The sequence below is a fragment of the Nuphar pumila genome, chromosome 5, assembly GCF_984573655.1.
Source record: "Nuphar pumila chromosome 5, dmNupPumi1.hap1.1, whole genome shotgun sequence".
NCBI classification, from domain to species: domain Eukaryota; kingdom Viridiplantae; phylum Streptophyta; class Magnoliopsida; order Nymphaeales; family Nymphaeaceae; genus Nuphar; species Nuphar pumila.
The window spans coordinates 122,887,327-122,941,950 of record NC_143253.1 but is presented as its reverse complement, the minus strand read 5'-3'; the positions used below and the strand labels follow the sequence as shown (position 1 = coordinate 122,941,950).

The following is a 54,624-nucleotide window of genomic DNA, read 5'->3' as shown; positions in this document are numbered from 1 at the left end:
ATTTAAAAGTTATTTTTTATTAGAGGTTTCCCTGCCCACATCAACATGGGTAGCAAACCCACAAAGGCGTCCCTCTCGATGGAAATTTTTTCCAGAAAAAGAAAATGCAGTAGGTTCACTCCCAACTACTTTTATTCCAACCTAATGACAAAAAATTAAAATAAAATACAATATGTTTAAAGACTTAAGAAGGGAACAAATGAACAATAAAGTCCAAAAAAGGGTTCTTTTCACAAAAGAGATATTTACAGGGAAGGGTTGGCCCAAATCAGTTGAAGAGTCGGGGCACACCGCGTCCGTTGTTGGGGACGTCTGGTTTCTCACCCAACCCTTCAAAGGAAGCAAAGGTCAACCACTTGATCGTCATCCCTCTTCCCATATGTCTTGTGCCCAAGTGAAACTTTTGCTGCTTTTATGATCTGGGAATCGTTTTTAAGTGTTTTTCTGATGTTGGGGTTGATAGTTTCCTCTTCCCCATCTTGAACTTTTGGTTTTAGATTGAATCTGTTGATGCCGTCTTTGTTATTCTTACCACTTGATCCTCATCCCTCTGCACATATCTCTTGTGCCCAATTGAAATTTTTGCTGCTTTTATGATCTGGGCATCGTGCTTAAGTGTTTTTCTGCAGTTGGGGTTGATGGTTCCTCTTCCCCATCTTGAACTTTTGGTTTTAGATTGAATTTGTTGATGCCGTCTTTGTTATTTTTACACATATTGACTTTTTTTTTTATGAAATCTAGAATTTTTGGTTTTTGATTGAATCTGTTGATGCCGTCTTTTTTATTCTTACTCAAATTGACATTTTTTTTTTGTGAAATCTAGGAATTTTGGTTTTAGATTGAATCTGTTGATGATGCCATCCTTGTTATTGTATTCATATTGATCAAGAAGCTGTCTCACGCGATTCTATGTGTGATTCTTTTGTTTTTCTTTGATGGGTATCATTTTTGTTGCGTTGTGTTTGTGAACTGAATTATGGGTTTTGTTGGTTGAGGTTAGACTTTTGATTGGTCACCTTTGCTCATGTTCTGAGTGCCTTTTAGGGCTGTTCCCTGCGCTTTTGTGGATTCATTGGTGGCAGGATGGGCCTGCCAACTCCATCAGGCTCTATATTTTCGGGCTTTGATTTGGATGCTATGATACTTGGATTTGGTATCCCTTCACCATGCATTCCTTTGTTGGTTGTGCTATTTTGAGTTCAACATGATTTTTATGGTGGGGTTTTCCGTGAATTTTGTGCTCCTGAATTTGTGCTACCTTTTGGAGTGGAGACAATCTGAAATGGTACTTGCAAAATATTTGGTTTAATAGAGAAATTTTACTATGTAAACTAACGGTTAGTACTTGGCTGGCAGAATATTGAACTGATTAGTCGTGAAATCATGTTTATATTCCTGTAGTCTTATGATTGATGGTCTCTTGAAGTGTATTCTGGAAATGCATCAGGCTTAAATGTTTCTTTTTGTATATCAATTTTTTTATTGTGGTTCAGTACTTCAAAGCGATTATAGTGTATAGTCTGTTGACTTCCTTTACTGGGTGTGATGGATTTAGAGTCTTGTGACCTGGTTCCTATTCACCTAATGGCTTATCGACTAATACCACACACATCACGTCACAGCAAATTTTGTGATTCATGATCACACCACACTGGTCTGGTCAAGTATGTGCTATATTAACCAATTGAAGATGTAATCGAGAATCTTAATGAACATTTAATACCTTATGTTTCTATGCATTTTAGAGCAGGAAATAAATCAGTTGATCTCAAATTGTTTACAGTTGCATAAATAGATTACTTTTATACGCTAAAGTTGATCTGATAAAACTGAGCAGAACTTAGCATATGCTAAGTTCAAGTAACTTATAAGGAAAATGCACAAAAGATGGCAAAGGATGCAGTAGGACTTTCTTACATATATAATGAATGTGATCAGCTGATCATTGAATTTTACGTAGTCTAATCAATTTCTTCAAACTGTGTAATATCAAGATTAGAATAGCAAAAGAATTTGATTTTCTTCCTTTTATACAACGTTATTCTTGAAGTTATTTGCATGCTTTGAATAAGAAGAAACAGGGAGATGCATGGTACCTGGACATTTACAATAGATGGTCTGAAACTGTTTGTGGAGCAACTTTGTAGCATTCTACTTAAACTCACTGATTGTTTGCATCAAATGATTAATGTTAATCAGGAGTGCAACACAGAAATAAGAAGTCATGTTTTAGCAAAATAACCTGGATACAAACATATAACGACATGTTTTAGCAAAATGACCTTGGATATGAAGGGGTTCCTTTTGGATCTCATTGAAAACATGGTAGTGAAGGTATGAAAATATATATTTTGCCTTATTATTTGGAAAACTGTGACTTGAGAACACTATCACCGATATATTGAAAATATCGCGATATTATCGGCTATTTCAAGGTAGCTGATAATATCGGGAATATATCATGATATTTTCAAAATATCGCCAGAAGACAAAATATTGCTATTTTTTTAGATTTTTTTTTTATATTTTAAGTTTGCATTTCTTATTTTTTTGCTGTCACAGGGATTCGTCCAGCAGGGTGCCCCCGCGTCGACGCGACACAACGCGACTCGGGTGCGGGTGCGGCACCCGGTGCGGTCAAGCCGACCCTGGGTGCAGTCAACGCACCTAGGGTCATAAATGTCCAAAACTGGACTTTAAAAAAAATACTGTTAAAAATTAGTGTTACTGCTGTTAACTGTTAATATCAGAGTTACCGGAAGCGCCTAGCTAAAAGGGGAAGCGCGCTTCGGAAGCGCGGAACGTCGCGCTTCCGAAGCGTGGGGGGAAGCGTCCCCCTTTTTTGGGAAGCGCATCCCCCTTTTTTGGGAAGCGCGCTTCCCTTTAATGGGGGACGCGTTTCCCTTTAATGGGGGACGCGCTTCCCTTTAATGGGAAGCACGCTTCCCCCTCGCTTCCCCCACGCTTCCCCTGTTTTTTCAATTTTTTTTGTATTTTTTATTTTTTATTTTTATTTTTTTCGCTTCCCCCTCGCTTCCGAGACGCTTCCTATGTCGCTTCCGAGACGCTTCCTAGGTCGCTTCCGAGACACTTCCCGAATCGCTCCTAAGTGGTCCCCCGCTTCCTAAAATTTTGAAAGTGCCTCGCTTCCCGTATCGCTTCCCGCTCCCGCTTCCTCAACTGGCAACCATGGTTAATATATATATATATATATATATATATATATATATATATATATATATATATATATATATATATATATATATATATATATATATATATATACCCTCCCACACCCAAGTTTTTTTAACGTGCCGCATCGCCGCACCCGCACCCACACCCAGAGTTACCGGAAGCTTCTTAGGTAGGTGGGAAGCTCGCTTCCCGGAAACTCGCTTCGGAAGCGCGATACTCCTCGCTTCCGAAACTTCATGGGAAGCTCGATTCCCCCACGCTTCTTCTATGCTTTTCATATACATGGTTTATGCATGCTATATACTTTTCTCACGTTTCTTTTCATCTTTTTCATGTATTTTCTCTCACACTTTCACTCACTTTTCATGTACTTTCTTTAAATTGGTAACCAACATTGATAGATTTTAACAAAAAATTTAACTCTTTTCCAGAAAAATCATGAAATATAAGAATGATCAATTTTATTTTAGTTTTTATTTGTTTCTTCTTTGATTCCATATTGCTTCATTTTTTATTCATATTTTGCTTTTAAATTGAAACTTCGCTTCCCGCTTCGTATACATTTTAAAATGCCTCCCTTCTCACTTCCGCTTCCCGTATCGTTTCTCGCTTCCGCTTCCTAGTTTGGCAACCTTGCCCACACCTATGTGACATAGTTTTTTTGTTTATTTTATATTTTAAAACCTTTAAAACATGTTTATTTATATTTTTGAAAGAAAAATAATGCAAAACTTATTATTTTCTTTGCTTTTTTGTTGTTATTTATATTTTTTTCAATTTTTTAAACTCCAGAGATTTTCCCAAGATATTCCCGAGATTTATCAACTTTTGAAAATCTCTCCGAGAAATATCCTCGCCGAGAAATTACCTTTAACGATACATGTGCTTGAGAATAATGCATATAACAAAACGCCTGCACCTTATATATAGATTTAGTGAGTGTACTCTATAGTTTAGCAGGAGTATGTATCTCCAGCTTCCACTGGATATTTGTATGTTGGCTTGCATGTATAATAGGATGCTCTCAGCATCATCCTTGTATACCTCTACAAATGCATTGCTAGAAATTCTTTAGGAATGAAGGATATATACTAAATACTTTGAGAATATATGGAACACCGTATCTCAATGTGAAATCTTTAACAGGAATGTTTTGTCTAAACAATATTTGGGCCTTAGACATAGTTAAACCTGTGTTACATGGTCAACATTGTGTCACTAATTTTATTTGTGATTATATATAATTTTGATCCTTTATTTTAGATATTTTTTGAATTTGTTGTTGATTTTGTTTATTTCAGTTTCCAACCTGGATTTGTTATTTGATGTCTATTAATCATAATGGCTTAGAATTGCTTAAGATGTGCACTTTTAAAATTTATTCTTTATTGCTTTAGATTGTGAATTTTGAATGCACATGATCTCAAACATATCATTCACTAATTCATACTTGTGCACATGTGTGTGAATTCATACTTGTGCACATGCTAGTTTTATGAAACCTCCTTGTAAAATCATGTAACTATTATATCCTGTGTCTGTTCCCATGTCGATGCGTCTACGTGACAGCTTTTAACTACCATTTGAAGCTACTCCTTGCCATGTAGTAGAGTTTCAAAACTAATTGGCTGCAATGTTACCTATAGAAATCTGGCTTCTGGGTAATTCTTTAGTTTGAAATTTGAATGAGTTATCGTAATATATTATGAGTTTGTAGTCTACCAACTTGTCCAAACACGTGCACACAAAAGTGTATTCACAATATGAATAGAGAACAGGAGAAGTTTAAACGGCTGTGTATGGAGGAGATAAAACAGTAAACATGTGCATAATGATGGATGTAAAGTATGACCATAAACATCCTTGTGGGTTAATAAATGTCCTCTAAGTATATGAATATTATGGTTTTAACACATAGTCACCTGTATTGTTCAAGGTGATTTCTCAGCAAGGGTTGTTCTTGGAGATATTTTCAAAAAGTGATTTTTCTCCGGAAAAACTCAGAAGCTAGAAATTGAAAAGAATGTAAATAATAATAAGAAAGATAGGAAATAATAGGTTTTCTGTTATTTTTCTTGCAAAAAATATAAAGAAACGAGTTTTGTAGTTTTTTAAAATACATAAGAAACCAAAAATAGAAAAACTGAACTTAAAATATAAAAAAATAATAAAGTTTTAAAAAACACAAAAATATCATGATAATTGCACGATATTTTGCTGTTATTATCGTCCTAGCTGAAATTTCTGATGATATCGCTATTTTTTTTCAATATATCGGCGATACCGATGACTATGCTTTAACATTATCATCATTGCTATGTATCTGGTTCAATTTTTATGCCATAAAAGATGAAGGCAATTTTTTTTTTTAAGTATTTATTCCTGTGGCTTTTCTTCTCTCAACTTTGAGATGTATCCAAACAGAAAATACATGACTCTAGCTATCTTGTTTATTCAGGTTACAACAGGAACAACAAGCTAGTCATACATGTCTGCCTGGAGAGCTTTTTTGAATAGTCCTGTGGGACCCAAGACGACTCACTTTTGGGGCCCTGTTGCGAACTGGGGTTTTGTTATAGCAGTATGGCTCTTAACCTCAATCACCTTTTTCTTGTAAAATGTTGACAAAAGTATGGTGTTTTGTGCATAATTTTTTCTTGCCTTGACATTGTATTTGTGATGGTCTGTATAGCTGCCCCCTGGTTTTTCATCTCAGAAAATGGAAGCTGATGCCTTTACATTCTAGATATTTTTAGGATTATAAATGCTTCCACATTTTTATTAGTCTTAAAACTAACCATGATGTACACCTAACACAAAAAGAGATTTTCAGAAAGGTGAATTTGTGTTTTTGGTTCTCTATAGGGCAGAGGTCCAATTATAGCCATGTGATGCTTATACCTTGAAGCCTCATGGAGTGTTCCATTATAGTGTTAAAATATATAATACACCCCAAGAGTTGCTTGTCCATTTTTTGTGGGGTATTTTTTTCATAAGAGAGGTTTTTATCTTTTGCTGCTAGATATTAAAAGTTTTTTGTTGAATTTTTTCTAATTTCTCCTGTCTTGTTTTATTTTTCTTTTTTGAAGAATGGGGTTGTAGGGTCCTATTAATCCTATTGATCCAAGTCCCACTTACTGTTACTAACTTACTAGTATTTTTGAAAATCTGGATATTTGATACCTCAGTGGTTGGTGTGTTGCTTTTTATCTTGTAGTTTACCTTTATTTTTAGTTTATATTCTTTTTGATGTGTGACTAATTAATATTTTTAACATTTTCGTTATTAATATCAGATTCTTTATTATATTTGTTATGCATTTGCCTAGCAGTACAGCGATTCCCGTTAATTTTATTCATCATTTTAGCTTTTTTTGCTTGTTTGTGATTGTTCTTTATGTATAGGCTAGATAGGAATAGTCCTGGTGGGTTCTAACCTGAGACCGTTGGTTTAGATAGTCGATATTCCTTTGTGAGTTTTACAACAATAATAGGTACTTCTATCTGTGGTCAAAAGGTTGTCATTTGGTGCTCTTTTAATTTCTTGGCTTGAGTGTCTTTCCTTTCCGCATTTTGAGTTTTTTATCTTAAAAATCTTCTTAGTTAATGTGTTAAACAACTAATGTACATATTTAAAATTTAATATTAGCTTAAGCTAGGTATCAGTTAATGCATTTGAGCTTATGATGAAGTCTGGGGATATGTTTAATAGCCTGACCTGACACCATTATAGCTTGAGAATATATTAAAGATGATCCGTCACCTAAGTGATAAAAAGGTGGATGATTGTGCAGGGTTTGGTGGATACACAAAAGCCTCCAGAAATGATCTCTGGAAACATGACAGCAGGTTAAAACATCTTATGTATGAGCATTGAATATTCAATCTTTGTAGTAAGAGAATGAATCAATTCTCACTTCTATTCTTCGTGTTCTAGCAATGTGCGTGTATTCTGGACTATTCATGAGGTTCGCGTGGATGGTGCAACCCCGCAATTATCTGCTTCTTGCTTGTCATGTTTCTAATGAAACAGTCCAACTCTATCAGCTCTCTCGGTGGGCAAGAGTGCAAGGGTAATTTTTTCAGAGTGAATCAGAACTATTGCCTTCAAATTCCTTTGGATATGTAGTTAAATGGAGTTTTTTTGTTTCATTTATGCACTTTTGGATCTTTTTATGATTATATTTTGGTGTGCATATTCTCATGGTATTTGCTTTCTTGGGGATGATTTATTTGCATCATTTTCTAACATTCTTGTTGTGTGGCCTTCTCTTTTTAAGTGATTTACTTGCTCGTGGGCATTGAGGCTAGTTGAATGCTACTAAGACATTGAACATGACATAAATCTTTTCCTAGTGCTTCCACAGCTTATAATTAAGAGATAACTGAATGATGTTTATTATGTTGGAAAAATATCTTATATTGAAATAGTGATGCGCTATAAATCTTTATTATTTATGGACAATCTCAGAAAATAAAAAGAGACATCTTTTTCACGCTATGGTCTCTAGTAGATTTTCCTTCCTCAGTATTTTTTTTTCTATATACCTTTATTTTTGCAACAGTCTTAAGATAACTAAGTTACTAACCATATTGATATTGATTCCCTAGCTATTGCGCAAAGGGAATTTTGCAGTATTTATGAAGGGACATATAATTTATGGCATGCTATATACTACTGTAGCATATTACAATTATTTATTTAAGATGCATGGTGCATAATTGCATATTGGTACTCCAATGTATTTCTCCTGTTGAGTCAGAATAAGTTTTTTCCAGATCCTCTCTTTCAAATGGAAAGTGATAGAATTGGAAAGTAATAGTCAATCTTCTAAAATTTATCATTTAAGGTACAATTGGTTGCAATCAGTGTTATTAAAAACGCGCCTCAAAGCGCAAAAAGCGTGCCTCGCCTCAAGGCGAGGGCCTTTGTGCCTTGAGGCGCAGGTACAAAGCGCAATACCCGTGAGGTGTGCGCCTCATAGGCCTTGAGGCGCACGCCTTGAGGCGACGCGCACCTCAGACTGAGGCGCACACCGCCTCTGTCATCGCTGGCTTGAACGTGATGTGTATCATCAACGAGCCCACCACCACTGCTATCGCCTACGGTCTAGACAAGAAGGCCACGAGCGCTGGCGAGAAGAATGTCCTCATCTTCGATCTCAGCGACGGTACCTTCGATGTCTCTCTTCTCACCATTGAAGAGGGTATCTTCGAGCTCAAGTCCACGGCGGGAGACACCCATCTTGGTGGGGAGGACTTCGACAACCGGATGGTGAACCACTTTGTTCAGGAGTTCAAGAGGAAGCATAAGAAAGATATTACCGGCAACCCCCAACCCAGCAGTGTCTTCTCCCGCCGGAACTTGTCCACCCACGAGTTGGACGCCTGCCGGAGGTCAGCCACCGCCGACGGCACGTTCGGATCTGACCTATCCATCGTCAGCGTCGCCCTCACCTTCCCGATCACCTTCATCGTCTCCCTCGTGTACTCCTCATCTGCTGCCACCGCCGCTGGTGGTTTCCCTAGCAGCAGCAACAGGGCTGCCGCCGCTGCTGTCGTTGTCGTCGTCGTCGTCGTGAGGAGGGTTCACCGGGTTAGGCGAGTGGCCGAGGCGGTTGGGCGCAGGAGGGCGCGGTGGAGGTTGATTGTCCACTTCCCCTGCTATGGTTGGGCGCGAGCATTCCTTAAGCTGTGAGCAGGGCTCAACGGGTCAGGCTTGTATCGAGTGCCCGACCCGATCTGAATCTGAACCTTAATGTAAATTACCCTAATAATATTCAGGTAGTGCAAAACGGGTTTGGGTTATGATTTTTGCCGGGTATGAATCCAAGTAATATGTGTTTTGAGTAAAAATAAATTTATGAAATTATGCAGGTCTGAGTTTGATATTCCATTATCGTGACTGGGCAAAAACTGAACCCAACAATTTATTATATGGGCTGGTTTGGGTATACTCTGGGTTGAGTACCCAACCTGTTGATAGCCCTAATTGTGAGCGAAGTTGTCAGTGGATCGGGTTCAGGTTGAATCCATTTTGTAATTGAAACTGAAAGAGGAATTGAGGAAGTGCATGGGCTGTCAATATTATGTCAGATATCCAATCCATTCTGGGTGTATCTGAATTCAACCAAACAAAGTATAGTTGGCTCCTAGTAGGGTTGGGACTCAGCTCGTCGTTCAATGTAAGAAGTAGTGTCACAAATCTCGTAATTTTCTTGGCAAAGAAAACACAATAATTTTTGACAAAAAATTGTTTTATGAAAATTCGTTTGTTTTTCTGCAGTTCCTGCGCAGAATAATACGTTTGTTTTTCTCATATTTTTCAGTATTTATTTGAGATTTTTTTATTTCCTGTTGGTTGTTGCTTCATCAATAAAGATTTTATTTATTTATTTATAATTTTAGATATTTTTTATAGTTTAAAAAAAAAACTTTGAGGCTTACGCTTTACGGCTCGAGGCTTACGCCTCGCCTCAGATTTTGGTGGAGCGCCTCGCTACGCCTCAACGCTTTTCACAACACTGGTTGCAATAAAGTATTGCAATATTATCAAATACTGAGCAATGCTCCAATATTGCTTCACAGGTGGCAATATGTAAAACTTATATATTTGGTTTAATGTTGCAACCATAGATAGGGATGCACAACGAGCCGAGCTAGCTCGGGCTTGTCTCGGGCCTGACCTATTTAAGCTCGGCTCGAACTCGTTCGAAAAAATAAATGAGCCGAGCTTCAACAAGGGTTCAGGCTCTGTACACGTAAACGAGCCAAGCTTGAACAAGCTCGGTAAACCCGATTAAGGTCGGCTCACATGGTTATAAAAAAATTAGATTTATATATGTACATATTTTGTTCATAATATTAATAGTTAATAGAAAGAAGGGTCTTACCCTAATGGATAAGTCATTGGTCATCTTTGGAAGTGGCATGGGTTCAAATCCCACCATTTTCCTCTCTTTCAAAACAGCATTTTACACAATTTTTAAAAAGTTTAAAAACTTTTTTAAAATAAAGGTTTTCAGCTCTAGCCAAGTCGAGCTGAACTGAGTGCCATGCTCGAGCTCGACTCGAGTCGATCCCGAGCCATGGTTGTTCAAGCTTGAGCCGAGCCAGACCAAGCTCGGATCGAGCCCGGCTTGTGTACATCCCTACTTGTAGAAGTGCATGCCTCTTCTTTCTCTTTTGCCTCCCCCCACCCCAGAAAAAAACTACCTTCTCTCTTTCTCTCTCTCTCTCTCTACATAAACATCTTAACGTTATAATGTAATAAATATGAAAATGATAGCTAAAATCATCATTTTAAGATTCTGATGTATTGATTTTTGTAAATGCTTAAGAATATTTTAAAAAACATTGGTATATTCTTGGCTAGATGACTGTGGGTAATACCTATAGTGTTTGTGAAACAAATTTTGGATTTCCAATGGTTGGCTCCAGAAACTAGTTATGGAAGTTGAGAAAGAAAAGTGGTAGCAGCCTTGAAGGAGAAGAAATGTGATGCTGACACAAAACAAACTGATTCCAATGGAGCAAGTATATAAGCAAGAGAATTGGGTTAGAGAGTGTTAGTTGAGGGGCAGGATCTTAGAGTCTTTAGGTAGGAGAACAAATTGATCCCAACTTTATTTACTGAGATATAACAAGTGTGGGACTCTCTAGCATTGATTGAGTCTAATGAGAGATGTGTAAATTGCAAGGATTACAAAGCTTGTTTGGAGTTGGATAACAAGGTAAAAGAGAGTTATGTGATAGAGTTACTTATGGCACTACGATCCGAATATGATAATGTGCAGAGTGCTATACTCTATGAGCCACTCTCCCTACTCTCACTCGGACTCTTTTAAAGCTTGTGGTTGAGCAGACAAAGGTGAAGTCTGATCATGAGAGGTATTGGTATTGGTTGCCACTAGACAGAGTTCAGGACATGGAGGTGACATGAGCAATGTGAGGTGCCAGTATTGCAAGGAATTATTAGGGCACATGAAGAACAATTGTCCAACCCTTGAGTAGAAAAGATTTAGATATCTTTCTAGTTCTTCCTCTATACCTGGTGCTGCTATGGGAGAGAAGAGTTCTATTAGACAGGAGACATATCATTCCGCAGCAGTTACCTCCTCAACTCCTTAATAGGTTGCTCACTCTCAACTTCTAGAGGAGATGCAATAGTTCATCAGCTTCTAGCACAAGTTTTATCATCTTCTCATGAATCTACTATTTTTGGTACTGCCTTCACGAGTATTTCGAACATTCATTCTTGTTGGTTGATAGATGATTCTAATGTGTCACACGGACTCGGCTAGGGGGTCGATGCACCCGCATCAACATGCCCCAACACGGGTGCGGACACGGACACGGACACGGGGCAGACACAGTTAACCAAGTGTCAGACTTGGTAAACGCACCGGGGCCGAGTCCGTCCACATTTTGTACTCGGTCAACTTTGACCGAGTCTATTTTTGTTCATTTTAGGGCAAAAAACTAAAAAATCATTTTTTATATATTTTTAAATATATATATATATATAGTCAGACTGTGTGCATAGTCACAGATTGTGCACTTTTTTTTAAAAATATATATAAATATATATAGCCGAGTCTCCGTGTCCAAAATTTTTGAAATTCTGCCACACCCGTGTCGCACCCGCACCCATGTGACATAGATTCTAACCAATTATAGGCCATGTGGTGGTACTTTTCGCACCACCAATGGATCCATTATCAATGTATCAAAAATTGGCTCTATTACTTCATCTTTTGATCCTAATTCCAAGTTACATATTGATGATGCATACTTTGTTCCTTCTCTTGTTATGAATTTAATCTCAATTGGACAAATCACAAGCACAAAGTGCAAACAATGGCTGCAAAGAGACTAAATGTGCACAAGCACAAGTCTTCAAAGAGACAACACACAATCCGATCAATGGCAAATACATAAGATCACAAGAGGTACTAATGAACACATGCAAAAGATCACAAAAAACATAAAATAATAATCTTTTATTGATGTATAATGCTTAGGAAAAGCATGAACAAAAAGGGAAGCAGATCAGGTCATGCTTAACATGAGTGTTTTTGCTCATGCCGACATCGTGGCCATCCGATTTGCATTTTAAAAAGCTCAAAAGTCAACAAAACCACGTGGCATTCATACAAAATGCAAACAGACGGCCACGATGTCGGCATGAGCAAAAACGCTCATGTTCAGCATGACCTGATCTGCTTCCAAACAAAAGGAGGTGACAAGAGGTCCCGCATATACAACAAATGAGGCTAAAGGAGCTCCCATAGAGTCGTTGGGAGCTCCTAATGGCTATAAATATAGCCATTGGGATGCTTCCCAATGACTCTATGGACAAAAGTCCATAGTGCCCTTGGTCTTTGGTGAAAAGACCAAAACAAGAAAAATAAATAAATAAACAAAAATCTGTCCCTAGAGGACAGAACCTATTACAAGAGAAAAAGACCAAAAATACCCCTAAAGGGCATTACCTATTACAATACCAAAAAAAAATATTATATATACATATAGATGTATATATACTTATATACATAAGACAAAAATACATACACAAATATATATATATACACCCTCCCTCAAACTGATGGCGAGATTACCGAAAGTTTGAAAATACAAAAAATAAAGGGAAGGAACCAAGTCTTCATTGTTAATCTCCACCAAATGCCTTCATCGACTATATCCATCTTCGTGATGTGATCCATCAAAAATAGAATTTCTTTGTCAACCTATATCATCTTTAAGAACCGACTTAGAGAACAAGAATACATGTTCTAACTACACAAAGGGAGATATCATAACTAAATAGTTATTAAAAGAAAAAGTTTTAACGAAATAGTAAAAAAATAGGTATAGGATACATGTGTATAGTTACAAAACAAATATATTTTAAACAATAATAACTCAAATTAATTCATATATATATATATATATATATATATATATATATATATATATATATATATATATATATATATATATATATATATATATATGATGGTTGAGTTCGCCAACAATACATAGAGGTATTATAAACTAAACAATTTTAAAAGCAAGTCAGATATGCACCTTAAGCAATAATTTTTAAGATATCCACAACATTAGCAACAATTCAAGCAAGGTATAATAGCCATTAAGATAAACACCAGGGATATACTTCAAAAAGAATTTTTAAGAATGTCTCATTTTGACAATCATATAAAAACAACATATTTTTCAAGGTAACATAAATTCTTAACATAGTGGAATTTTGATCCCTTAAGTCGAAAAGACAAGTACATATTAGACATAAAATAAAAAATTTTGCAATAATGTCCCAAAGGCTTAGGTAAACATTTCAAATAAAGATACAATTCATCAAAAAGCCCAACATGTATATTAAATGTAAGAGCTCAAAGTTGCTCACAACAAAAGAAGAATTAATTATATTCATAAAAAAATGCAAGATAATCAACATGCAATTAAAACATATTTAATGCACATAATGATGCATGATAATTTTTCAATGGATAACCTTGTTCCATACAAGGGCAAACGAGCAGTCAAAAAGATTAGAAATTACATGGAGAGATTTTAAAACTCCCACACACAACAAATCATTGACAAAATAAATGTTATTTGCAAATCTCAACACCAGCCCACCTCTTTGACTACCAATTCAATATCCTCGAAATTCAAGTGTATCAGCGCACATGACAAGAGATCAAACACAAATGTCAACAATAACCATACCAGTGATGATGTACCAAAAATATCGACTATTTAAACTGACAATAAATACCAACTACAACTACAAGATGTGCACATCCCTCACCTCACAAATGATTGTAAAACTACAATCAAACAAAATATCTTATCCAACAAAAAAATCACTCAAATAAGAGGAAAGAGTGAAGAAAACAAGATAAAGCAAAAATACTTGTAATGAAACAAACTGATGTCAAAAAGCAAGAAGATTTGAAAACAATATTCAAATCAAAGCAATGCATTTTGCAATGATATGAGATTTAATCCATATGGACCAATATAATCCCAAGCAAATAACAATTGAGCCATCACTAATAAAGATCAATACGAGCATCCAATAAACAACAAAGACTAAATAAGCAATTTGAGTGATACAACTCACTTATAATCAGAGGTCAATCAACTGTCAGCCAGAGCCAAACAAGTGCCAACACAACACTCATAAACTTGGCAATCTATACTGATAATAAGATAAAGGTGCACACATAACTCACCCCAACAACTAACTCTTAAGCAATTAAGCAATACAACTCACTCATAGAACCAAAGGTCAATCAACTGTCAATCAGAGACAAAATAAGTGTCAATACTGTAAGAAAGTATGCAGAAAGGTATAACAAGAATGCTTAATGCATTTACACGGTCCAATGAATGGACAAACCCAAACCCACAATGGAGAATATAGAAATAGTCCACTGAGGGACAACACAAAAAGCCTTCAAAGAGGCAACACATAAAAATATATGAGCTTTATTGAATGAGGGCTTGAAAAGCCATGAAGAATACAAGGGGAGCAACCCCTATTTATACACAAAGAGGAGTGAAAAAGGAGAGGCCAAAAGGGGCTCCCCATAGAGACGTTGGGAGCCCCCAACGATCACATTTGTGATCGTTGGAGGCCCAACGACTCTATGTGGGGCCCCACTTGCGTGAAATACAAAACATAAAATAAACTAATTCTAAAATAAATAAATGGTTGTTTTCTAAAAACAACTATGTAGCTATGCAAAATGACAGAATTACCCCTATCGGGTATTGCGCACACACACACACACATACACACACACACACACACACACACACACACACACACATATATATATATATATATATATATATACGAGTACATGTATTTTAACACTCATAAACTTGACAATCTATACTAACAATAAGATAGAGGTGCACACATAACTCACCCCAACAATTAACTGGCTCCACAACATTTAAGCCAAATAAGCAATTGAGTAATACAACTCATTTATAGAATCAGAGGTCAATCAACTGTCCGTCAGAGCCAAAACACGTGTGATGCAACTTTTCGTGGAAGTATTTTTAAAAGATATTTTTCAATGAAAATCGTTTATGCAAACTGTGCATCAAATCTTAAATTTTCAATTCACACTAGTGGTGAAGTGCGGGTTGAACACAGGGAACATGTTTAAAAGCTTTTGTACTCCACACAATGACAAATCTTTATTGCCTTAAGAAAAAGAACAAATAAAACGTTCTACCCTATTATTATAGTCGAGAAGAAATAAAAATTATTGCAACCCAATTAAATTAAATGGGCAGTGGCCCCCAAAAAAATGAAAATAAAGAAAAGCAAAAAGCTGCAGGGCTCCTTCTTGCTCGGTCTAGCTTTCTTTTTGCTTCGCACGGGCACGACCCTAGCGATGACCCTTCCTTCGCACACTTGAATCCACCTGCAAAACACACAAAACACGCAAAACAAAATACACGCACCAACTGGGCTTCCCAATGTAACTAAGGTTAGTTTGCACCAATTAAAAATAATCAACTCTACAAAATTGCAGAAAGAATTCAACTATGTTTCATACCTAACGAAATTAGAACCTAACCTATCATGCAATGCTAAAATAAAAAGACTGACTAACATGAATTAATGCAGAGGACGCAGAAACAATCATGCAAACTTGATGACAGTAAATTGCAAGATCAGCTGAAAGACATGATCATGCTGATCACTCTGGAACTCGTGATTTGGTCCAACAACGTGCTTAATACTCACGCTGTCCTGCTGGCACAATGATCAAGAAAATAGAAATTTATCTTCACTCGCAACTCTGGTCACACCAACGCTAAAGATGGGCTGATCAAACATGCAAGTCAGCGTGCGACAACAGACCAGTTAGATCAACGTGCATGATCTGCTGCTCTCGCTGAAAACCCAGCAGAAAGAAAACAATCCTGAACAGACTCAAATCTGGGTTGCTAAACCCCAAACCCACTGTAAAAAAAAATTATGCGCAGATTGGTTCTGCAAGCTCCCGATGGCGTGGGCCGAGTTCTGCAGACGCACGTAGATTTGATCTGATCACTTAAGGATCTCAGATCTTGATCCCCCGCGTCAGCGTGAACAGGCCAACACATGTGATCTGCTAATCACGCAAATATGTGTGATCTGCTGATCACGTTGAGCAAAAAAAATTGATGTGACCTGATCTGGTCGATTGTGACGACGGATCAGATCACAGCATCAATCAATACTAAACCCACACAGATCAGCCTGCACCAGTTCACAACGGACCGGAACAACGTCGGTCTAAGGAAATCTAACCAAATCTGTCAACGATGACAGATCTAGTATGAATTTCCCCCAAACCAAACTGTACTGCACGTCCACTAAAAAAAACAAAAAAACAAAATGAACTTAACAAAATAAAACTGGCTATATGATGCTGAAATAAATTTTGTGCTATTCTAAGTGCAAAGAAACTGCAGAAATTGAACTACGCTATATGCAACGAATAAATGGATATCATGCTATGCAATATGCAATGCTGAAACAAGCTTTATGCATTCGATGAAATAAATAAAAATCTAATCTAAATGCGAAAAAGTAAAGAAACGAGGGAGAAGAAGCGTACCTGGGAGTCACTTCCGACGAAGGGGTTGGGAGAAGAAGTGGTCGTTCTCCGAGGTAGCATGCGCACTCCGATGAACGAGAAAAGTACCCCGACGAGAGAAGGGAAAGAAGAAAGGAAGAAATAGGAGAAAGAAGATAGAAGAACAGAGGGATAACTAGCAGTAGAGAAAGAGAAGAGAGAGGAGAGAGGAGAGAGGAGAGAGGAGAGAGGAGAGAGGGGCGGCGTGTTTTTCAAGAGAAGACACCCCCCTCTCTTTAGTTAATACTATTTATAATAACAATTAGGTTAAAAAAATATTTTCTAAAGAACTCTACCTATATTTACTAAATTCATAAAACTACCTTTCTGAAAATTATTTTTCAAAAGAAAGGCTGTTGCAAAAAATCAAATTTCCAAAAACCACTCAGGTGAGATTCATTTTGTGTGATTTTTCCTTTTTTTGGAGAACTAATTAATACCCTGCCAAAAGTCAATAAACAGAGGTTTTTAAATCTATTTTTGCAATTAATCATGCACGTACGTATGCATAAAAATTATGCATGATCAATGTTGTTAGACTTCTCCAAAATCGATGAACAGGAAACTGTAAAGAGGAAAGAGAATGAGGCTACAACTTATCACATTTTTCCTTAATGGAAAAATCGTGATCTCTTCCTTTTAATATATGAAACAAAACCTAATACATGGTTTTTACAAGTAACCCTAATAAGTTACAAGTATTTACAAGTATGTCCAATATATGTTGGACATGTTACATAAAATTAGTTTGGATTCGGATCCAGATCCAAAACTTAAAAACAAATATAAATACATGATATCTGCCCTGTCTAATAGTTCCCCTCAAAATCATGCACAATGTGCTCTTTAGGAACCAAAAACGACACTTTGTGAGTTTCTTAGTGAGCAAATCGGCCACTTGGTCTTCTGTTCTAACATAATGAGGCTCAATCTCTTTTTCCTCAATCTTCGATCTGATAAAATGCTGATCAATCTCAATGTGCTTGGTCTTGCTGTGATGAATAGCCTGTCCCACAATTCTTTTGCTGAACACTCGTCTGGAATTCCCACCAATACTTTTTGAGAGATAGTGAAAATAATAAAAGCAACTGCAGCTTGATCACGCTTTATCCAATTCTCGTATTGAGGATTTGGAATTTGTTGTATAAAATCAGTCTCATTTCCATCCTTAGTTTCTTGTATGATAAATTCTGGAGGAGCTGAAATTGATCCATTTAGATGTCCAACTCTACCTTGACTTTTAATGAATGGAAGAATTTGTCTTTTTCAGATAAAAAAATTTGAATTGGTAAGTTTTTCAGAAATGAGTTGGCCAAGAAAATTAGATGAGAAAAATGACTGAGGAAGAATCCATGACCTTAAAATGTTTGGCGTGTGCAATCAAGATGAAAAAATTTCACATATCACGATGCAACAAATAAGACTCGTCTCCTTTTTTTTCTTTTTTTAATAGGAGAAAGCTCGAGTATTCAACGTGAATGGGAAAAGTCAGATTTGATATAGAGATCTAATCTGATTTCATCGAGGAAGTGAAAATAAAATTGCACACAACAGTAATGAATACGAAGAGTAACAAGTGAAAAGCAAATTAAGGAAGAAGAACAACCATCAGATCTGATGCACAAATCTGGGAAATACCGTGAGGTGTCAGATCAGTCACACAGATCCGATGAACAGACCCGATCCGGTGAACAAACCCGATATGAAGAGATCAACAAGAATGAAAGGGACTCGACCCAAATCAGTTTGATACAAGTTTGAGAAAAAAATATTGTAAAACTGATTTGAGGAAGAAAAAGATTGTCGCGAAACTGATTTGGGTAAAAAAAAGGGCTCGACCCAAATCAGTTTGACGCAAATCTGGAAAAGAAATGTTGTGAAACTAATTTGACGCAAACCAGAAGACTGAAATCAGTTTGACGCAAATCAGTTTGATGCAAAATAATGATCAGACATCAAATCTGAATGAAAAAGGAGGTCAGATGTCAGATCTGATCTGTGTATCAGATATGAATAAAAAGATTAATAAGAACAAGAATCTAGAGAAGAAGAAATAGAAAACAGAATATTAAGGATGAGATACAGAAAGGAAAAGATGCAGAACAATAGAAGATTAGAGAGAAGATAAGAAAGGAAATAAAATCTCTTAGAGACACACCTGCTGGAAAAACTTTCAACCCTCGTATCAGACTCGCTCTGATACCATGTTAGAATTCTCCAAAATCGATGAACAGGAAACTGTAGAGAGGAAAGAGAATGAGATTGCAACTAATCACGTTTTTCCTTAATGAAAAAATCATGATCTCTTCCTTTTAATATATGAAACAAAACCTAATACATGGTTTTTACAAGTAACCCTAATAAGTTACAAGTATTTACAAGTATGTCCAATATATGTTGGACATGTTACATAAACGTAGTTTGGATCCGGATCCAAAACTTAAAAACAAATACAAATACACGATATCTGCCTTGTCTAATAAACGTGTCAATACAACACTCATAAACTTGACAATCTATTCTGAATGTATTGACACGTTGACTTGTCAGAATAGATTGTCAAATATGAGAATAGATTGTCAATACTTAGTTAGGTGTACACATAACTCGTAAACTTGAGTTGTCAATACAACACTCGTAAACTTGACTTGTCAGAATAGATTATCAAGTTTACGAGTGTTGTATTGTCAAGAAAAATACTCATTTTTCTCATATTTGAACATTTGACAATCTATTCTGACAATCTATTCTGAAAAATACTCAGTTAGGTGTACACATAACTCACCCCAACATCTAACTCTGACTCTACAATACCGTGGTGCACACAACTCAACTTGAAAAGGCCACACAATCATAATGGATCTATCGAATAGAAGAGTGATGGACTAAGCCAAACAAAGAGGCAAAAAAGGAAATCCTAGAAAGACACGTTCCAAGGAACAAGAATCGATTTGACAAAAATTTTAAATCAAGTGAAGTACAAAACGAACAATAGAATGCATATTTTAACAAATAACCCCATATACCCAAGGGAAGTCAATCATTTGCTAATTAACACTCATAAAACAAATGTGATTTCAAAAAAGTTTTAGGCAATAGCAAATAAATGTTCAAATATGAGAAAAATGAGTATTTTTCTTATGCATAATGCATGAGATAGACAACTCAAGTAAAATTACCAAAATATTTAAGATACATGCCAAGTCAAGATCTCCCTTGAATTGAAGCCATACGTCGATCATTCTTTCTTCACGAGGCATAAATTAGAACCAAGGAGTCCCAAAAACTCTTAGAGGCAAAATACCAAGAAAATTTTCTTGGCTCTGATACCATGTAATGAAATAAGCAGAAAGTTTAATTACAATGTGCACAAGCACAAATATAAATTATTTGGTTTTGGCAGAGTTCTATATCTTGTGGGCAATACCACTTTGGTTCAAGAAGAGCTAACTCTTCCCATAATCTCGACAAGCCATTGTAGTATTATCTAATACTCTTGTCTCTTTGAACCATATTTCTAACTTTGATTTGTAGATTGCACACATGTGCAATATCTTTAAGAGAATACATTCTCTTAAGGTAATCCCGTGCATCATTTGCATGCTCAAACTTTGCAATGCTTGAGCATTTCTTTATGTCAACGCTTATTATGAGCTAAGACATGATCTTGGCACGTCCCATTCTCCGTTCCTTCAACTTTTTTTCGTAAGTGAAGCTGACTTTAATTCTTTCTACTTCCGTAAGAGGTATTTCTTACTTTTTTTCATCTTTTGTAAGGATTAGGGTAGGTTCAAAAACGGTCTCATCTAGTAATCCCCATAATTCTTTTCTCCATATAAGATGCTTTATGATTGAAGCCCATGTGACATAGTTGAAATCGTTGAGTTTGATGGGCTTAATGGCGACATTATTGTTGTCATCCATTTTACAATTTTGGGAAGGAAGAGATAAAGAGGAGAAGAAAGAGGGCAAATGCAAAAAAAAAAAGCGATAAAAAAGAGGATAATACAAAGACACTAAGGCATACACAATCACAAAGTGCAAACAATGTCTACAAAAAGCCTAAATGTGCACAAGCACAAGTCCTCAAAGGGACAACACACAATCCAATCAATGGAAAATATATAAGACCACAAGAGGTACTAATGAACACATGCAAAAGAACACAAAAAACATAAAATAATAATATTTTATTGATGTAGAATGCTTAGGAAAAGCATGAACAAAAGGAAGGGATGAGAGGTCCCGTATATACAGCAAATGGTGCTAAGGGAGCTCCCATAGAGTCATTGGGAGCTCCCAACGTCTCTATGGAAAAAAGTCCATAGTGCCCTTGGTCTTTAGTGAAAAGACCAAAACAAGAAAAATAAATAAAAAACAAAAATATGTCCCTAGAGGACAAAACCTATTACAAGAGAAAAATACCAAAATGCCCCTAGAGGGCATTACCTATTACAATACCAAAAAAGTATATTATATATATAGTAATATATATATATATATATATATAGTAATGCGCTCGTTCTGCCCTGTTAGTTCCATTCAATTTTTTTTGCTCAAAAATACAATTTTTCATCAAAAAAACATGTTCCAAGAGTCAATTTCCACTAAATCAAGCATGCTAAACACATCTAACGGTTCAGATCTATCATATCAGTTGTCACGATCTTTTTGCTAAGAACTGTGTGGTGCCTAGGATGCGGACTAGGCAAGCCTGTAGAGTGGAAGTGACTCGGAGCAACGCGAGGCGGTGCGTCTGGAGACAACACCAATGAGCGGAAGCGACGCATGGGAGACAACTCTTTAAGGCCTCCACGTGGGAGCAGATGCCCAATCAGTGCTCACAACACTTGGGAGGCAGCTGTTGAGGGCCACCGCATAGGAGCGCCCAATCAGTGCTCACAACACTTCTGAGGCCCAACGAGGCTAGAGGCTCATGGGCAAGAAACAACCTTGGGAGGGATGACCACACGCGAAGCCACAAACAAACTATGGGGCCTAACGGGGCAAAACAAGAAAAGAGAGCCTAATATGTTCAGTTCTCTCTCTCTCTCTATATATATATATATATTAACAGTTGTTATATGCAAGATCGATATACAATGAAGAGGATTGGGACTGGTCATGGATGGGGACACCTCTACTACATTATATAGATAGCCTTAACTTGGGGTCTGAGAAGGTGGTGGAGTCTAGCCTTGCAGCTATAGTTTTGGATTCTTTAGCGTGTGTCAATGTGGTATCAACCATTGGGTCATGTTTTGACTTCCAGACTTTAGTACATTTTGTCTAGAGATCTATGGGGAGAGTCTGGTGTTTTATAATATGATCAAGTCAGATGTTGTGAGAGTTGCAGGCTGACAAAGGGTTTTCCTTCAATGGAGGTTGTGTATTCCAATCCCTTTGATCTTGTACATTCTGATGGTTGGGAGTATTCTCTTGTGAGTCTATGGAGGGTCCATTATACTTTTTCACTTTTATAGATATTTGTATAAAAATCATATGGATATATTTCATGAAATATAGAAGTAATTTACCTAATTTTTTTTATAAAGTTTTGCATATCCAAAACAGAATGCTATTGTATAAAGAAAGAATAGATACATTCTAGAAGCCCCTAGAGTTCTTTTATTTGCTAGTTGTGTATCCAAGGTGTATTGAGCTAAAGCTGTGAGGGTACTAGTTCATGATTAATTGTATGCCATCGAGGGTCATTAGTATTATGAATCAATGTCAAAGAAAATATGGAGTTTATGGAAGAAAGGCCATATTTCTGTTTGAGAAAAAAATGTTGGATATACACTTGATTTCTCATTTTTTGTTCCCTTTCCTGAAAATATAGAAGCGGAGAAGGAGAGTACAATTATGACTATAGTAGGAGAACACCTGGAGTTGCACTCATGTCATTTTATGAGCAACACACTTACAAAATGGAGGATCCTCCTTGACCAAGTCCAAATTCTCCTCCTATTGATTTTGAACAAAGAGTCAGGGATACTCCACTCCTGGTACATCGTAGTTCTCGACCTTCGGTTCCATTTACTTGTTTGTCTCATGAATCTTTTTCTGCCACTCACCAAGCTTTTCTTGCTTTGATTCATTCCTACTATAAACCTAAAACCTATGAGGAAGCTGTTTCTGATCCAAAGTGACAATAAGCTATGAGGGAGGAGTTGAATGCTTTAGAAAGGATGAAGGCTTGGGAGTTAGTGAAATTACCAAAAGAGAAAAATATAGTGGGATGCTAGTGGGTGTATAAGGTGAAGACTCAAGCCGATGAGACACCAAAATGATATAAAGCAGGACTTGTAGCTTAGGGTTACAACCAAAAATACTGAATAGACTTTACAAAGACTTTTGTGTTGGTGGCACATATGACTACAAGAAACTTGTTGGCAGTTGCTGCAATGAGAATGTGGGACTTGTGGCAGTTGTATGTCAAAAATGTGTTCTTAAATGATGATCTTGAGGAAGTACATAAGGAATTGCCATAAGTAGTGAAAGTTTCATAAGGAAGAGTGTGCAAGCCCAAGCTTGCATTGTGTGGTTTAAACCAAGCACCCCGAACGTGGTTTGAAAAATTTAGTCTTGCAGTTAAAAGTCTTGGGTTTATATAGAGTTTCCATGATCCTCATTATTTGTTTATATGTCTAATTCTAACCTTTGTCTGTTGTTACTTTATATGGCTGGTATGATTATTGTTGGTGATGATATTCATATTATTGAAGCTATAAAGAGATTGGCTAAAAAAAATTGAGATGAATGATTTGGTAAGACTAAAATACTTTTAGGGCTTGAAGTGGCACACTAAAAAAGGAGCTATCCAATTACTTAGGATAGGCATGCAGCTGACTTGCTAGCCAAGTCTAGACTGGTAGATGACATTAAGCATGTGGATTCTCCCATAGAAGTAAATGCAAAGTTAAAACATGATGATAGTGTTGAGTCAGAAGATCCTCTTATATATAGATAGCTGGTAAGAAGTTTGATTTACCTGACTGTATCCAGAGCAAGTATCACTTATGTAGTTCATGTGGTGAGCCAGTCCATGAGTGCACTCAGTTCAGTGCACTTGACAGTTGTTCATAGAATTATTCGATATATTCAGGATACCATTCATTATGTGTTTTTTTTTGCCTCATCAAAGTTAGAGTTGAGAGCATACTGTGATTCAGATTTTAGTGGGTCCTTCAAAGAGAGGACATTCTACTTTAGGATTTTGTATTTTCTTGGGTGATTCGTTGATATTGTGGAAGAGCAAAAAGCAGTAAGAATAGCTCTATCGACCACAAAAGCTGAGTATAGAGCCATAGCTCAAACCATGACTGAGATAATTTCGCTTTAGATGGTTGCTTGAAGATATGGGAGTCAAGATATCTGGAGGAACTATGTTATATTATGATAATTGGAGTGCAGTCTACATAACCAAGAATCCAAAATTTCATGAGCGTACAAAATATATTGATTGATTGCCATTTTACTAGGACATATTTAGATGGAATCATTTCATTAGCCTATAGTGGGACTGGTAAGCAAATCGCTGACTTTACAAAGCTTCTGTCCACTTCTCTTTTCAGGACATTTCTCACCAAAGTCGGGGCCATTATCCTTGTATCATCTTGAGTTTGATGGGGAGTGTTAGTATACTGTTATATAAACTTTGTATTGTATTTAAAGCATGTCAAAGTTATATAGTCAATTCTCTCCTGTTTTAGCTACTTAATGTCTTCTTGTAAGATCCCCATGCTGTAAGGATATTTGTGTTCAAGAAAAGAATGTAAAAGAAAAGGATTTGACCCCTATATGTTGTAACCCAACCCTAATAGAAATTTACAAAGCATTTTTCTCTCTTGCTTCTTCTTGCTTTCTCCTCTTGCTAATATCTGAAAAACAAACTTCCCACCTATCTAAAGGGCTTATGGTGACTCTGGTCTGGCGACCATTAATATAGATCAAATTGGTTAAGGGTGAACTCAAGATGTGATGCTTGAACCTGAAGTGTCTTATGCAAGGTACATGATAGGAGGTAAGAGGTCCAACTTATAAACAAATGCTCATACCATTTAAAATGTCTAGATTGTGTAACTCATTTAGATAATGCTTATATAGGTCATGTTTAGATACATGGGCATGAATATCGAAAATGACTTGGACTTTTAACGTTGATACCATGGACATAGATAGCCATGTATTAGTGATCAACTTCAATAACCTCAAACAAATTTGAGCATGGGATGATGGTGGGAATGGTGAGCTGAAAACCAAGAACAGCACAGACACACAAAAATGTGTGTGTGTGAAGTGGAAAACAGGTATTGTTTTTCTTTTTCTCATCAGACAGATATCCTTAAGACTTGGACAGAAGAGGTCTCCATGGATGTCCATGTCCATATGCTCAAGAAACACTAGACAAGCATCATGTCATAGACATGCATATCCAAAACATGTCTACAATGGATTCAACACAGATTAATGGCTAAATCATAACCATGCATTTATATTTGAAGGTCTACCTGTTCTAAATTGGTCATTTTGTATTTTAGTTTTTAAGGGGACTTGTTTATAAGTGGGATAGCATTTGCTACCCTCGTGGGTATGGAAACCCCTAGCTGGAACTCATAGAGGGAGGTTGTTTTGACCAAATCTGACCTCATAGATGTGTTCAGCAGGGTCAAAATAGTAGAAATTGACCCTTGATCATAGTTTTTCAATGTAAAAATATGTTTTTTTGAGGTTTGAAAATTTGGTACATTGTAGGCTGTTGATTTTTCAGCCCTCATAAAATCTGACATATACATCAGAAAAACATGATTGAAACGTCAGTTTCTACTAAAGTTAATATGTGGATCACATCTGGAGGACAGATGTGCAAAAAAACTGAAAAAAATAAATAAAAATATTACATTTTTTCACTAGGGGCTTCCTTACCCACGAGGGTAGCAAATATTACCCCTTTGTAAGTCTCTCTCTCTCTCTCTCTCTGGAATTGCCCATAGGTGCTGCATTTTTGCTTAAATGGATGTAGCTTGAGAATTTGAGTCCATTTGTGGGTATAGTTTGTAAGCCTCAATAACTAGGTGTAGGGTATAAGAAATTGAATGAAAGTTTTGTGCTATTGATTGTTATTATCAGTTTCTTTATTGATTATAACCATAGTCACCTGTATCGTTAAAGGTAATTTCTTGGCGCGGAGATATTTTCAAAAAGTGATTTTTCTCATAAAAAACTTGGAAGCTTTTAAAATTGAAGAATACAATTAATAATAAGAAAAATAGGAAACAATAGGTTTTATATTATTTTTCTTGCAAAAATATAAAGAAACAAGTTTTAAAAGTTTTTAAAATACAAAAGAAACCAACAAATTGAAAAACTGAACTTAAAATATATAAAAATAAGAATTTCTTAAAAAATATCACAAAAATATTGTGATAATATTATGATATTATCATGATATTTTGCTGATTTTATCGGCAATATTGCATTATTTTCAAAATATCGGTGATATAGGTGACAATGATTATAGCTACCATTCCTGTTACGTTTCAGATTGAGGTAGTTAGGTTGGCAGTAGTTTAGATAGTAGCTGTTCTGTTGAAATGGGATTCAATGCCATTTAGTTTGATCCCTTTTAGACTTCATGTTCATGTCTTTCAGTTGCACTCTCACTCTTGGTTTCCAGGTATGCATTTTGTGCCTGGTATGCCTGGTTGCATTTCTCTTTCCATGCTTTTCTGATTTCATTATCAAGTACTTTCTAGCAATGCACTTGGTAGGAAGTTGGTTCATACTGTCAGTGAAATAGATTTAGGGACTGACGCTTGAGATGGAGTGTGCATGGATTTTTCTTGTTTTTTCCTTGGTTTCTTTTGATTTGTCTTCTCTAAATATATTTTGTTTTCCATGTTCTTCCCCTGCCAGATACCTTGAGAAGAAAGAAGAAGTTAACAATCAGTAGCTTTATCAGGAACCAGTGAAGTGACTTGTGGAACTCGTCACATTAACAGTGGCATTTTACGCTTGTGTTCCACCTGAACAAAAGTACATTAATGACATTTGAGCAATTTGTGCTTGATTTTGTCAATCTGGACATAATATTGAAGTTTCTGGCTTTCATGTATGCTAAATAAATGCATATTTTTGAGGAATTATCTTTTCTAAATAATTGCATTCCCTCATGCCTTATAGTTTGTTCACTAGTCACTGAACACACACACACACACGGCTGCATATACTTGTTCCATTATAACAATAAAAACAGAGATCAGGTGCAATGTAATTGCGCAAAAAAGGTGCTGCCTCATCTCCTTGCTCGACACGGGTTGCTGGCCTAACAAAACATGTCAACTACTGGTAAACTTTTGTGGGACTTGCAAGCTGAACCGGATACATGGTGACCACAGCCCATGGGAGCAGCACCTTCTTTTTGCATGGTATGTGAAGGATGAGCTCACCTCTTTTATCCCATCATCATCAGAGGCAATAAAGTCTGCATCTGCACATACCAAACAAATTAAACAGGTAAACAGGTTCTTGTGAATTTTTCAGAAGGGAGTTGGCTGGTTATTAAATGCCTAAATGAAGGCCTGAATCTACGTGCAAACTAAGATTTGATTAAGTATGAAGATCATTGCATTTGGATTCAGTTTCGATTCTGCCAGCCGACACACCCTGGGATCTCACAGTTGCAGGTTTGCATCTTGTTTTGATCAAATCTAACCCCGAAGGATGATCTACATGCTCTATTTAGTTAAGATTGGCATTTGAATTTCTGGAACCGAACCTTCCTACAGGATTTTTCATACGATAAAAGATTAGTGGCAAATGGTGGAATTTTATGATTTGAAACGTCATACTTTTGTGTCAAAAAACATGATCCAAGGGTTGATTCCTACAAAATTGACCATGCTTAATCTATCTATGGGGTCAAATTTAATCAAAACAAAGTGCAACAGTGTGAACCAAAGATGGGTATGACCACGGGGTGTGACTGGATCCTGTTCATTCAGCCAACCTGCCTCTGAGTTTTAGTCCAATTAGATTTTAGATGCAATAATGCTTGGACTTGGTTGTACCTAATAGTTGGCAAAATTCCATTTAGAACACATCTTTTCCAATAAAACTTTGAAAAAAAAGCTCCATCTTTTTCAAAAAAAAAAAAAAACTGAAAGAACCTCGTTATTTTGATAGAAAGGTTTAGAGCATGAAAATCTATATAACATTTTTTTTAAAAAACTTGAATATGCATTTAATTTTGTAGGATCTCAAGTTTGGATCATATTGAGCCTTGAATTTGAATATAGTAATTCCTTTACCCTAACTTTTTTTTCAATGAAAAATCTCATATATAATTAGGGGTGTCAACAGGCCTGGTTTACCTGGACCCGACCCAAACCAAACCCCATAGGGTCCGGGTATGGTGATAAATAATAAGACCCAAGTTCGGACCCGAAGGTCCGATTAATACATGTACCCAGGTATAGTTTGTGAAATTTTATAGCTGACCTAGACCCAACCTGAGTTTCGATTAAGACCTGCAATTTTTCAATGTAAAATTGATAAAAATATGGCTTTATCGGGTTTGGTTCATATAGTTCTTATCAGGTCCGGGTATGATTTTTTCTTATAGTACACCTGATTAGACCCTGGTCTGGACCCGATACCATACCCAAAAATCTGGTCCAAGTCTAGTTCTATCCGGGTCCGAACCAAACCCGACCCGTTGACACCCCTATATATAAGTTCTTTCATGACCTTGTTTTATAAAATTAAAACTGAATCAAAATGATTTATTCTATTTACCCATTATTTGTAATTCATTCTTATGTATTTTTCATCTTCCTTTTTTTTTAACATGAAAGCTTTTAAATCTTGTATCTATTCTTTAATGAGTTTTTTCTGCTTCACATATTACTAACCATACTAGAGAGGAATAGGGTGGAACAACAATTTTTAGACCACGAATCCTGCATGTAATGTTGCTTAGTTTTCTAATACTGAAATTTTGGAAATATAAGATAAAATATCAGAAATATAAAAATTATAATATGAACAAGCAAGTTAGTAAAATTTAAATATTGCAAATCCACAAGACTTAACAAAAAAACAGGAAAACAATTTTTTTGAAAATTTTGTATCTTGAAAACAAATGAAACCAACTTTGATAAAAAAAAAAGTTATGAAAAAAAAATCTGAACCCTTCTTGCTGATGAATAGAATAACATGGTAATATTGTTGTCTTGATTCATTCTAAAAAAAATTGTTGTATTGATATCTTAATCTCTTTGAAAACGTTACCGGTCACTAATAACCCAAGTAAATATGAGTTAGAGGGATAGCCACGGTCAACCTCTCATAATCGGGTTGACCTAACACTGGATCTGACTGTTCAAGGGTATGTTTTGTGACGTGCCTGGGTCCATGGGGTAGATTTGGGTTCAAGGGTAGGTCTAGATAAGGCGGCTAAGTTAGAAATAAGGTTAGGTTTTGTTTTTCTTACAGGATTCAAGAAAAAGATGAATACACTCAAAATACATCCGATAAAATGCCCTAATTTTAGGAAGAGGCCCAAGACACATGGAAGTAAGTATTGGTAAAAAAATCAAGGCCTTCATGATCAGGTTGTAAGAAAGTGGGTCTAGACCGGGTCAAATTAGATTTTAGATTCAATAGGATTTAGTAGAAAATTTGGTTCTCTCTAATGGGTTAGGATCTGAGGCTGATTTTTGAAGGGTTGGTTAAGAGCACATGAAAGCACCTATGATTAAAATTTGAGGCTTAGATCAGGTCGAGTTAAGGATATATGACTCAGGAAAATCAAGTCTGATTTTGCAATTCACAACATGCAAAATATGTTCGGTTTCTTGAAATCGGTTAAGGTCAAGTGGGTGCAGATATGAGTTTGGGTTAAGATGATAGCTGGCTTGACTTATAAGAATCTAGTAGACACTGTTGGAGAGTTCTACTGCACGTCAAGAGGGTTGTTTGTATGCAGGTTGGTGCAGCAAGAGTTCAACCATCATTGAGCTTAAGTCTACCAAAGTTGGCTTGAGCTAAGTTTTCAAGTTCCTAACCTACTAGAGGTTTGAGCTTGATCCAACAAGAATGAAACTTGAGAAAGGGCTTAGAAACCAAAGTGAAAGAAAGAAGCCTTAAAACTTAGAGAGATAGAGGAAGAGATTCAAACTTCAATTCATTTCATAAACTCAAAGCACTACGGTTTATATAGAGTATAAATAGGGTATTAACACATCTACACAAGACTCCAAAAACTAAAAAAAGACTTGATTAAAACTTAAATCTAGGTAACACCTCTACCCAAGAATAGGTATGACCTCTTCAAGCTTAGGTACTACCTTGTTGACTTAGCTAAAATTAGAAAAAAACCTAATTTCAGCCTTCTTTACTGCCTCCACACATCCACCAAGGGAAAGTCGACCTCCATGTGAGCCTCACTAGGGCCAACTGACCCTTCCAAGACTTCTTTGGATCCAGGTCTTTTCAAGTGAGGGTCAAGTCCTTAATCCACTTTATTCAATGCCATTTTCTATCCGGGTTCTTGAGGGTATGTAGCAATCATTACCGTTTCAAACCTGGCTCCAATTCAGACCTCATAGTAGAAACCCAAATCTGAATATGATCTGACCCCGACCCTCTGACTGGATCAAGTATATTGTTCTTCCTTTGAAATTAGATAAAACAAGTCAGTTCTGACCCAATTTTGAACCAATCTATTTAATTGATCTTGACCAGGACCTGACTATCTCTGACATTATTTGTTCCTAATCCAACCGGTTGCGAATTACTTTCAGTCAGGTCGGATTCAGATAAAGATCTGACCCACTTGTGCCCCCAGTGCAATTAGACATGCAAGGGACATGGAAATACGAAACCTGAGTATAGCTTAATTGAACCCATGGTGAGTTCTAGTCCATCTTAACACACCAAACTTGGTCTGGATTTGACACATTGACAACAATGGACAAGAGTTGAAAGCTTCATTTAAACCAATCACAGTTTTCACAACGAAGGCCCTCCAAAGATGTTGGGAAGTAATATCCAAGTAAATGCCTCCAACTACCATGATTGTGCAATACATTAGCTATACATGAGTCATTTAATTATTTTAAATGATTTTGTTAACAGGTTAATGTTTGATGCCATTGAAGGCACGAGACTATTGAGCTGAAAATTATATAGCTTCATGTTTTATCAACTCAATCTGACCACATTGATGTGTTCAGCATAGTTTGTTTGCTAAGGATCAAGCCATGAATTGTGTTATTTTGATCTAAAAATATAAACTTTTGAGTCATGAAATTTTAGTGCATTGTAGTCCATTGATTTTTGATGCTCTAAAAAAACCTGCTTACATCTCACTCACATGCTTCAAAACTCATTTTCTATTATTGTAGATTAGATCCGTAAGACGACTATTAGGCCCGTTTTACTATATGGTACGGAATGTTGGGCTGCCAAGAGACATCATATTCAAAAAATGAGTGTAGCTGAGATGCGTATGCTTAGATGGATGTGTAAAAATATAAGATTCAGAACGAGGAGATATGTAACAAGGTAGGTGTTATACCTATTGAAAATAAGATGAGAGAGAATCGTTTACGGTGGTTTAGACATATTTGATGAAGGCCTAATGATGCTCCAGTTAGAAGGATGGAAAAATGAGAGAATATATTAGTTAAAAGAGGTCAGGGTAGGCCTAGGAAGACATGGATGAGGATGATAGGAAAGGATACGAATGCTTTGAACTTCATCGAGGACATGGCATTGGATAGAAATGATTGGAGGAGAAGGATTTATGTGAAAGACCCATAATGATTTTCTTTTTTGGTTCATATCCCCGACCCCAATTGTTTTGGATGAAGACGTAGTTGTAGTAGTAGTTGTTGTTGTTGTTGTTGATCAGATCCATAAGGCCTGATAAAGAAGTTGATTTATACTCAACGGTTCCCTGACTTCATAGCACCAAATATTAACCTTTTTTGTTAACATACTTAAATTCAGAAATTAAATTAACAAACAAAAGGCATCAGTTCGACATGAGACAGAAGGAAATCATACAGAGGCATCCTTTGCACCAGGCCTTCTCCAAACTATTATAAGCAATGGTGTTACCTGCATAGCCTGATATTGAAGGAACAAATCAATGCGACCCATGAGCATGACTTCATCATGATGAGTCATGTGGTTATTTGATATTGTTATGGCATTAGACCCATAGATGGCATCAATAAGACCATCATAACAGTTATAGAAAGTGCAATGGTCTGTCCATATATCAGTTGCATCAAAAACAGATATCCCATCACCATCCGAGATGGTCCTCCACCCATAATGTGATGGGGAGTCCCTAACAAAGGCATTCCCCCCAGGGACACAGTCATGTATGTGTATGCCAAGGATGATGATGTTGGCCACAAACTGTATGGTGAAGCATGGCTCATTGGTTATGTGACATTAGCACCCCTGCAATCAATAGTCTTGTAGGAGTTCACCATGAGCTCCTGCTTGAGCTCAATGACCATGTCGTGATCGAATACGATCCACAGGGGCTTGTACTTAATGATGGCGTGCTGAAGCATGCTGGGGACCGGGTTCACAGGCAGTGGCGGAGCTAGGATTCTAACCTAGGGTGGGCACAAATGCAAAGTAAAAAAATATACATATTTAAAATAAACAAATCAAAACTCTAATCCTACACGCTTCATAAATTAAAACCATAACCAAATATTATGTCATTCTAGAAAACAAATCAAAACCTAAATTCCAACAAACATAAAAAAATTATGATTTATGTTAATTAATAAAAAAAACCTAATATTCTAACCAAAATCAAATCACACAATATTCATCCATTCATGCCTAATGGTAATTAAAAAACACACAAAAACCTTAGAACCAAAACTATTTGTTTATGTTAATATAAAAATACCAAATCAAAACCCTAAATTGTAACAAATATCATTCATAAATATGCTAATTAAAAAAAGCAAAACACTAAATTAAATATTTGTCATTTGACAAAACAAAATAAAAAAATTAAATTCTTAAAAAAAACAAAGATTTAGGGATTTGATAACCAAATTTAAGCCTTCATTAATGGAATCATGCTTAATGATAATTGGAAGAAAATAGTACAAAAATACCTGAAAACACTAATTACATACATATTCAAGTCATTTGAAAAACCCTAATCAATATCCAAAGTCCAAAAAAAATAGATTTAAGCTAATTGAAAAAAAATCTTAATATTCTAACTAAAATCAAGTGTTCATTACTCATGACGAATGCTAATTGAAAAATAAAACACAAGAAACCCTAACTAAACATTCATAGTAATTCAAAAAAAAAACTATATAAAAAACCTAAACCATAACAATACATTACTCAAATAAAAAAAACCTTGAAATCAAAACTCTATCAAGCCTTTTGAAAAAAGAAGTTTGGAAAGAAGGAGACAACGCAAAATAAAATTTAGGAGATCAACACAGAATAAAAATTTTCTGATTGCACAATTTAATTTTTGGGGCAATTTTGTGGTTTTAGGGTTAGTGTTTTGGGGAGAAATGTGGAGGATCAGGCTGAATCTCGGTTTTAATTGTGTTTGTTTTTTCAATCGGGGATAGTGCATGCAATTCTCCTAGCAATTAGTAAATTTTTAATATTGGTTTGACTTTTGTTTGTATTTTGTTTGTCTTTGATCAAATTAGGAGTAATGCACTTTTTTATATCAATTTGTTGTAGTTAAATTCGAGAGATGTTGAAAATTTCTATTTTGTTAAAAATTTCTATTTTGTTAAATCCGGAAAATTGTATGTGGAATTTAGTTGTAGGTTTAATTATTTGTTTCTTGAATTAGTGAAATTGCAAGTACTTTTTTCCGGTGATTTGTTATGCTGTAAATTTATTTTCACTTTAATTTTTTTTGAATTTTTATGTGTTTTGAGTTTGTTTTGCTTAAATTAGTTATAATGAAATATTTATTTTATTTTTTCATTTTTATTTTGTGTTGATCTCCTATGTTGAAATTTTCAAAACTTTAGGAGGGGCACGAGCCCCTCCTCGCCCCCTGGATCCGCCCTTGTTCACAGGGAGATCACCAGGGTCTGTTACCACATAGAAGCTGCCATTGTAGCCACCCAAGGCATTACCCACCAAAAAGTTCATTTAGCTTTGTGGAAAAAAAAAGTTGCCCTCAACACCGGGAAAGCATATGCTACAACTACCGTAAGAATCACCAAAGCTAAACAACAAAAACAATCAAACAAGAAATATTCCTATTTATCATGAAAAGATTCAAGTGCCTTCTGGAAAAGAAACACTTTAAAGATTAAACTAGGGGTGTCAACGGGTTGGGTTGGGTTCGGACCCAAGTGGAATCAGACTCGCACCAGATTTTTGGGTATGGTATTGGGTCCGAACCCAAGTCTAATCGGGTCTACTATAAAAAAAAATCATACCCAGATAAGAACTACATGAACCAAACCCGGTAAAATCATATTTTTTATCATTTTTATTTTGAAAAATTGTGGGTCTTAATCAAAACTTGGGTTGGGTCCAGGTCTGGTATAAAATTTCACAAACTATACCCAGGTCCATGTATTAATCAGACCTTTGGGTCCAGGGTCTTAATCGGGTCTTCATATTTATCGCCACAGACCCTATAGGGTTTGGTTCGGGTTAGGTCCAGGTAAACCAGGCCCGTTGACACCCCTAGATTAAACCCTTCATTTTGAAAAGCTAAATTTTAAAATAAAACTGACGATTACCACATATATTGTAAAAGTATAGGAATTTTCTTTAATGGTTCTTATTCACCAGATTTGAGCAAAAACACACTATTCTTTAATTGCTCTTCTCATTAAAGGTGTACTTGAATTTATGGTTGACTTGATAAACATGAAATTTTTATAGAGCGAATTGTAATTTCACTTTATTAAAGAAGAAAAAAAAGCTATAAAACCACAAGTTACACAATCATAATTTCTAATTTTGTAGATGATATTTGAATTTAAAATGGAAGAGGTATATTTTTGTTCTTATTTTGGAGATTTTTAAGATAAACTTAAAAAAAAAAAACTTATAAAAAAAGAAGTGAAGCCCAATGAAAATCCTCATACTTAAGGCCGCTAAACGAGTTGGTATGAGCTTGGGGATCGATCTACACTATTACATGTTAAACTGTAAATTTATTGGACAAATAGGAGAAAAATCGTTATTAATAAAAATATAAAGATAATCAATCATTAATATTTTTTTTGTTTGAAAGGCAAGCTGGGGTTAGGCGGACCGCTACAACTATATCATTGGGTTTTGAACCTGTAACATTCCAACAACAAGGTGACGTGCACTAGATTCTCCTACCAGACTTTGGTAATCATTAATATCTTTACTGAGTCTCCACAACAAACTTTTTAAAGAAAATCTAACTCTAATATTTTATAACTAAGATCCAAAATCTATATATAAAAAAATTCAAACAACAAGAACAGATCCAAGTGAATTTAGGATGCAGGTTTGGTGACAAAGAAAGAGTCCTATTAAAACTATTTGCAAAGAACCCATAGTGTTGGTGAGCGAGCTAAACAAACTGAAAAGAGGGTGTTCAAGCTTGGGGTGTTTCTTGTAAGGCTGGAGTTTTACCTTGCAAGTAGGGATGGCAGTGGGGCTGGGCGGGGGACAAGGTCTCCACCACCGCCCCGCCTCAAGATTAGAACCTCCATCCCCGGCGGGGATGGAGGTTAACCTCCACCCCGCCTTCATCCCCGGTTCAAACGGGGATGAGGCGAGGCTGGGCGGGGATATTGCGGGGAAAAGTGATGGGGATGGGTCGGGGCGGGGATCATGACGGGGAAAAGTGTACGCCCATCCCCGCCTCCATCCCCGAACGGGGATGAATTTTAACCTTCGTCCCGGCCTTCACCCCCATTTCATACCCTTCATCCCCGGTCCAAACGGGGCGAGGGGGGGCCCCGCTTTCCCCCGGTCCACTGCCATCCCTACTTGCAAGAAGGCAGGTCTATTAAGTGACCCGGTCGGTGAGGGTTTTTAACAAAGCAAGGCTACAAACCAGACGAACAGTTTGTGGCTGGGCTCGGTTGGGTTCACCTAAGGCTTCTTTCAACGTATAAATTAGGTTTGACGATGGAAACCTCAATTCATGAAGGATAGATCATGAGCCAAGCACGAACAGGTTACTCATTTGTGGTTCATTCTAGACAACCCAGGCTCGAGAAGGTAAGTGACACAGGTTGCGAACACAACACTACCGTATCCAGTACGTGTCGGGATCGAGTCGTACCCGAACGGTTGAAACCTCTCCACCTGTCTGCCCGGATAGCGCGTCGCTACTCAAATGACGAAAACACCCGTGCCTAAAATGGCATCAACGGCGTAGGATGTGAGTACTTTAGTCATTCATCCTTCCCGGAAGGTCCAGAAGAGGTAACCTAGATTTCGTGTATAAATAGCCCTTTCAGGAAGAGCTGCTGCCGACCGATGCAATCGGCGTCCCGTTGAGGACAGAGCTCTCCTTCTCCTACACCTTTTGGTAAGCCTTTCTCCCTCTCGCTGTCTCCGAAACCCTAAAATTCCTTCCATTTCGGTTACTTTCTCTTTCCATCGTTTCAAAGATTGCGATCCATCGTTCGATCAATCTCAATCCATCGACTGATCGATCGATATATTTCGTCTCGTCGTTGAAGGTCGATCTTCAATTGCTCTGTGATGATGATGGAGACTGCCGTGAAAACCTTTTTCCTTGATTTCGAATTGTTTTTTTTAATTTCTGGCCTTAATCTTCTAGATTGATTGATTTGAATTCGATGATTATGTTTCGAGATGGAATTCGATTCTTTTATTTTGCTTGATGATTGCTTCATCCGGTCAATCTTTCTTAATATCGTCATGTCGGTTGCGGTTCAATTATTCGGGTTTCTAGGGTTTTGTTGCCGTCTGATGGTTGTTTTATGCCGAAGATGATATTTCGAGATGGAATTCTATGCTTTTCTTTTCCTTGATGATTGTTTCTTCATGTCATGTCTTTCTTAGTATGGCGATGTTGGTTGTGGTTCAATTATCCGGTTTTCTAGGGTTTTATTGCTGTCCGCTGTTTGTTATATGCCTTGTTTGTAATCTTTGGGCTTGTTTGTTCGATGCTTTTTGTTTTCCTTAGGTATGTAATTCTTCTGATGATCTGATCATCCTGTTCGTGATAGAAGGTAACTGTGTAATTAGTAGAAGGATGCATTTTTAATCATTTGGTGGTCAAACTCTTGACATTTAGAAGATCAGATCTGTGTTTTTTGGTATTAGCGTTCTGATGCTTTCCCTTTTGTAATAGCTTCGTTGATATATACTTTGTGCTTGTAGGAATGCTGGTTAATAATTAATTTTGCAGTGTACAGTTTTGCTGTTATTGAGATTAATGGTGTATTTTTTTCTTGATGTTTTGCATTTTTGGCATTTTCAGTGGTTATTAATCTTTTGGGGTGTAATTGGTAGGCATAGCTGGGGGATAATATTATTTGCAGATTTTATGGTTTATCATTTGTTGATGTTTTGTATTTTTTTATCTTTTTCAGTAGTTACTGTTTATGCCGACATTCTCATGGGTGTTTGGTTAGGCCTATTTATCCTGACATATAGGATACTTGGAAAGAAATTGTTTTGATAACTTCAGTTATTTGGTATTGGGTTAGGGAAGATGAATAGCAATAACTACAATAACTAATAAAAAAAGATAAATGTGAACCCCCTATAACGGTTGGAATTAGTACAACATAGATTTTTCTAAGAAATTATTCCAAAACTTGGGCTCACCCCTTCCTCACTTTTGTTCCCTAATTGTCCCTCTCTCTTTTACTATTGTTATTTCTCTTCTACGCAGGGTGTGTCTCCTGTGGCCATTTGCTCTGCCAAAGGGTGATCCACCTCTCCCTGTCTCTCTCCCTCTCTCATGCATAGTTTTGTAGGTTTCCTTTTTAAATTTTTCTTACTTTTTCTTTGGGACTTAGAGTTAGGGTTTGCTTCCAATAAATATAATCATTTGATTTGTAGGATACTTTTGGTTTCTTAGTTGCTTAATCAATTACATAATTAGGGTTAAGTTCATAGTAGTGATGAGTCTTGAAATTGCTCAACCAAAGGACTTGTGCTGTTTGTCCTTTTTGCTTTTTTGTCAGAAGGTGGTTGCCTTCTCTTAATGTTCTTATACGTCTCTTTTTTCTCCTTTCAAATCCTGTGTTTTCTTGAAGTTCACATTTCCTCTTAGTTGTTTTATGGCTTTTGTGTATGAGCATGAGTTTGGGTATCATTGGAGCCCCATTCTAGTTAGGTCTGGTGTCAACATGGAAGGCAGAATGTTGCTTGCTCCTGTTGTATGGAATTTATTTCTTTAAGAACCTTATTTACTACATATCCCATCCACAATTTGATGATAGCATTGGTAGCACCACAGACAGGCCACCCAAGCTACCAGTTCAAAGGTGAAATCGTTATAGAGAGAGAAAAGACAATGCCTTTTGTCACCTCTAAGTTTTTCTCAAGAATAGCATCCATTGGTGACTTTATCATCAAGCATGTTGGATTCTTTTTCATTTTCCTTTGTTTTTTGTTTGCAAGACTTGGTTGGTGGGGATGCCTTGATACTTGGTTGCTTTCTTGTGATGAGATTTACTGAGAATTAAATTCATTGGACTGTTTCTTGAGTTGATCGATATGTGATTCTGATTTAATTCTATATCTCATGTGAATTTCCCAATGCATCCCTCGAAGCCACCCAAATTTTTGATATACAATGGTTAAGCATTAATACAGCTGGTCCATGGGTTGAAAGCTAAGTTTTGCGTCAGCCCGCCACTGTTCAGGATTGATCATCATAGTTCTTTGGATGTGGTTCTTATATGTAATTAAACGCATAGTGGTCAAGGTGGGGTAGGGCAAGAGTGGAAGTAGGAAGGTCAGGCCATCAAGAAAAGTAAATGTTGAAAAGCACTAAATTTGAAGATTTTTTTTGGGAAGCACGATTGAATTTAGAAGCCATAACATGATGAACAAAGCGGTATGGAAGTTCTGTGGGAGGTGCAACATCATTTTTGTTTAGCGAGCATCTGTCACAGGGATACGCCCTTTTGGGCACTGTACGCATGCCGAACGGATACGGTTCGGGTATAGATATGGGTTGGATATAGTTGTGATTCAGACAGAGTACGGTCAAACCATATCCAACCCATTTTTGTCTCAACTAGAGCATATTATTTGGCTAAGACCCTCATAAACCCCTAACTTTTTTCTGTCTATAACCATATTTGACTCATTTGACCGTCAATTTTAGGCCAAACAGTTGGTCAAACACTATAGAATTAAAACTAAAAAAATAAACTCCAATGTAGAAAAAATTCGCACCTCCACCCAAACCACTCAAATCCAGTCTGCCACTATCATCAACACCATAAACATAATTCCCCTTACCCACACACACACTCGAATCCTGTTTTACAGAAATTGTTGTCCGTACCGTCCAAACCTGTATTTTATCCTGTTTCCCTTATCTGTATCCATGTGACTTAGGTGAGCATTGAAGGAACTCTTCCATACTTGGAAATGAAAATCCAGGCTGTCCTCCAGCCTAGTTGGTCAAGTTGGTCAACATTTTGTTCTTTGCTTGCAGCTTATAGGCTGCCCATACTGTCATTTTCTCTGTTCTCTTCCTTCTGTACTATTCACCAGAATTGGTTCAATCTTCTTTAAAGGAAATAATCAGGAGATTGTTAACCTTTTCTAGATATCATCCATATGAAACAAATCAGGAGAAGCTTTACTACTCTCAGTAAAAGGGTCTGTGTTTCTGGGTTATTTTGGGGAGCACATGTTTTTTCTTCTTTGACAGCATGAAAGGCCTGCCCTTTTTTAGCTCGCAAGTAAAAGACTGCAAGTGACAAACATACAGAATAACCTTTGAGTCTGGGTCTTCACTTGTGCTTTTTTTTTTAGTTCCATTCAGTTCTATTGATTGTTTTGACTTATGGTGCTTTGCAAATTAAAGATGTGTGCATGGTCCACTCCAAGGAGCATGGGTGGTCAATTACAAACTTTAGTATTCCGCATATTTTATTGTTGAATCAGATCAATATTATGAGTTTAATTCAAAGATCCACCTCCAGCTACAAAAATTAAGGCTCCATTTGGAAACTGGTTGTCCGAGGCAGTTTATGCATTTGAAAAGGTGGCAGCTGCCAAATCCATTCATTAGTACAAATACAAAGGGAAGAGGGCCATCTCAAATTCCTAAATTTCCATCCCAGCTGCTACTTTGCAAACATCCACCACTAAGGTAGTTTGACCATGTTTTTACCAACTGCATTAACTCCCATCCTAGCTACCAGTTTCCAAACGGAACAAGTATCTTATGGTTCTAAACTTTACCTAAGATCCATAGTTCCGTACTTAATCATATCCATATCTAATTATCTATGAGGATATGGATCTAGTTACAAATATGCTCATTAGGATTTACTAGATGAAGTTCTAGATTGTTTACCTACTTTTTTTTATTTTGTTACTTTCCAATGTTGCAAGTAGATTTTATTAATTGGTAAATTTACCTTTGTTGGGAGTGTAGTGATGGGAGTGTAGTGAAGCTTGGTGAGCAAGAAATACCGGTGAATGATTATTTCAAATATTTGGGATCCATCATTCAAAAGTATGGAGAAATTGATGGAGATGTAAATCATAGGATAAAGGTTGGGTGGATGAAATGGAAAAGTGCAACTGGAGTGTTGTGCGATCGTAGAATGCCATTGCGGTTGAAGGGAAAGTTTTATAGGACGACTATTAGACCCGCTTTACTATATGGTACGGAATGTTGGGCTGCCAAGAGACATCATATTCAAAAAATGAGTGTAGCTGATATGCGGATGCTTAGATGGATGTGTGGAAATATAATAAAAGATAAGATTCGGAATGAGGAGATACGTAAGAAGGTAGGTGTTGCACCCATTGAAAATAAGATGCGAGAGAATCGTTTACGGTGGTTTGGACATATTCGGCGAAGGCCTAATGATGCTCCAGTTAGAAGGTTGGAGAAATGGGAAAATATATTAGTTAAAAGAGGTCGGGGTAGGCCTAGGAAGATTTGGATGGAGATGATAGGAAAGGATATGAATGCTTTGAACCTCACCGAGGACATGGCATTGGATAAAAATGATTGGAGGAAAAGGATTCATGTGGAAGACCCAAAATGAATTTCTTTTTTGGTTCATATCGCTGACCCCAATTGTTTTGGGATGAAGGCGTAGTTGTTGTTGTTGGTAAATTTACCTTTGTTGAAGTTTTGGTACTCAATTTGCAGTCTTTGGGAAAGATCTCATTGTCATTTGCTTCACTTCTTCTGATGGAAACCTCAGTTTGAATGGCTTTAACAAGACTGCCCTTTGGTTTATTGGAAAGGTATTAACCAGCGTGCATACTAAGATTTAGGTGTATCATACACATCCTTGAATTTTTTCTTATCAAGTTATGGTTGAGATTTTTTGACTTAAGACCAAATCGATGGTTAGTGCTAGACTTTAGCGCAAGTATCATGCCAATTACATTGCATCTTTGAGCTGCATGCTTTATCAATAATTAGGAAGCTGGTGGTTGTGCCATCAGACCACCAGTGGGAGCTTTTTACGCTGATCTAGTTCACTTTTCAACTTCTGATGGTGAAGATTTTGGCTTTGTAAAAGCGGTACCTGGAGATGCCTCTCTTAACTGTACAAGTTTGATGGTGCTCCTTGTTTTTTCCTCAATGGTATTGTCGATATCCGGTTCATCCTTAAGAACCTTATCAAATCCTGGATCTGATGAAATAGGACGAATTGAGACAGTATTTTGTAAGTGCATAATTATCCTGAATATATCAAGCATTTCTTACTTTTCTGATCTCCTGGAAGGGTCAAACAAATAAAAATCCAGTATTTTTCACTAGGGCTAAGATTAACACAAGTTTTGAGGAATTTGTGGATAGGGGTAAGTGTTTTGATACATATACAAATGACTCTTTCATATAAAGTGTTTCTGTGAAAAAGTAACGTCAGACATAGGCAATAAGGTAAGATTTCTCTAGGAGGAAAATATTGCACGAGCAGGTACTGGTCTTGATGATAAGATTGAGGATTTATATAGGGAAATTCCGAAGGTTCATTCACTTGATATCTGCTGCAGTTCACTTCTTTTGCTTAGTAAGATTGTAGTATTAGTAAAAAATTGCATCATTATTATTTTTCAGTGTCTGGTGAGCTGTGAGACATTGCTCCAGGGTAACGTAATCTACAAGTTTTCTCCATTATGTCTTTGAGTGTCTATCATCTATAATCATTCATGGCCAGCAATATCGCTTAATTAGTTGATTACAGAAAATATGGCCTCTTATAGTTAAATTAAATTACTATTCCTTGCAAAATATTTTGTTAAGGTTTCATATTTGCAATTCCTTTTTATCTGTTCTTCTTGTCTCAGTTGTATTATCAACATCTTAGTTGGTTGCAGAAAATCTGTACTCTTATAGTTAATTTAAATTGCTATTCATTGCAAAATATTTCGTCGATTTTTCATATCTGCATTTCGGTTTTATCTGTGCTTATCTCAGTTGTATTATGAACATCTTTTTTCTTAAAAGGATGATTTGCAGTTTTAGCATGTCATCGCTTCTTTTTGTTTGGTTTTCTGAACGTGTATTTTTTTCTATTGATGTCACCTATAGTTTGTGCATGGAAGTGTGTGAACATTTGATTTTCTCCCTGTATTACATATAACAAAAGGCAGTTTTAATGGAACACAATGAATTGTGACAAGTCGGCATTAAAGTACGATGGGTTTAGAGATGCAATGGCCGTTATATTCACAATACTTGTTATGTCATTAAGAAGCTTCTGATTATAATAAAAAATGGGAAGATTCCATCATATTGCAACTTGGGAACTGCTTTGATTTCTGAACTTGATTGAGTGTAAAATTATGAACATGGGACTCCCTCTGTCTCTGTGTGTGTTTGTGCGTATGCCCACCTGTTGACATTTGCACAAGGTTTTGTTCTCATTTTTGGCTACTGACTTACTGTCGCTTCAATGTGCATAGGGAGTCTGGTCAGTTACACAACGTGTTTTCATTGTACTCTGTCAAAGTGAAGACCGTTAAGCTTACGTCTACTTTTATGTCTGAGGACGTTTTTTCCTATCTTGGATCAACGGGATTGCTGAAGCTGAGGGAAAAGCACCAGCCTCATTGTCCGCTTTTGCTTAGAGAACCTTGGTGGTTCTTGAGCTGTACACAGTTGCCTCCTCTCTTTGATGGTGATCCTTTAAAAGTTTCTGGATGAAATTGCCTGCTTGTTGATTTTTTGGCTTGTCTTGTCCAAGAGATTATCTTTGTAGGCATTCTTCAGTGGAGAGTAGGCAGGCAGAGATGGCTTTAGAGAACATTGGTGCTGGAAACAGAGATGATGCCTTCTACCGGTACAAGATGCCGAAGATGATCACCAAGATCGAAGGTCGGGGTAATGGCATCAAGACCAACATTGTCAATATGGTAGATATAGCGAAGGCACTTGCCCGGCCTGCTTCTTACACTACCAAGTACTTTGGTTGTGAACTTGGTGCTCAGTCCAGGTTTGACGAGAAGACAGGGGTCTCCCTTGTCAATGGAGCTCATGACACTGCAAAACTTGCAGGTCTTCTTGAGAATTTCATCAAGAAATACGTGCAGTGCTATGGTTGTGGGAACCCAGAAACCGACATTATCATCACCAAAACACAGGTTATCAATCTTAAGTGTGCTGCTTGTGGGTTTGTTTCCGACGTCGATATGCGGGACAAGCTCACCACCTTCATTATAAAGAACCCCCCTGAGACAAAGAAAGGAGGAAAGGATAAAAAAGCAATGAGGAGAGCCGAGAAGGAGCGGTTGAAGGAAGGGGAGGCTGTGGATGAGGAGCAGAAGGCAAAGAAAGATGTTGCTAAGAAGAAGACTATCTCTAAAGTTGCTGCTGCAAAGAAGAAGGCTGCTGGTTCTGATGAAGATCACAGTTCTCCCACAGGTAGTCATGCTGATGAAGAGAACGATGCTGATGAAGATGGTGATGTCCAGTGGCAGACTGATACCTCCCTTGAGGCAGCACGGCAACGGATCCACGAGCAACTGAGTGCTGTGACTGCTGAAATGGTGATGCTCGATACCCATGACTCAACGAAGGAGAAGCCAAAGCATGCAAAGAAACCAGAAGCACAGGCAGAGACACCAGAGAAAGGAAGTGATGGTGAAAATGGTGCAGCAACAACTCGTGAATCCTTGGTTTCAGAGATAAAGAGCAGTCTTAAAAAGGGTTGTACTCCAAGCCAGTTGTGTTCCTTCCTAGCGTCTCTCTCTGGCGACAAGCAGGAGATCATGAGTGCATTGTTTGTGGCCCTGTTTGAGGGTGCAGGTAAGGGGTTCGCAAAGGAGGTAAGCACAAAGAAGTCTTATCTTGCTGCAGTAACACAGGAGACTGGCTTGCAGCAGTTGATGCTGCTTCGAGCACTGGAGGAGTTCTGCAGGTCATCAAGACCTGATGCGATGAAGGAAATAGCCCTGGTACTGAAGGCACTCTACGATGATGATGTACTAGAGGAAGAATATGTGTTGCAGTGGTACGAGGAAGGCCTGAAGAAGAGTGATGGCCTCAAATCAGAAATATGGAAGAAGGTGAAGCCGTTCATGGAGTGGCTTCATAATGCAGAGTCTGAGTCTGATGAATAAGGCTAGTCTTGGTTCCTGCTGTGATAGTGTTTAAGGTCGTTTGTCTTTGCAGTCTAGTCAGTCATTGTTGTTTTTGTTCGAGCATGAGCTTGCGTGTCCTATGTTTTGGAGTTGAAAAAGTTTGGTGTGCAACCGTTGCTCGCTTGCTAGTCGTGTTTGGCACATAGTCACCAGTTCTTGCTTTGCAATTAGAATTTGATATTTTGATTGTCGTGTTCACAAGAGAACTTCACGAGTTCTTGCTTTGAAATTTGATATTTTGATTGTCGTGTTCAGAAAAGAACTTTGTAGGTATGGAATGAAGTGGATATGATTTGCAATAAATACTAGTTCCGAAGATCATGTCACAGGAAAGGCTGTCAGATATATCCAAGAGTTTGAATTTCTGTAGCAGTCCTTGTGGTGGCGGTTCTTATTGGGCATGCTTGAAGGTTTGTCCAGGATTGGGATGAAATGAACAAAAAAGATGAACACCACACTGGTTCTGTTTGTTCCAAGATAAATGTACCAAGTCTAACGTTTGTTTGGACCAGTGTTGTGAAAAGCGTTGGCGAGGCAGAAATTGTAACCCTCAACAAAAAAAATTTGAAAACTTAAAAAAAGCTATACAAAATTATAAGTTATAAATCAGAAATAAAAAAATCTCAAATAAATACTGAAAAATTCGAGATTAACATATAAAAGTAACATTAACACATCAATTTTGTTTTCTATACACGATTTGAAACTCAATCTAATTCTGTTTTCTATTATGTGACATGCAAAATACAAGCAGTGATCTTTGAGTAAAGAGGCATAAATACCAGAGCTTGAAGATGAGTAACATTAAAGCCACAATTAAAATTATAAGAAAGTAAGCTGTCAAGCATACTTAGCAAGATAAGAAAACAATAAAAATATTTTAAAAAATCAACCACTAATGTTGTCCTTTAACCTTTTTAAGAATAAATATTATGATCACCAGCAAAGCCAAACTAGCAACTCAGACATTCACAAATAATGATTATGTTATAAGGAGTTTTTAACATAATCAATAGCTCTCAATACAAACATGCACGTATGCACACATACACATACATATAAATGTATGTACAATGCGAGTTTTACAACATAAATTCTATCTATTTCATGATGTATACCAGCCCAAAATTTAAATCTAAAGGTGAGTAGAACTCAATTGAACTGCAGACTGCTATTTCGCACAAAAAAAGAAAAGAAAAGAAAAATATATACAAATTTCTTTCATATATAAATCACAGAAAAATAAATGACGAAAAAATAACAGAAAAAAAATTGTAAATAAAAAGGGGAAGAAGCATTACCTAAACGAAGAAACTTGCATCGCCGAGAGAGATTATGTATGAGAGACGAGAGAGAGAGAGACTTCGTAAGAAAAATACAAGAGATAGAGAGAGAGACTGCGTGAAAACAGATATAAGGTCGGGGGTCCTTTTTTTAAACCCTAATTTTTTGTTCAATGAGGACTTTGACCTTTCATTTGACCAAAATTTCAGGCGTGCGTGCCTCACCTTGAGGGACGCCTCGCCCCAAGGCATGCGCCTCAAGGTGTATGAGACACAGGCTTCGGGGCTTTTACACTTTATACATGTGTCTCATCGCATAAAGGCCCTTGCCTTGAGGCAAAGCACATTTTTAATAAAACTTTGGACTTTACTTGGATGCTGCATTCCCAAATATATGTTGTTTGATGATGATGTGCCGACAACTTGGACAATCATGGATAATGAGTCGGATTGTTTCGTTTTGGATTGTATGAGTCCATTCGTTCAAACCATATGAGAACATGTTTATTATGGATTTTAACTTTGGATATAGATATTGGATCGAATTGGATCTAAAAGATGCTTTAAAATCAAAGAAAAAATCCTAATCAATGAAAATCAAATAAAAAAACCCCTAATCAATAACAAAATTAAATTTTGGCCCCAAACTGTGAGTGTCTTTTCTCAGTGGATCATGAATTTAATAAATGATAAAATTAGTTTTTTTCATAAATTTTTACCCATATTTCTGCAAAAACTGAGAAAATCAACTAAACCTCGTTTCTACGCACTGTATTAGCCTTCAAACAAATTAAAAAAAACAAAAAAATCACCATAGATAACAAATATAAGTTTCAAACCATTACAAAAAGTGGTTCTTAAACTAAAGAAATTTCATACAAACGTAAAAATTTACACGATGCTCATTAAGATTCCGTAAAAAGGGCTAAACTATAGAATACCGAAATAAATAAAGAAGATAATCACAAATGCTAGATATTTTCTGTTTTGATCATAAAATCATCAAAATTCTATCTAAAAAAAGGAAAAACAAAAAAATGAAAGAAAAAGACTGATGGATCAACACGAATCATCTGATCCAGACGGAAACGATCAAGTAGAAAAAAGAAAACTTCAAACATATTTTCTACAATAAACAGGAGGAAAAATGATCGATTTCTTCGAGATTACTTTGTTTGCTGACTGAAGACGATGAGAGACTTATTCGATCACAAAATGAGCAACGATCGGCGGAGGACAGTGGAGTGCTGGGGAATATCATGCTCCCCTTTGCTCCTCTTCGGCCTGTCTCCTACATTCAAGTGTAATGTTTATCTTCTAACAAAAGGTTGTCTTCTAGCTTTCATCGTAGAATTCCTTGTAAACAAACAAGCAGAGAAATCGTCTCAGAAGGCCAACAACGTAAGGATATGTTTTAATGATACTATTGGTGCACTGGAGGTTGGTATGGGTAATTTGGTGTGGTCATGTGCATCAATTTGGACGCAATGTTGTCAGTATGGGTATCGTCCCTGAATCGTTGGGCTGCTGATTCAGCTGTGTCGATACTGATACTCAGCTGAATCGTTTTGTGTTCTGTATGGGCCCAAAATAATAAAAAATTATTACATGTCAATCATAATGTGACACGTGTTAGAACCATTAAAATAATTTAAAAATAATATTAAAAAATTGGTATTTTTTTACAGTTATTAAATATTAGCCGAATCAGCCCTGGTTTCGAAATTCTGCCGATATGATGCGTATCGGCCGATACACACCGATACTGATAACATTGTTTGGACGTGTACCTTGATTGAGTGGCTGCGCCAACTTGGTTTGCCGGACTTCTGCTGGATGCATGAGAAATTCAGATGAAAAGATGCTGGGATCTCTCTCAGAAATTCAGATGAAAAGATGCTGGGATCTCTCTCTCTCTCTCTATATATATATTTTAGTTTTGTTTTCTATCTTGTTCGGTTCATGGGTTCAACATTTTGTTGATCTTCATGAGTATTAATGTTGATCTTCTTTCGTCTCTCTCTCTCTCTCTCTCTCTCTCTCTCTCTCTCTCTCTCTCTCTCTCTCTCTCTCTCTCCATAGTCTTTGCTTACTCAATTGTGGATGTGTTACTTGTACCGTTTCTTAGATGCCAATTAACTGTGAAGAGCTGAAACCCTTTCAAAGGTATGCTACTGTCTTTCTTTAGAAGTGGATCATGCACAACGTTGCTTTGGGGGCAAACTATACAATTTAAATGTTGGCTTTAAATGGTTCTGCATTATTTTGAAATGAAAGACTGTCATATTCCTTACACTTGCAAGTTGCAAGGCGGGTTGACCTAAAGTTTTCCAAGTTGAAGGCTGCTGAGTTCGATAATCAAAATATGCGTCCCTTGGCACAAGGCCAAAGCCCATTTCCAGTTTCAGGTATTTGGAGGTTTTGCGTTTTAGTAGTAGTCAGCAAAGTAGTTGCTGATTTCTCTAAAGAAAGCGAGTGAAAAGTGATAGAAACAAGTAGAAATTAGTTAATATCTCAATGTACTTTAATACCAAGTACTTTATCAAAATATTCATTATACTTGCAGAAAATGCAATTCTTGTCACATGAGAAAAATATTTCCATTATGAAGAAAGCTCGTTTTTATATTAGGAGAAGCGAATTTTTCAATTTTGGGAAGGGAATTTCTCATGAAGTTTTGAAAGTGAGAGAGGCGTGTAGTCTGGTGCTTTTAAGACAAGCTTTTGAAGTTTTAAAAGACATATCCAATGCATTTTGTTGCATGAATCCACACCATTAAACTTATCTAAAAAATAAACCCATGTGTCAGATCTAGGTCAGTTATGTCAAGACTATTTCTCTCTTGGTGAACGTGAGGCAAATAATCTGATACGCCAACATGCACGTGGAATTCCATTGGCACTAGAACCGACAAAGTCATCAGAATTGATCAGCAAAAATTGTGGTACTAGCAAAGCCATAAGAACGTTCAAAGGCCACTGTTAATCTTCACTACAAACCTGAAACAGTTCTCCACCTTATGTTGTATATTATAATGGTCACAAGCTCAAAGACGTCGAGGAGAAATAAAAAATATGTTGGCATCGGTGCTCGGGCTGGTGAACAAGCCCAAGGAACCATGCTGGGGCTGTTCGTATTGGAATATATCCTAACTCTATAGTTGATCTAATCATTTAATACGTATGAAACTTGTAAATGATTGCATGCAAGCATAAGATATTACATGTGAATTCATGATTTTATATAGGCTATTGCATGCATGCATGAAAAATAAGACATACGAACCATTATGCTTGAGTTTCAGAAAAAAAGAACATCCAATGCTAACATTTCATTCATATGGATTATTTAGAAATGGATTCAAATATGTGTGGCTACTCTTACCAAACATGAATCGACCCTCGATATGCAAAGTCACTTGCCAAAGTTAGGAGTTGACTTTAACAAGAGTCAACCCTTAGGCAAATACATATGTCAGAAGTTGACCCTGACCATAATCTGAACTCAACCATAGCATGGGTCAACTCACTTAGCCAAGGGTCGACCCTTGCTATGCATTTTATGAGTAGGGGTTGACTTATCTTTCAAGGGGTCGGCCCTTGCAACATTCAGAAATAAGCAAAGGTCGACTCTTTTTTCAAGAGTTGACCCTGCATGCCATCATCAGTGAGAGGGTGGTGTATGTTCGCCCCCGATGATTCACTGAATCCCACGTCTGTGTTCGGGGCTTTGAATGAGCACCACGTATACAAGCACATGGGGCTCGTATTCCCGTGTATGTTGACATAACTTTGCATCGGACTCTGGTGTTGTTGCAAAGACTTAAGTACCCTTTCTAGCTATTCTTCTCATAAAGTGATGGTTTGAGAAAATGATAAAAATGCCCTTCATTTAAAAAAGAAAAAACAAACAGTTCAAAAAAAGGACAAACATGTCCTCCATCCAGAAAGTCGAGGATGATGTTGACTCTTCAAAGTCTTCTTTTTTTTCTGTTCAAAAAAAGGACAAACATGTCTTCTTCTTCTTTCTCCGTAAAACACTGTAAAACCCTCTCTCTCTCTAGAGAAGAAATCAAGGAAAACAAAGAGTTCTTCCTGGAGAAGGCCATGAACATCAACCCTCTCACTCTCTCTCTTCTTTCTCTACTTCTGTGCACATCCAACAGACGATCCTACATTGCTCCATCGTCATCTTCTTCTTCTTCCTTCTTCGTAAAACACTGTAAAACCCCCTCTCTCTCTAGAGAAGAAATCAAGGGAGGTAAAGGGTTCCTCCTGGAGAAGGCCATGAACACCAACCCTCTCACTCTCTCTCCCTTCTCTCTCTACTTATGTGCCTGATTTAGAGTTTTTGCCCTTACAGGAGGGGGGTCCGGGGGTTCATCCCAGCGTGGGTAGCATCATTCAACTAAATAAGTTGTAGATCCTGATTCAGAGTTTTTACCCTTATAGGAGAGAGGTCTGGGGGCTCCTCCCAACGTGGGTAGCATCATTCAACTTGAAGAATTATGGAGTCTGATTCAAAGTTTTTACCCTTACAGAAAAGGGGGGTCTGAGGGCTCCTCCCAGCATGGGTAGCATCATTCAACTTGATGAGTTGTGGAGTCTGATTCAAAGTTTTTACCCATTCATATTTTAAGGCATTAGATCTCATTTTTGAACATCCACGCATGTGCAGTTTGCTTTCATCATGTTCAGTTGCTTTATAGATTATACTTTGAATTCTGGTGCATTTTAGATCTATCGATTTGTATATAACCAGAGCTCATTTTAATCTGAATTTTTTACTGCAACTTCATGCATCTGTCTTCAAGCTCTCCACCAAAAATCAGATCATTCTGAATTTGTTTGACTCACTTTAAAAATCGAGATTCAAAACCTGTTATTTTGCACCGTCAGGATTTTAGCAGAATCAGGACCAACTTGCGAGAGTGATTTCTCCCTAACCAGAGATAATCTTTCCAATCCGTAAAAAGGGTTGTTTTTTAAATTGAATCTAGTTTGTTCATATCAAATTTCAGCGATTTCTATGGTGTTTTCATACCAGTTTCAGGTCAAAAACCATAACCCTGTCACCCTGTGTCATTTTAACGGCTCAGATTTTGATCCATTTTGTTTAAATTTTATTTTCCTAATGGGAGATCATTTTTCAATTCTGTAAAACAAGTTTTCTTCATTTATGTGTCTAGTTCATCTCTGTAAATTTGCAGAATTTTTCATGGTCAATTATTATTTTATTTTGATTAAATACCAGAACCTTGTATCCAGATTTTATAAATGTTCTGATTTTGGCCCCCATATCATGACTGTTGTAACACTTCTTCAACAAATCGTTATTTGATTGGCAATATTCTTCAGCAAATTGTTGTTATGATTTTTTTAAGTCTCTAATGAGTCCCTACTATGATTTGTAGTATTTTTGGGTCTCCAACGATCCTCACAATTATTTACAGTGTTGTCCGATCTTTTAACTATGATTTATAGTGCTTTTGGGTCTCCAACGAGCCCCACAACGATTTGTAGTGTTTTTCGGTCTTTTAACTATGATTTATAGTGTTTTTGGGTCTCTAACGAGACCTACAACGATTTATAGTATTGCTGGACCTCGCTATAGCGATTTGTAGTGTTTCTCGCTAAACACTACAGCGATTTGTGATACAAATCGCTATCCGAATCATGACCAACTTGTCAGGGTCATATCTCCCTAACCAGATATCGGATTTCAAATCCGTAAAAAGTAGTGTCTTTGTTATGAAGTCTAGTTTATTCCTGTAAATTTTCAGAAATTTCTATGGTCATTTGATACCCCATTTGGATCTAAAACCAGACCCCTATCAGTCTGCCTTATTTGAGTGACATAGGTTTTTATTTCATTTTGTAAGAGTCATATCTCCCCAACGGAAGATCATTTTTCAAATCCGTAAAAAGGGTTTTTTTCCTCTATGTGTCTAGTTTATATCTGGAAAGTTTTATAACTTTTTATGCTCATTTGTATTTCAAACCTGTTAAAAACCGAGACATGTTATAAAATGTTATAAAACTTAAAAAGTTTGAAACTTCCTCTATGTATCTCGATTTTTAACAGGTTTGAAATATCAAATGAGCATAAAAAGTTATAAAACTTTCTAAATATAAACTAGACACATAGAGGAAGAAAACCCTTTTTACGGATTTGGAAAATGATCTTCCGTTGTGGAGATATGACTCTTACAAAATGAAATAAAAACCTATGTCACTCAAATAAGGCAGACTGATAGGGGTCTGGTTTTAGATCAAAATGGGGTATCAAATTACCATATAAATAGCTGAAAATTTACAGTAATAAACTAGACTTCATAACAAAGACACCACTTTTTACGGATTTGAAATCCGATCTCTGGTTAGGGAGATATGGCCCTGACAAGTTGGTCCTGATTCGGATAGCGATTTGTATCACAAATCGCTGCAGTGTTTAGCGAGAAACACTACAAATCGCTATAGCGAGGTCCAGCAACACTATAAATCACTGTGGGTCTCGTTAGAGACCCGAAAACACTATAAATCATAGTTAAAAGACCGAAAAATACTACAAATCGTTGTGGGGCTCGTTGGAGACCCCAAAAGCACTATAAATCATAGTTAAAAGACCGGACAACACTGTAAATCATTATAAGGCTCGTTGGAGACCAAAAAATACTATAAATCATAGTAGAGACTCATTAGAGACTCAAAAAAATCATAACAACAATTTGCTGAAGAATATTGCCAATCAAATAACGATTTGTTGAAGAAGTGTTACAACAGTCATGATATGGGGGCCAAAATCAGAACATTTATAAAATCTGGATACAAGGTTCTGGTATTTAATCAAAATAAAATAATAATTGACCATGAAAAATTCTGCAAATTTACAGAGATGAACTAGACACATAAATGAAGAAAACTTGTTTTACAGAATTGAAAAATGATCTCCCATTAGGAAAATAAAATTCAAACAAAATGGATCAAAATCTGAGCCGTTAAAATGACACAGGGTGACAGGGTTATGGTTTTTGACCTGAAACTGGTATGAAAACACCATAGAAATCGCTGAAATTTGATATGAACAAACTAGATTCAATTTAAAAAACAACCCTTTTTACGGATTGGAAAGATCATCTCTGGTTAGGGAGAAATCACTCTCGCAAGTTGGTCCTGATTCTGCTAAAATCCTGACGGTGCAAAATAACAAGTTTTAAATCTCGATTTTAAAGTGGGTCAAACAAACTCAGAATGATCTGATTTTTGGTGGAGAGCATGAAGACATATGCATGAAGTTGCAGTAAAAATTTCAGATTAAAATGAGCTCTGGTTACATACAAATCGATAGATCTAAAATGCACCAGAATTCAAAGTATAATCTATAAAGCAACTGAACATGATGAAAGCAAACTGCACATGCGTGGATGTTCAAAAATGAGATCTAATGCCTTAAAATATGAATGGGTAAAAACTTTGAATCAGACTCCACAACTCTTCAAGTTGAATGATGCTACCCACGCTGGGAGGAGCCCCCAAACCCCCCTCCTGTAAGGGCAAAAACTCTAAATCAGGCTCCACAACTCATCAAGTTGAACGATGCTACAGTTAGTGTGCAGGTCAGTCGGTGTTTGATGGAGAAATGTTGGATCGTTTGTTGGATGTGCACAGAAGTAGAGAGAGTGAGATGAGGTTTTACCCCTCTCTTGTAAGGGTAAAAACTCTGAATCAGGATCTACAACTCATTTAGTTGAATGATGATACCCACGCTGGGAGGAGCCCCCAAACCCTCCTCTTGTAAGGGTAAAAACTCTGAATCAGGCTATACAAGAGTCAATGTATAGGTTAGTCGGTGCTTGATGGAGCAATGTATGATCTTCTAATGGATGTGCACAGAAGCAGAAATAGAAGGGAGAGAGAGAGTGAGAGGGTTGATGTTCATGGCCTCCTCTAGGGGAGATTTCTTTCTCGGATAATCCTGCAGTGCAGAGACTGGGTCTTAAATAATCATCTTCGGGGCACTTAAGTCTTTACAATCACTCCTTTTCAAGAACCGTCATTTTTTTTTGCACCAATGGAGGAGAGGGTACTTAAGTCTTTGCAATCGCATCAAACTCCAACGTTAATTAATTAATGCTGACAAACATGGGGATACGAGACGCACATGCTTACATACGTGGTGCTCTTTGGGACCCCCGATCATGAGATGTAGCTAACTGCCCTATTTGGGGGGGGGGGGGGGACATATAACCTGCTTTGATCATCAGTGGCAGCACACAGCTGGGGTCATCCCTACAGAATGAGTCGACCCTCCCAGAATACAAGAAATAAATGCAGGGGTCAACTCACCTGAGTATGAGTCGACGCTACCAATGCATACAAGGAAAGAAACATACTTAGCAAGGGTCGACCCTTGCTTGCAATGCATAAGTCGACCCTCGAGCAAGCCAAAGTCTAGTTATTTGGCAAATGTAAATTAAAACACAGTTCGTAAAATACCATGCAAATTTATGAGAATTTGGTACAAAATTGTACCTTATGATGAGTGAAGTGTGTACTTGTCGATGGGTCGAATGTGGTGTGAAGGTGCAATGCTCACAATGGTGTTGTGCACCAACTCGGTGAAATGATGGCGAAGAGGGTGCAACGTGCGGGTTTAGTAAGGAGG

The 54,624-nt window shown here is 36.9% G+C and overlaps 2 protein-coding genes and 1 pseudogene across 4 annotated transcripts; 2 read left to right on the top strand and 1 right to left on the bottom strand.

Moving 5' to 3' along the window:
- The first annotated feature begins 250 nt into the window (after positions 1-250).
- Positions 251-27,029, top strand: LOC149838478 (mitochondrial pyruvate carrier 1). 3 transcript variants are annotated; one of them, XM_090006613.1, is made up of 5 exons: positions 251-347; positions 5,654-5,776; positions 6,989-7,043; positions 7,132-7,267; positions 26,786-27,029. In XM_090006613.1, exons 2-5 carry the CDS (start codon positions 5,684-5,686, stop codon positions 26,820-26,822), a joined length of 321 nt encoding a protein of 106 aa, XP_089862739.1. In that variant the 5' UTR covers positions 251-347; positions 5,654-5,683; the 3' UTR covers positions 26,823-27,029. The 3 variants fall into 3 exon arrangements, with proteins under 3 accessions (XP_089862739.1, XP_089862742.1, XP_089862741.1); XM_090006615.1 differs by lacking the exon at positions 251-347 and adding an exon at positions 406-1,153; XM_090006616.1 differs by lacking the exon at positions 26,786-27,029 and having other exon boundaries at positions 7,132-7,271.
- A 4,864-nt stretch (positions 27,030-31,893) lies between these two features.
- Positions 31,894-34,048, bottom strand: LOC149838477 (putative pectate lyase 18 pseudogene; annotated as a pseudogene).
- A 2,316-nt stretch (positions 34,049-36,364) lies between these two features.
- On the top strand, positions 36,365-44,980 carry LOC149838476 (eukaryotic translation initiation factor 5-like). Its single transcript, XM_090006612.1, has 2 exons — positions 36,365-36,431; positions 43,001-44,980. The coding sequence occupies exon 2, from the start codon at positions 43,328-43,330 to the stop codon at positions 44,654-44,656; it is 1,329 nt and encodes a 442-aa protein (XP_089862738.1). The 5' UTR covers positions 36,365-36,431; positions 43,001-43,327; the 3' UTR covers positions 44,657-44,980.
- Positions 44,981-54,624: the final 9,644 nt, after the last annotated feature.

What these genes read in the sequence shown, in the direction of transcription:
- LOC149838476 (XM_090006612.1), top strand. Translation starts at nt 43,328, where the DNA reads ATGGCTTTAGAGAACATTGGTGCTGGAAACAGAGATGATGCCTTCTAC.
- LOC149838478 (XM_090006613.1), top strand. Translation starts at nt 5,684, where the DNA reads ATGTCTGCCTGGAGAGCTTTTTTGAATAGTCCTGTGGGACCCAAGACG. An exon ending in CTCTGGAAACATGACAGCAG is followed by an intron (nt 7,044 to 7,131) that starts GTTAAAACATCT and finishes TTCGTGTTCTAG; the next exon opens with CAATGTGCGTGTATTCTGGA. An exon ending in CGGTGGGCAAGAGTGCAAGG is followed by an intron (nt 7,268 to 26,785) that starts GTAATTTTTTCA and finishes TTCCCCTGCCAG; the next exon opens with ATACCTTGAGAAGAAAGAAG.